Source organism: Semicossyphus pulcher, unplaced genomic scaffold (assembly GCF_022749685.1).
Source record: "Semicossyphus pulcher isolate SPU_LCO1_2020_fin unplaced genomic scaffold, fSemPul1.0.p SCAF_19, whole genome shotgun sequence".
Lineage (NCBI taxonomy): Eukaryota > Metazoa > Chordata > Actinopteri > Labriformes > Labridae > Semicossyphus > Semicossyphus pulcher.
Window position 1 is genome coordinate 11,595,259 of NW_027211692.1, and position 72,089 is coordinate 11,667,347.

The following is a 72,089-nucleotide window of genomic DNA, read 5'->3' on the forward strand; positions in this document are numbered from 1 at the left end:
TCTCACTGTGTCATTTTCCCTGTCGTCCTGATGTGTTGTCCTACTGCGTCATTATACCTGTCGTCTTGATTGTTATCTTACTGCGTCATTATACCTGTCATCTTGGTTGTCATCTAACTGTGTCATTATACCTGTCGTCCTGATGTGTTGTCTTACTGCGTCATTATACCTGTCTTCTTGATTGTCATCTTACTGCGTCATTATACCTGTCGTCTTGATTGTCATCTTACTGTGTCATTATACCTGTCGTCGTGATTGTCATCATACTGTGTCATTATACCTGTCGTCCTGATCTGTTGTCTTACTGCGTCATTATACCTGTCGTCTTGATTGTCATCTTACTGCGTCATTATACCTGTCGTCTTGATTGTCATCTCAGTGTTTCATTATACCTGTCGTCTTGATTGTCATCTTCCTGTTTCATTATACCTGTTGTCCTGGTTGTGATCTCAGTGTTTCATTATACCTGTCGTCTTGATTGTCATCTTCCTGTTTCATTATACCTGTTGTCCTGGTTGTGATCTCACTGTGTCATTATACCTGTCTTCCTGATGTGTCGTCTTACTGTGTCATTATACCTGTCGTCCTGGTTGTCGTCTTACTGCGTCATTATACCTGTCGTCTTGGTTGTCATCTTACTGTGTCATTATACCTGTCGTCTTGGTTGTCATCATACTGTGTCATTATACGTGTCGTCTTGATTGTCATTTTTCTGTGATATTATACCTGTCGTCTTGATTGTCATCTTACTGTCTCATTATACCTGTCGTCCTGATGTGTTGTCTTACTGCGTGATTATACGTGTCGTCTTGATTGTCAACTTACTGCGTCATTATACCTGTCGTTTTGATTGTCATCTTACTGTGTCATTATACCTGTCGTCCTGATGTGTTGTCTTACTGCGTCATTATACCTGTCGCCTTAATTGTCATCTTACTGCGTCATTATACCTGTCGTCTTGATTGTCATCTTACTGTGTCATTATACGTGTCGTCTTGATTGTCATCTTACTGTGTCATTATACCTCTCGTCCTGATGTATTGTCTTACTGCGTCATTATACCTGTCGTCTTGATTGTCATCTTACTGCGTGATTATACGTGTCGTCTTGATTGTCAACTTACTGCGTCATTATACCTGTCGTTTTGATTGTCATCTTACTGTGTCATTATACCTGTCGTCCTGATGTGTCGTCTTACTGTGTCATTATACCTGTCGTCCTGGTTGTTGTCTTACTGTGTCATTATACCTGTCGTCCTGATTTGTGTTGTCTTACTGCGTCATTATACCTGTCGTCATGATTGTCATCTTAAAGTGTCATTATACCTGTCGTCTTAAATGTCACCTTACTGTGTCATTATACCTGTCGTCTTGGTTGTCATCTTACTGTGTCATTATACCTGTCGTCCTGTCGTGTCATCTCACTGCGTCATTATACCTGTCGTCTTGTCGGGTCATCTCACTGCGTCATTATATCTGTCGTCTTGATTGTCATCATACTGTGTCATTATACCTGTCGTCCTGAAGTGTCGTCTTACTGTGTCATTATACCTGTCGTCCTGGTTGTTGTCTTACTGTGTCATTATACCTGTCGTCCTGATTTGTGTTGTCTTACTGTGTCATTATACCTGTCGTTCTGGTTGTCATCTTACTGTGTCAATATACCTGTCGTCCTGGTTGTCATCTTACTGCGTCTTTATACCTGTCGTCTTGATTGTCATCTTAATGTGTCATTATACCTGTCGTCTTAATTGTCATCTTACTGTGTCATTATACGTGTCGTCTTGGTTGTCATCTTACTGCGTCATTACACCTGTCGTCCTGTCGTGTCATCTCACTGCGTCATTATACCTGTCGTCTTGATTGTCATCTTACTGTGTCATTATACCTGTCGTCTTGAATGTCATCTTACTGTGTCATTATACCTGTCGTCTTGATTGTCATCTTACTGCGTCATTATACCTGTCGTCTTGATTGTCATCTTACTGTGTCAACATACCTGTCGTCTTGATTGTCATCTTACTGTGTCAACATACCTGTCGTCTTGGTTGTCATCTTACTGTGTCATTATACCTGTCGTCTTGGTTGTCATCTTACTGTGTAATTATACCTGTCGTCTTGATTGTGATCTTACTGTGTCATTATACCTGTCGTCCTGATGTGTTGTCTTACTGCGTCATTATACCTGTCTTCTTGATTGTCATCTTACTGTGTCAATATACTTGTCGTCTTGGTTGTCATCTTACTGTGTCATTATACCTGTCGTCCTGATGTGTTGTCTTACTGCGTCATTATACCTGTCTTCCTGGTTGTAATTTTACTGCGTTATTATACCTGTCGTCCTGATGTGTTGTCTTACTGCGTCATTATACCTGTCGTCCTGATGTGTTGTCTTACTGTCTCATTATACCTGTTGTCTTGGTTGTCATCTTACTGCGTTACTATACGTGTCGTCTTGATTGTCATCTTACTGTGTCTTTATATCTGTCGTCCTGATGTGTTGTCTTACTGCGTCATTATACCTGTCTTCCTGGTTGTCATTTTACTGCGTCATTATACCTGTCGTCTTGATTGTCATCTTACTGTGTCATTATACCTGTCGTCTTGATTGTCATCTTACTGTCATTATACCTGTCGTCCTGATGTGTTGTCTTACTGCGTCATTATACCTGTTGTGTTGGTTGTCGTCTTACTGTTTCATTATACCTGTCGTCTTGATTGTCATCTTACTGTGTCATTATACGTGTCGTCCTGATGTGTTGTATTACTGCGTCATTATACCTGTCGTCTTGGTTGTCATCTTAATGTGTCATTTTACCTGTCATCTTGGTTGTCATCTTACTGTGTCATTATACCTGTCGTCTTGATTGTCATCTTACTGTCAATATACCTGTCGTCCTGATGTGTTGTACTACTGCGTCATTATACCTGTCGTCTTGGTTGTCATCTTACTGTGTCATTATACCTGTCATCTTGATTGTCATCTTACTGTGTCATTATACCTGTCGTCTTGATTGTCATCTTACTGTGTCTTTATACCTGTCGTCTTGATTTTCATTTAGTGTTTCATTATCCCTGTCGTCCTGGTTGTCATCTTACTGTCATACCTGTCGTCTTGATTGTCATCTTACTGTTTCATTATACCTGTCGTCTTGATTGTCATCTTACTGCCTCATTATACCTGTCGTCTTGATTGTCATCTTACTGCGTCATTATACCTGTCGTCTTGATTGTCATCTTAGTGTTTCATTATACCTGTCGTCCTGGTTGTCATCTTACTGTGTCATTATACCTGTCGTCCTGGTTGTCATCTTACTGCGTCATTATACCTGTCGTCTTGATTGTCATCTTAGTGTTTCATTATACCTGTCGTCCTGGTTGTCATCTTACTGTGTCATTATACCTGTTGTCCTGGTTGTCATCTTACTGTGTCATTATACCTGTCGTCTTGATTGTCATCTTACTGTCATTATACCTGTCGTCCTGATGTGTTGTCTTACTGCGTCATTATACCTGTTGTGTTGGTTGTCATCTTACTGTGTCATTATACCTGTCGTCTTGATTGTCATCTTACTGTGTCATACCTGTCGTCTTGATTGTCATCTTACTGCGTCATTATACCTGTCGTCTTGATTGTCATCTCAGTGTTTCATTATACCTGTCGTCTTGATTGTCATCTTCCTGTTTCATTATACCTGTTGTCCTGGTTGTGATCTCAGTGTTTCATTATACCTGTCGTCTTGATTGTCATCTTCCTGTTTCATTATACCTGTTGTCCTGGTTGTGATCTCACTGTGTCATTATACCTGTCTTCCTGATGTGTCGTCTTACTGTGTCATTATACCTGTCGTCCTGGTTGTCGTCTTACTGCGTCATTATACCTGTCGTCTTGGTTGTCATCTTACTGTGTCATTATACCTGTCGTCTTGGTTGTCATCATACTGTGTCATTATACGTGTCGTCTTGATTGTCATTTTTCTGTGATATTATACCTGTCGTCTTGATTGTCATCTTACTGTGTCATTATACCTGTCGTCTTGATTGTCATCTTACTGTGTCTTTATATCTGTCGTCCTGGTGTGTTGTCTTTCTACGTCATTATACCTGTCGTCTTGATTGTCATCTTACTGTCTCATTATACCTGTCGTCCTGATGTGTTGTCTTACTGCGTCATTATACCTGTCGTCTTGATTGTCATCTTACTGTGTCATTATACCTGTCGTCCTGATGTCTTGTCTTACTGCGTCATTATACCTGGCCTCCTGGTTGTCATCTTATTGTGTCATCTTACTGTGTCATTATAGATGTCGTCCTGATGTATTGTCTTACTGCGTCATTATACCTGTCGTCTTGATTGTCATCTTACTGTGTCATTATACCTGCCGTCCTGATCTGTTGTCTTACTGCGTCATTATACCTGTCGTCTTGATTGTCATCTTACTGTGTCATTATACCTGTCGTCCTGATGTGTTGTCTTACTGCGTCATTATACGTGTCGTCCTGGTTGTCATCTTACTGTGTCATCTTACTGTGTCATTATAGATGTCGTCCTGATGTGTTGTCTTACTGCGTCATTATACCTGTCTTCCTGGTTGTCATCTTACTGTGTAATTATACCTGTCGTCTTGATTGTCATCTTACTGTGTCATTATATCTGTCGTCCTGAAGTGTTGTCTTACTGCGTCCTTATACCTGTCGTCTTGATTGTCATCTTACTGCGTCATTATACCTGTTGTCTTGATTGTCATCTTACTGTGTCATTATACCTGTCGTCTTGATTGTCATCTTACTGTGTCATTATACCTGCCGTCCTGATGTGTTGTCTTACTGCGTCATTATAGCTGTCGTCTTGATGGTCATCTAACTGCGTCATTATACCTGTCGTCTTGATTGTCATTTTAGTGTTTCATTATACCTGTCGTCTTGATTGTCATCTTACTGTTTCATTATACCTGTTGTCCTGGTTGTCATCTTACTGCCTCATTATACCTGTCGTCTTGACTGTCATCTTACTGTGTCATTATACCTGTCTTCCTGATGTGTCGTCTTACTGTGTCATTATACCTGTCGTCTTGACTGTCATCTTACTGTGTCATTACACCTGTCGTCTTGGTTGTCATCTTTCTGTGTCATTATACGTGTCGTCTTGATTGTCATCTTACTGTGTCATTATACGTGTCGTCTTGATTGTCATCTTACTGTGTCATTATACCTGTCGTCCTGATGTGTTGTCTTACTGCGTCATTATACCTGTCGTTTTGGTTGTCATCTTACTGTGTCATTATACCTGTCGTCTTGATTGTCATCTTACTGTGTCATTATACCTGTCGTCCTGGTTGTCATCTTACTGTGTCATCTTACTGTGTCATTATAGATGTCGTCCTGATGTGTTGTCTTACTGCGTCATTATACCTGTCTTCCTGGTTGTCATCTTACTGTGTCATTATACCTGTCGTCTTGATTGTCATCTTACTGTGTCATTATACCTGTCGTCCTGATGTGTTGTATTACTGCGTCATTATACCTGTCGTCTTGGTTGTCATCTTACTGCGTCATTATACCTGTCGTCTTGATTGTCATCTTACTGTGTCATTATACCTGTCGTCCTGATGTGTTGTCTTACTGCGTCATTATACCTGTCGTCTTGATTGTCATCTTACTGTGTCATTATACCTGTCGTCCTGATGTGTTGTCTTACTGCGTCATTATACCTGTCGTCCTGGTTGTCATCTTACTGTGTCATCTTACTGTGTCATTATAGATGTCGTCCTGATGTGTTGTCTTACTGCGTCATTATACCTGTCTTCCTGGTTGTCATCTTACTGTGTCATTATACCTGTCGTCTTGATTGTCATCTTACTGTGTCATTATATCTGTCGTCCTGAAGTGTTGTCTTACTGCGTCCTTATACCTGTCGTCTTGATTGTCATCTTACTGCGTCATTATACCTGTTGTCTTGATTGTCATCTTACTGTGTCATTATACCTGTCGTCTTGATTGTCATCTTACTGTGTCATTATACCTGCCGTCCTGATGTGTTGTCTTCCTGCGTCATTATAGCTGTCGTCTTGATGGTCATCTAACTGCATCATTATACCTGTCGTCTTGATTGTCATTTTAGTGTTTCATTATACCTGTCGTCTTGATTGTCATCTTACTGTTTCATTATACCTGTTGTCCAGGTTGTCATCTTACTGCCTCATTATACCTGTCGTCTTGACTGTCATCTTACTGTGTCATTATACCTGTCTTCCTGATGTGTCGTCTTACTGTGTCATTATACCTGTCGTCTTGACTGTCATCTTACTGTGTCATTACACCTGTCGTCTTGGTTGTCATCTTTCTGTGTCATTATACGTGTCGTCTTGATTGTCATCTTACTGTGTCATTATACGTGTCGTCTTGATTGTCATCTTACTGTGTCATTATACCTGTCGTCTTGATGTGTTGTCTTACTGTGTCATCTTACTGTGTCATTATACCTGTCGTCCTGATGTGTTGTCTTACTGTGTCATCTTACTGTGTCATTATACCTGTCGTCCTGATGTGTTGTCTTACTGTGTCATTATACCTGTCGTCATGGTTGTCATCTTACTGTGTCATTATACCTGTCGTCTTGATTGTCATCTCACTGTCATTATACCTGTCGTCCTGATGTGTTGTCTTACTGCGTCCTTATACCTGTCGTCTTGATTGTCATCTTACTGCGTCATTATACTTGTCTTCTTGATTGTCATCTTATTGTTTCATTATACCTGTTGTCCTGGTTGTCATCTTACTGTGTCATTATACCTGTCTTCCTGATATGTCGTCTTACTGTGTCATTATACCTGTCGTCCTGGTTGTCGTCTTACTGCGTCATTATACCTATCGTCTTGGTTGTCATCTTACTGTGTCATTATACCTGTCGTCTTGGTTGTCATCTTACTGTGTCATTATACCTGTCGTCCTGAGGTGTTGTCTTACTGTGTCATCTTACTGTGTCATTATACCTGTCGTCCTGATGTGTTGTCTTACTGTGTCATTATACCTGTCGTCTTGGTTGTCTTCTTACTGTGTCATTATACCTGTCGTCCTGATGTGTTGTCTTACTGCGTCATTATACCTGTCGTCTTGATTGTCATCTTACTGTGTCATCTTACTGTGTCATTATACCTGTCGTCCTGATGTGTTGTCTTACTGCGTCAATATATCTTTCGTCTTGATTGTCATCTTACTGTGTCAATATACCTGTCGTCTTGGTTGTCATCTTACTGTGTCATTATACCTGTCGTCCTGATGTGTTGTCTTACTGCGTCATTATACCTGTCGTCTTGGTTGTCATCTTACTGTGTCATTATACCTATCCTCTTGATTGTAATCTTACTGTGTCATTATACCTGTCGTCCTGATGTGTTGTCTTACTGCGTCATTATACCTGTCGTCCTGATGTGTTGTCTTACTGCGTCATTATACCTGTCGTCTTGGATGTCATCTTACTGTGTCATTATACCTCTCATCTTGATTGTCATCTTACTGTGTCATTATACCTGTCGTCCTGATGTGTTGTCTTACTGCGTCATTATACCTGTCTTCCTGGTTTTCATCTTACTGTGTCATTATACCTGTCGTCTTGATTGTCATTTTACTGTGTCATTATACCTGTCGTCCTGATGTGTTGTCTTACTGCGTCATTATACCTGTCTTCCTGGTTGTCATCTTACTGTGTCATTATACCTGTCGTCTTGATTGTCATCTTACTGCGTCATTATACCTGTCGTCTTGGTTGTCATCTTACTGTGTCTATATACCTGTCGTCCTGATGTGTTGTCTTACTGCGTCATTAAACCTGTCGTCTTGATTGTCATCTTACTGTGTCATTATACCTGTAGTCCTGATGTGTTGTCTTACTGCGTCATTATACCTGTCGTCTTAATTGTCATCTTACGGCGTCATTTTACCTTTCGTCTTGATTGTCATCTTACTGTGCCATTATACCTGTCGTCTTGATTGTCATCTTACTGTGTCATTATATCTGTCGTCCTGATGTGTTGTCTTACTGCGTCATTATACCTGTCGTCTTGATTGTCATCTTACTGCGTCATTATACCTGTCGTCTTGATTGTCATCTTACTGTGCCATTATACCTGTCGTCTTGAATGTCATCTTACTGTGTCATTATACCTGTCGTCCTGATGTGTTGTCTTACTGCGTCAATATACCTGTCGTCTTGATTGTCATCTTACTGTGTCATTATACCTGTCGTCCTGATGTGTTGTCTTACTGCGTCATTATACCTGTCTTCCTGGTGTGTTGTCTTACTGCGTCATTATACCTGTCTTCCTGGTTGTCATCTTACTGTGTCATTATACCTGTCGTCTTGATTGTCATCTTACTGTGTCATTATACCTTTCGTCTTGATTGTCATCTTACTGTGTCAATATACCTGTCGTCTTGGTTGTCATCTTACTGTGTCATAATACCTTTCGTCCTGATGTGTTGTCTTACTGCGTCATTATACCTGTCTTCCTGGTTGTCATCTTACTGTGTCATTATACCTGTCCTCTTGATTGTCATCTTACTGTGTCATTATACCTGTCGTCTTGATTGTCATCTTACTGTGTCATTATACCTGTCGTCTTGATTGTCATCTTACTGCGTCATTATACCTGTCGTCTTGATTGTCATCTTACTGTGTCTATATACCTGTCGTCCTGATGTGTTGTCTTACTGCGTCATTAAACCTGTCGTCTTGATTGTCATCTTACTGTGTCATTATACCTGTAGTCCTGATGTGTTGTCTTACTGCGTCATTATACCTGTCGTCTTAATTGTCATCTTACTGTGTCATTATACCTTTCGTCTTGATTGTCATCTTACTGTGCCATTATACCTGTCGTCGTGATTGTCATCTTACTGTGTCATTATATCTGTCGTCCTGATGTGTTGTCTTACTGCGTCATTATACCTGTCGTCTTGATTGTCATCTTACTGCGTCATTATACCTGTCGTCTTGATTGTCATCTATCTGTGCCATTATACCTGTCGTCTTGAATGTCATCTTACTGCGTCATTATACCTGTCGTCCTGATGTGTTGTCTTACTGCGTCAATATACCTGTCGTCTTGATTGTCATCTTACTGTGTCATTATACCTGTCGTCCTGATGTGTTGTCTTACTGCGTCATTATACCTGTCTTTCTGGTGTGTTGTCTTACTGCGTCATTATACCTGTCTTCCTGGTTGTCATCTTACTGTGTCATTATACCTGTCGTCTTGATTGTCATCTTACTGTGTCATTATACCTTTCGTCTTGATTGTCATCTTACTGTGTCAATATACCTGTCGTCTTGGTTGTCATCTTACTGTGTCATTATACCTGTCGTCCTGATGTGTTGTCTTACTGCGTCATTATACCTGTCTTCCTGGTTGTCATCTTACTGTGTCATTATACCTGTCCTCTTGATTGTCATCTTACTGTGTCATTATACCTGTCGTCCTGATGTGTTGTCTTACTGCGTCATTATACCTGTCGTCTTGGATGTCATCTTACTGTGTCATTATACCTGTCGTCTTGATTGTCATCTTGCTGCGTCATTATACCTGTCGTCTTGATTGTCATCTCACTGTGCCATTATACCTGTCGTCTTGATTGTCATCTTACTGTGTCATTATATCTGTCGTCCTGATGTGTTGTCTTACTGCGTCATTATACCTGTCGTCTTGATTGTCATCTTACTGCGTCATTATACCTGTCGTCTTGATTGTCATCTTTCTGTGCCATTATACCTGTCGTCTTGAATGTCATCTTACTGTGTCATTATACCTGTCGTCTGCGTCATTATACCTGTCGTCCTGATGTGTTGTCTTACTGCGTCATTATACCTGTCGTCTTGGATGTCATCTTACTGTGTCATTATACCTCTCGTCTTGATTGTCATCTTACTGTGTCATTATACCTGTCGTCCTGATGTGTTGTCTTACTGCGTCATTATACCTGTCTTCCTGGTTTTCATCTTACTGTGTCATTATACCTGTCGTCTTGATTGTCATTTTACTGTGTCATTATACCTGTCGTCCTGATGTGTTGTCTTACTGCGTCATTATACCTGTCTTCCTGGTTGTCATCTTACTGTGTCATTATACCTGTCGTCTTGATTGTCATCTTACTGCGTCATTATACCTGTCGTCTTGGTTGTCATCTTACTGTGTCTATATACCTGTCGTCCTGATGTGTTGTCTTACTGCGTCATTAAACCTGTCGTCTTGATTGTCATCTAACTCTGTCATTATACCTGTAGTCCTGATGTGTTGTCTTACTGCATCATTATACCTGTCGTCTTAATTGTCATCTTACGGCGTCATTATACCTTTCGTCTTGATTGTCATCTTACTGTGCCATTATACCTGTCGTCTTGATTGTCATCTTACTGTGTCATTATATCTGTCGTCCTGATGTGTTGTCTTACTGCGTCATTATACCTGTCGTCTTGATTGTCATCTTACTGCGTCATTATACCTGTCGTCTTGATTGTCATCTTACTGTGCCATTATACCTGTCGTCTTGAATGTCATCTTACTGTGTCATTATACCTGTCGTCCTGATGTGTTGTCTTACTGCGTCAATATACCTGTCGTCTTGATTGTCATCTTACTGTGTCATTATACCTGTCGTCCTGATGTGTTGTCTTACTGCGTCATTATACCTGTCTTCCTGGTGTGTTGTCTTACTGCGTCATTATACCTGTCTTCCTGGTTGTCATCTTACTGTGTCATTATACCTGTCCTCTTGGTTGTCATCTTACTGTGTCATTATACCTGTCGTCCTGATGTGTTGTCTTACTGCGTCATTAAACCTGTCGTCCTGATGTGTTGTCTTACTGCGTCATTATACCTGTCGTCTTGGTTGTCATCTTACTGTGTCATTATACCTGTCGTCCTGATGTGTTGTCTTACTGCGTCATTAAACCTGTCGTCCTGATGTGTTGTCTTACTGCGTCATTATACCTGTCGTCTTGGATGTCATCTTACTGTGTCATTATACCTGTCGTCTTGATTGTCATCTTACTATTTCATTATACCTGTCGTCCTGGTTGTCATCTTACTGTGTCATTATAGCTTTCGTCTTGATTGTCATCTTACTGTGTCAATATACCTGTCGTCTTGGTTGTCATCTTACTGTGTCATTATACCTGTCTTCCTGATGTGTTGTCTTACTGCGTCATTATACCTGTTGTCCTGGTTGTCATCTTACTGTGTCATTATAACTGTCGTCTTGATTGTCATCTTACTGTGTCATTATACCTGTCGTCCTGATGTGTCATCTTACTGCGTCATTATACCTGTCGTCTTAGTTGTCATCTTGCTGTGTCATCTTACTGCGTCATTATACCTGTCGTCTTGATTGTCATCTTACTGCGTCATTATACCTGTCGTCTTGATTGTCATCTTATTGCGTCATTATACCTGTCGTCCTGGTTGTCATCTTACTGTGTCATCTTACTGTGTCATTATAGATGTCGTCTTGATTGTCATCTTACTGTGTCATCTTACTGCGTCATTATACCTGTCGTCTTGATTGTCATCTTACTGTGTCATTAAACCTGTCGTCTTGATTGTCATCTAACTGTTTCATTATACCTGTCGTCCTGGTTGTCATCTTACTGTGTCATTATACCTGTCGTCTTGATTGTCATCTTACTGTTTCATTATACCTGATGTCCTGGTTGTGTCGTCTTACTGCGTCATTTTACCTGTCGTCTTGATTGCCATCTTACTGTGTCATTATACCTGTCGTCCTGATGTGTTGTCTTACTGCGTCATTAAACCTGTCGTCCTGATGTGTTGTCTTACTGCGTCATTATACCTGTCGTCTTGGTTGTCATCTTACTGTGTCATTATACCTGTCGTCCTGATGTGTTGTCTTACTGCGTCATTAAACCTGTCGTCCTGATGTGTTGTCATACTGCGTCATTATACCTGTCGTCTTGGATGTCATCTTACTGTGTCATTATACCTGTCGTCTTGATTGTCATCTCACTATTTCATTATACCTGTCGTCCTGGTTGTCATCTTACTGTGTCATTATACCTTTCGTCTTGATTGTCATCTTACTGTGTCAATATACCTGTCGTCTTGGTTGTCATCTTACTGTGTCATTATACCTGTCTTCCTGATGTTTTGTCTTACTGCGTCATTATACCTGCTGTCCTGGTTGTCATCTTACTGTGTCATTATACCTGTCGTCCTGATGTGTCATCTTACTGCGTCATTATACCTGTCGTCTTAGTTGTCATCTTGCTGTGTCATCTTACTGCGTCATTATACCTGTCGTCTTGATTGTCATCTTACTGCGTCATTATACCTGTCGTCTTGATTGTCATCTTATTGCGTCATTATACCTGTCGTCCTGGTTGTCATCTTACTGTGTCATCTTACTGTGTCATTATAGATGTCGTCTTGATTGTCATCTTACTGTGTCATCTTACTGCGTCATTATACCTGTCGTCTTGATTGTCATCTTACTGTGTCATTAAACCTGTCGTCTTGATTGTCATCTTACTGTTTCATTATACCTGTCGTCCTGGTTGTCATCTTACTGTGTCATTATACCTGTTGTCTTGATTGTCATCTTACTGTTTCATTATACCTGTTGTCCTGGTTGTGTCGTCTTACTGCGTCATTATACCTGTCGTCTTGATTGCCATCTTACTGTGTCATTATACCTGTCGTCTTCATTGTCATCTTACTGTGTCATTTTCCCTTTCGTCTTGATTGTCATCTTACTGTGTCAATATACCTGTCGTCTTGGTTGTCATCTTACTGCGTCATCATACCTGTCGTCTTGGTTGTCATCTTACTGCGTCATTATACCTGTCGTCTTGGTTGTCATCTTACTGTGTCATTATACCTCTCGCCTTGATTGTCATCTTACTGTGTCATTATACCTGTCGTCTTGATTGTCATCTTATTGTTTCATTATACCTGTCGTCTTGATTGTCATCTTACTGTGTCATTATACCTGCCGTCCTGGTTGTCATCTTACTGTGTCAATATACCTGTCGTCTTGGTTGTCATCTTACTGTTTCATTATACCTGTTGTCCTGGTTGTGTCGTCTGACTGCGTCATTATACCTGTCGTCCTGGTTGTCATCTTACTGTGTCATCTTACTGTGTCATTATACATGTCGTCTTGATTGCCATCTTACTGTGTCATTATACCTGTCGTCTTCATTGTCATCTTACTGTGTCATTTTCCCTTTCGTCTTGATTGTCATCTTACTGTGTCAATATACCTGTCGTCTTGGTTGTCATCTTACTGCGTCCTTATACCTGTCTTCCTGGTTGTCACCTTACTGTGTCATTATACCTGTCCTCTTGATTGTCATCTTACTGCGTCATTATACCTGTCGTCCTGATGTGTTGTCTTACTGTGTCATTATACCTATCGTCTTGGTTGTCATCTTACTGTTTCATTATACCTGTTGTCCTGGTTGTGTCGTCTTACTGCGTCATTATACCTGTTTTCCTGGTTGTGTCGTCTTACCGCGTCATTATACCTGTCGTCTTGATTGTCGTCTTACTGTCATTATACCTGTCGTCTTGATTGTCGTCTTACTGTCATTATACCTGTTGTCCAGATGTGTTGTCTTACTGTGTCATTATACCTGTCGTCTTGATTGTCATCTTACTGCGTCATTATACCTGTCGTCCTGATGTGTTGTCTTACTGCGTCATTATACCTGTCGTCTTGGTTGTCATCTTACTGTGTCATTATACCTGTCGTCTTGATTGTCATCTTACTGTGTCATTATACCTGTCGTCCTGATGTGTTGTCTTACTGCGTCATTACACCTGTCGTCTTGGTTGTCATCTTACTGTGTCATTATACCTGTCGTCCTGATGTGTTGTCTTACTGCGTCATTATAAATGTCGTCTTGATTGTCGTCTTACTGTGTCATCTTACTGCGTCATTATACCTGTCCTCTTCATTGTTATCTTACTGCGTCATTATACCTGTCGTCTTGATTGTCATCTTACTGCGTCATTATACCTGTCGTCTTCATTGTCATCTTACTGTGTCATTATACCTGTCGTCCTGATGTGTTGTCTTACTGCGTCATTATACCTGTCGTCTTGGTTGTTATCTTACTGTGTCATCTTACTGTGTCATTATACATGTCGTCTTGATTGTCATCTTACTGTGTCATCTTACTGCATCATTATACCTGTTGTCTTGATTGTCATCTTACTGTGTCATTATCCCTGTCGTCCTGGTTGTCATCTTACTTTGTCATGATACCTGTCGTCCTGATGTGTTGTCTTACTGCGTCATTATAAATGTCGTCTTGATTGTCGTCTTACTGTGTCATCTTACTGCGTCATTATACCTGTCCTCTTCATTGTTATCTTACTGCGTCTTTATACCTGTCGTCTTGATTGTCATCTTACTGCGTCATTATACCTGTCGTCTTCATTGTCATCTTACTGTGTCATTATACCTGTCGTCCTGATGTGTTGTCTTACTGCGTCATTATACCTGTCGTCTTGGTTGTCATCTTACTGTGTCATTATACCTGTCGTCCTGATGTGTTGTCTTACTGCGTCATTATACCTGTCGTCCTGGTTGTCATCTCACTGTGTCATCTTACTGTGTCATTATACATGTCGTCTTGATTGTCATCTTACTGTGTCATCTTACTGCGTCATTATACCTGTCGTCTTGATTGTCATCTTACTGTGTCATTATACCTGTCGTCTTGATTGTCATCTTACTGTTTCATTATACCTGCCGTCCTGGTTGTCATCTTACTGTGTCATTATACCTGTCGTCTTGGTTGTCATCTTACTGTTTCATTATACCTGTTGTCCTGGTTGTGTCGTCTTACTGCGTCATTATACCTGTCGTCTTGATTGTCGTCTTACTGTCATTATACCTGTTGTCCAGATGTGTTGTCTTACTGCGTCATTATACCTTTCGTCTTGGTTGTCATCTTACTGTGTCATCTTACTGTGTCATTATACATGTCGTCTTGATTGTCATCTTACTGTGTCATCTTACTGCGTCATTATACCTGTCGTCTTGATTGTCATCTAACTGTGTCATTAAACCTGTCGTCTTGATTGTCATCTTACTGTTTCATTATACCTGTCCTCTTGGTTGTCATCTTACTGTTTCATTATACCTGTCATCTTGGTTGTCATCTTACTGTGTCATTATACCTGTCGTCTTGATTGTCATCTTACTGTGTCATTATACCTGTCGTCCTGATGTGTTGTCTTACTGCGTCATTATACCTGTCGTCCTGGTTGTCATCTTACTGTGTCATCTTACTGTGTCATTATACATGTCGTCTTGATTGTCATCTTACTGTGTCATCTTACTGCGTCATTATACCTGTCGTCTTGGTTGTCATCTTACTGTGTCATTATACCTGTCGTCTTGATTGTCATCTCACTGTGTCATTATACCTGTCGTCTTGATTGTCATCTTACTGTGTCATTATACCGGTCGTCTTGATTGTCATCTTACTGTGTCATTATACCTTTCGTCTTGATTGTCATCTTACTGTGTCATTATACCTGTCGTCTTGATTGTCATCTTACTGTGTCAATATACCTGTCGTCCTGATGTGTTGTCTAACTGCGTAATTATACCTGTCGTCTTGGATGTCATCTTACTGCGTCATTATACCTGTCGTCTTGGTTGTCATCTTACTGCGTCATTATACCTGTCGTCTTGGTTGTCATCTTACTGTGTCATTGTACCTATCGTCTTGATTGTCATCTTACTGTGTCATTATACCTGTCGTCCTGATGTGTTGTCTTACTGCGTCATTATACTTGTCGTCTTGATTGTCATCTTACTGTGTCATTATACCTGTCGTCTTGATTGTCATCTTACTGCCATTATACCTGTCGTCTTGGTTGTCATCTTACTGTGTCATTATACCTGTCGTCTTGATTGTCATCTCACTGTGTCATTATACAGGTCGTCTTGATTGTCATCTCGCTGTGTCATTATATCGGTCGTCTTGATTGTCATCTTACTGTGTCATTATACCTGTCGTCTTGATTGTCATCTTACTGTGTCATTATACCTGTCGTCCTGATGTGTTGTCTTACCGCGTCATTATACCTGTCGTCTTGATTGTCATCTTACTGTGTCATTATACCTGTCGTCCTGATGTGTTGTCTTACTGCGTCATTATACCTGTCGTCCTTGTTGTCATCTTACTGTGTCATCTTACTGTGTCATTGTACCTGTCGTCCTGATGTGTTGTCTTACTGCGTCATTATACCTGTCTTCCTGGTTGTCATTTTACTGTGTCATCATACCTGTCCTCTTGATTGTCATCTTACTGTGTCATTCTACCTGTCGTCCTGATAAGTTGTCTTACTGCATCATTATACCTGTCGTCTTGGTTGTCATCTTACTGTGTCATTGTACCTGTCGTCTTGATTGTCATCTTACTGTGTCATTATACCTGTCGTCCTGATGTGTTGTTTTACTGCGTCATTATACCTGTCGTCTTGATTGTCATCTTACTGCGTCATTATACCTGTCATCCTGATGTGTTGTCTTACTGCGTCATTATACCTGTCGTCCTGGTTGTCATCTTACTGTGTCATCTTACTGTGTCATTATGGATGTCGTCTTGATTGTCATCTTACTGTGTCATCTTACTGCGTCATTATACCTGTCGTCTTGATTGTCATCTTACTGTGTCATGATACCTGTCGTCCTGATGTGTTGTCTTACTGCGTCCTTATACCTGTCTTCCTGGTTGTCATCTTACTGCGTCATTATACCTGTCGTCTTGATTGTCATCTTACTGTGTCATTATACCTGTCGTCTTGATTGTCATCTTACTGTTTCTTTATACCTGTCGTCCTGGTTGTCATCTTACTGTCTCATTATACCTGTCGTCTTGATTGTCATCTTACTGCGTCATTATACCTGTCTTCCTGATGTGGTGTCTTACTGCGTCATTATACTTGTCGTCTTGATTATCATCTTACTGTTTCATTATACCTGTCAACCTGGTTGTCATCTTACTGTGTCATTATACCTGTCGTCTTGATTGTCATCTTATTGTTTCATTATACCTGTTGTCCTGGTTGTCATCTTACTGTGTCATTATACCTGTCGTCTTGATTGTCATCTTACAGTCATCATACCTGTCGTCCTGATGTGTTGTCTTACTGCGTCATTATACCTGTCGTCTTGATTGTCATCTTACTGCGTCATTACACCTGTCGTCCTGATGTGTTGTCTTACTGTGTCATTATACCTGTCGTCTTGGTTGTCATCTTACTGTGTCATTATACCTGTCATCTTGATTGTCATCTTACTGTGTCATTATACCTGTCGTCCTGATGTGTTGTCTTACTGCGTCATTATACCTGTCGTCTTGGTTGTCATCTTACTGTGTCATTATACCTGTCGTCATGATGTGTTGTCTTACTCTGTCATTATACCTGTCGTCTTGGTTGTCATCTTACTGTGTCATTATACCTGTCGTCTTGATTGTCATCTTACTGTGTCATTATACCTGTCGTCCTGATGTGTTGTCTTACTGCGTCATTATACCTGTCGTCTTGATTGTCATCTTACTGCGTCATTATACCTGTCGTCTTGATTGTCATCTCACTGTGTCATTATACCTGTTGTCCTGGTTGTCATCTTACTGTGTCATTATACCTGTCGTCTTGATTGTCATCTTACAGTCATTATACCTGTCGTCCTGATGTGTTGCCTTACTGCGTCATTATACCTGTCGTCGTGGATGTCATCTTACTGTGTCATTATACCTGTCGTCCTGATGTGTTGTCTTACTGCGTCATTATACCCGTCGTCTTGATTGTCATCTTACTGTGTCATTATACCTGTCATCTTGATTGCTATCTTACTGTGTCATTATACCTGTCGTCTTGATTGTCATCTTACTGTGTCATTATACCTGTCGTCTTGATTGTCATATTACTGCGTCATTATACCTGTCGTCCTGATGTGTTGTCTTACTGCGTCATGATACCTGTCGTCTTGGTTGTCATCTTACTGTTTCATTATACCTGTCGTCTTGACTGTCATCTTACTGTGTCATTATACCTGTCGTCCTGACGTGTTGTCTTACTGCGTCATTATACCTGTATTCCTGGTTGTCATCTTACTGTGTCATTATACCTGTCGTCTTGATTGTCATCTTACTGTGTCATTATACCTGTCGTCCTGATGTGTTGTCTTACTGCATCATTATACCTGTCGTCTTGATTGTCATCTTACTGCGTCATTATACCTGTCGTCTTAATTGTCATCTTACTGCGTCATTATACCTCTCGTCTTGGTTGTCATCTTACTGTGTCATTATACCTGTCGTCTTGATTGTCATCTTACTGAGTCATTATACCTGTCGTCCTGATGTGTTGTCTTACTGCGTCATTATACCTGTCGTCTTGATTGTCATCTTACTGCGTCATTATACCTGTCGTCCTGATGTGTTGTCTTACTGCGTCATTATACCTGTCGTCTTGATTGTCATCTTACTGCGTCATTATACCTGTCGTCCTGATGTGTTGTCTTACTGTGTCATTATACCTGTCGTCTTGATTGTCATCTTACTGTGTCATTATACCTGTCGTCCTGATGTGTTGTCTTACTGCGTCATTATACCTGTCATTTTGATTGTCATCTTACTGTGTCATTATACCTGTCGTCCTGATGTGTTGTCTTACTGTGTCATCTTACTGTGTCATTATAGATGTCGTCTTGATTGTCATCTTACTGTGTCATCTTACTGCGTCATTATACCTGTCGTCTTGATTGTCATCTTACTGTGTCATGATACCTGTCGTCCTGATGTGTTGTCTTACTGCGTCCTTATACCTGTCTTCCTGGTTGTCATCTTACTGCGTCATTATACCTGTCGTCTTGATTGTCATCTTACTGTGTCATTATACCTGTCGTCTTGATTGTCATCTTACTGTTTCTTTATACCTGTCGTCCTGGTTGTCATCTTACTGTGTCATTATACCTGTCGTCTTGATTGTCATCTTACTGTGTCATCTTACTGTGTCATTATACATGTCGTCTTGATTGTCATCTTACTGTGTCATTATACCTGTCGTCCTGATGTGTTGTCTTACTGCGTCATTATACCTGTCGTCTTGATTGTCATCTTACTGCGTCATTATACCTGTCTTCCTGATGTGGTGTCTTACTGCGTCATTATACTTGTCGTCTTGATTATCATCTTACTGTTTCATCATACCTGTCGTCCTGGTTGTCATCTTACTGTGTCATTATACCTGTTGTCTTGATTGTCATCTTACTGTTTCATTATACCTGTTGTCCTGGTTGTGTCGTCTTACTGCGTCATTATACCTGTCGTCTTGATTGCCATCTTACTGTGTCATTATACCTGTCGTCTTCATTGTCATCTTACTGTGTCATTTTCCCTTTCGTCTTGATTGTCATCTTACTGTGTCAATATACCTGTCGTCTTGGTTGTCATCTTACTGCGTCATCATACCTGTCGTCTTGGTTGTCATCTTACTGCGTCATTATACCTGTCGTCTTGGTTGTCATCTTACTGTGTCATTATACCTCTCGCCTTGATTGTCATCTTACTGTGTCATTATACCTGTCGTCTTGATTGTAATCTTATTGTTTCATTATACCTGTTGTCCTGGTTGTCATCTTACTGTGTCATTATACCTGTCGTCTTGATTGTCATCTTACAGTCATTATACCTGTCGTCCTGGTTGTCATCTTACTGTGTCATTATACTTGTTGTCTTGATTGTCATCTTACTGTTTCATTATACCTGTTGTCCTGGTTGTGTCGTCTTACTGCGTCATTATACCTGTCGTCTTGATTGCCATCTTACTGTCATTATACCTGTTGTCCTGATGTGTTGTCTTACTGCGTCATTATACCTGTCGTCTTCGTTGTCATCTTACTGTGTCATTATACCTGTCGTCTTCATTGTCATCTTACTGTGTCATTATACCTGTCGTCTTGGTTGTCATCTTACTGTGTCATTATACCGGTCGTCCTGATGTGTTGTCTTACTACGTCCTTATACCTGTCTTCCTGGTTGTCATCTTACTGTGTCATTATAGCTGTCATCTTGAATGTCATCTTACTGTGTCATCATACCTGTCGTCTTGATTGTTATCTTACTGCGTCATTATACCTGTCGTCTTGATTGTCATCTTACTGTGTCATTATACCTTTCGTCTTGATTGTCATCTTACTGTGTCAATATACCTGTCGTCTTGGTTGTCATCTTACTGTGTCATTATACCTGTCGTCTTGGTTGTCATCTTACTGTGTCATTATACCGGTCGTCCTGATGTGTTGTCTTACTACGTCCTTATACCTGTCTTCCTGGTTGTCATCTTACTGTGTCATTATAGCTGTCATCTTGAATGTCATCTTACTGTGTCATCATACCTGTCGTCTTGATTGTTATCTTACTGCGTCATTATACCTGTCGTCTTGATTGTCATCTTACTGTGTCATTATACCTTTCGTCTTGATTGTCATCTTACTGTGTCAATATACCTGTCGTCTTGGTTGTCATCTTACTGTGTCATTATACCTGTCGTCCTGATGTGTTGTCTTACTGCGTCATTATACCTGTCTTCCTGGTTGTCACCTTACTGTGTCATTATACCTGTCCTCTTGATTGTCATCTTACTGTGTCATTATACCTGTCGTCCTGATGTGTTGTCTTACTGCGTCATCATACCTGTCGTCTTGGCTGTCATCTTACTGCGTCATTATACCTGTCGTCTTGGTTGTCATCATACTATGTCATTATACCTGTCGTCTTCATTGTCATCTTACTGTGTCATTATACCTGTCCTCCTGATGTGTTGTCTTACTGCGTCATCATACCTGTCGTCTTGGTTGTCATCTTACTGCGTCATTATACCTGTCGTCTTGGTTGTCATCTTACTGTGTCATTATACCTGTCGTCCTGATGTGTTGTCTTACTGCGTCATTATACCTGTCGTCTTGATTGTCATCTTACTGCGTCATTATACCTGTCGTCTTGATTGTCATCTCACTGTGTCATTATACCTGTTGTCCTGGTTGTCATCTTACTGTGTCATTATACCTGTCGTCTTGATTGTCATCTTACAGTCATTATACCTGTCGTCCTGATGTGTTGCCTTACTGCGTCATTATACCTGTCGTCGTGGATGTCATCTTACTGTGTCATTATACCTGTCGTCTTGATTGTCATCTTGCTGTGTCATTATACCTGTCGTCCTGATGTGTTGTCTTACTGCGTCATTATACCTGTCTTCTTGATTGTCATCTTACTGTGTCAATATACTTGTCGTCTTGGTTGTCATCTTACTGTGTCATTATACCTGTCGTCCTGATGTGTTGTCTTACTGCGTCATTATACCTGTCTTCCTGGTTGTCATCTTACTGTGTCATTATACCTGTCGTCCTGATGTGTCATCTTACTGCGTCATTATACCTGTCGTCTTAGTTGTCATCTTGCTGTGTCATCTTACTGCGTCATGATACCTGTCGTCTTGATTGTCATCTTACTGCGTCATTATACCTGTCGTCTTGATTGTCATCTTATTGCGTCATTATACCTGTCGTCCTGGTTGTCATCTTACTGTGTCATCTTACTGTGTCATTATAGATGTCGTCTTGATTGTCATCTTACTGTGTCATCTTACTGCGTCATTATACCTGTCGTCTTGATTGTCATCTTACTGTGTCATTAAACCTGTCGTCTTGATTGTCATCTTACTGTTTCATTATACCTGTCGTCCTGGTTGTCATCTTACTGTGTCATTATACCTGTTGTCTTGATTGTCATCTTACTGTTTCATTATACCTGTTGTCCTGGTTGTGTCGTCTTACTGCGTCATTATACCTGTCGTCTTGATTGCCATCTTACTGTGTCATTATACCTGTCGTCTTCATTGTCATCTTACTGTGTCATTTTCCCTTTCGTCTTGATTGTCATCTTACTGTGTCAATATACCTGTCGTCTTGGTTGTCATCTTACTGCGTCATCATACCTGTCGTCTTGGTTGTCATCTTACTGCGTCATTATACCTGTCGTCTTGGTTGTCATCTTACTGTGTCATTATACCTCTCGCCTTGATTGTCATCTTACTGTGTCATTATACCTGTCGTCTTGATTGTAATCTTATTGTTTCATTATACCTGTTGTCCTGGTTGTCATCTTACTGTGTCATTATACCTGTCGTCTTGATTGTCATCTTACAGTCATTATACCTGTCGTCCTGGTTGTCATCTTACTGTGTCATTATACTTGTTGTCTTGATTGTCATCTTACTGTTTCATTATACCTGTTGTCCTGGTTGTGTCGTCTTACTGCGTCATTAAACCTGTCGTCTTGATTGCCATCTTACTGTCATTATACCTGTTGTCCTGATGTGTTGTCTTACTGCGTCATTATACCTGTCGTCTTCGTTGTCATCTTACTGTGTCATTATACCTGTCGTCTTCATTGTCATCTTACTGTGTCATTTCCCCTTTCGTCTTGTTTGTCATCTTACTGTGTCAATATACCTGTCGTCTTGGTTGTCATCTTACTGTGTCATTATACCGGTCGTCCTGATGTGTTGTCTTACTACGTCCTTATACCTGTCTTCCTGGTTGTCATCTTACTGTGTCATTATAGCTGTCATCTTGAATGTCATCTTACTGTGTCATCATACCTGTCGTCTTGATTGTTATCTTACTGCGTCATTATACCTGTCGTCTTGATTGTCATCTTACTGTGTCATTATACCTTTCGTCTTGATTGTCATCTTACTGTGTCAATATACCTGTCGTCTTGGTTGTCATCTTACTGTGTCATTATACCTGTCGTCCTGATGTGTTGTCTTACTGCGTCATTATACCTGTCTTCCTGGTTGTCACCTTACTGTGTCATTATACCTGTCCTCTTGATTGTCATCTTACTGTGTCATTATACCTGTCGTCCTGATGTGTTGTCTTACTGCGTCATCATACCTGTCGTCTTGGCTGTCATCTTACTGCGTCATTATACCTGTCGTCTTGGTTTTCATCATACTATGTCATTATACCTGTCGTCTTCATTGTCATCTTACTGTGTCATTATACCTGTCCTCCTGATGTGTTGTCTTACTGCGTCATCATACCTGTCGTCTTGGTTGTCATCTTACTGCGTCATTATACCTGTCGTCTTGGTTGTCATCTTACTGTGTCATTATACCTCTCGCCTTGATTGTCATCTTACTGTGTCATTATACCTGTCGTCTTGATTGTCATCTTATTGTTTCATTATACCTGTTGTCCTGGTTGTCATCTTACTGTGTCATTATACCTGTCGTCTTGATTGTCATCTTACAGTCATTATACCTGTCGTCCTGATTTGTTGTGTTACTGCGTCATTATACCTGTCGTCTTGGATGTCATCTTACTGTGTCATTATACCTGTCGTCTTGATTGTCATCTTACTGCGTTATTATACCTGTCGTCCTGATGTGTTGTCTTACTGTGTCATTATACCTATCGTCTTGGTTGTCATCTTACTGTTTCATTATACCTGTTGTCCTGGTTGTGTCGTCTTACTGCGTCATTATACCCATCGTCTTGATTGCCATCTTACTGTCATTATACCTGTTGTCCTGATGTGTTGTCTTACTGCGTCATTATACCTGTCGTCTTCGTTGTCATCTTACAGTGTCATTATACCTGTCGTCTTCATTGTCATCTTACTGTGTCATTTTCCCTTTCGTCTTGATTGTCATCTTACTGTGTCAATATACCTGTCGTCTTGGTTGTCATCGTACTGTGTCAATATACCTGTCGTCCTGATGTGTTGTCTTACTGCGTCCTTATACCTGTCTTCCTGGTTGTCATCTTACTGTGTCATTATAGCTGTCATCTTGATTGTCATCTTACTGTGTCATTATACCTGTCGTCTTGATTGTCATCTTACAGTCATTATACCTGTCGTCCTGATTTGTTGTCTTACTGCGTCATTATACCTGTCGTCTTGGATGTCATCTTACTGTGTCATTATACCTATCATCTTGATTGTCATCTTACTGTGTCATTATACCTATCGTCTTGGTTGTCATCTTACTGCGTCATTATACCTGTTGTCCTGGTTGTGTCGTATTACTACGTCATTATACCTGTCGTCTTGATTGCCATCTTACTGTCATTATACCTGTTGTCCTGATGTGTTGTCTTACTGCGTCATTATACCTGTCGTCTTCGTTGTCATCTTACTGTGTCATTATACCTGTCGTCCTGATGTGTTGTCTTACTGCGTCATTATACCTGTCGTCTTCGTTGTCATCTTACTGTGTCATTATACCTGTCGTCTTCATTGTCATCTTACTGTGTCATTTTCCCTTTCGTCTTGATTGTCATCTTACTGTGTCAATATACCTGTCGTCTTGGTTGTCATCTTACTGTGTCATTATACCGGTCGTCCTGATGTGTTGTCTTACTACGTCCTTATACCTGTCTTCCTGGTTGTCATCTTACTGTGTCATTATAGCTGTCATCTTGAATGTCATCTTACTGTGTCATTATACCTGTCGTCCTGATGTGTTGTCTTACTGCGTCATTATACCTGTCGTCTTGATTGTTATCTTACTGCGTCATTATACCTGTCGTCTTGATTGTCATCTTACTGTGTCATTATACCTGTCGTCCTGATGTGTTGTCCTACTGCATCATTATACCTGTCGTCTTGATTGTTATCTTACTGCGTCATTATACCTTTCGTCTTGATTGTCATCTTACTGTGTCAATATACCTGTCGTCTTGGTTGTCATCTTACTGTGTCATTATACCTGTCGTCCTGATGTGTTGTCTTACTGCGTCCTTATACCTGTCTTCCTGGTTGTCACCTTACTGTGTCTTTATACCTGTCCTCTTGATTGTCATCTTACTGCGTCATTATACCTGTCGTCCTGATGTGTTGTCTTACTGTGTCATTATACCTATCGTCTTGGTTGTCATCTTACTGTTTCATTATACCTGTTGTCCTTGTTTTGTCGTCTTACTGCGTCATTATACCTGTTTTCCTGGTTGTGTCGTCTTACTGCGTCATTATACCTGTCGTCTTGATTGTCGTCTTACTGTCATTATACCTGTCGTCTTGATTGTCGTCTTACTGTCATTATACCTGTTGTCCAGATGTGTTGTCTTACTGTGTCATTATACCTGTCGTCTTGATTGTCATCTTACTGCGTCATTATACCTGTCGTCCTGATGTGTTGTCTTACTGCGTCATTATACCTGTCGTCTTGGTTGTCATCTTACTGTGTCATTATACCTGTCGTCTTGATTGTCATCTTACTGTCTCATTATACCTGTCGTCCTGATGTGTTGTCTTACTGCGTCATTACACCTGTCGTCTTGGTTGTCATCTTACTGTGTCATTATACATGTCGTCTTGATTGTCATCTTACTTTGTCATTATACCTGTCGTCCTGATGTGTTGTCTTACTGCGTCATTATACCTGTCGTCCTGGTTGTCATCTTACTGTGTCATCTTACTGTGTCATTATACATGTCGTCTTGATTGTCATCTTACTGTGTCTTTATACCTGTCGTCTTGATTGTCATCTTACTGTGTCATTATACCTGTCGTCCTGATGTGTTGTCTTACTGCGTAATTATACCTGTCGTCTTGATTGTCATCTTACTGCGTCATTATACCTGTCGTCCTGATGTGTTGTCTTACTGCGTCATTATACCTGTCGTCTTGGTTGTCATCTTACTGTGTCATTATACCTGTCGTCTTGATTGTCATCTTACTGTGTCATTATACCTGTCGACTTGATTGTCATCTTCCTGCGTCATTATACCTGTCGTCCTGATGTGTTGTCTTACAGTGTCATTATACCTGTCGTCTTGGTTGTCATCTTCCTGTGTCATAATACCTGTCGTCTTGATTGTCATCTTACTGTGTCATTATACCTGTCGTCCTGATGTGTTGTCTTACTGCGTCATTATACCTGTCGTCTTGGTTGTCATCTTACTGTGTCATTATACCTGTCGTCTTGATTGTCATCTCACTGTGTCATTATACCTGTCGTCCTGATGTGTTGTCTTACTGCGTCATTATACCTGTCATCCTGGTTGTCATCTTACTGTGTCATCTTACTGTGTCATTATACATGTCGTCTTGATTGTCATCTTACTGTGTCATCTTCCTGCGTCATTATACCTGTCGTCTTGATTGTCATCTTACTGTGTCATGATACCTGTCGTCTTGATTGTCATCTTACCGTTTCATAATACCTGTCAGCCTGGTTGTCATCTTACTGTGTCATTATACCTGTCGTCTTGATTGTCATCTTATTGTTTCATTATACCTGTTGTCATGGTTGTCATCTTACTATGTCATTATACCTGTCGTCTTGATTGTCATCTTACTGCGTCATTATACCTGTCGTCCTGATGTGTTGTCTTACTGCGTCATTATACCTGTCGTCTTGGTTGTCATCTTACTGTGTCATTATACCTGTCGTCATGATGTGTTGTCTTACTCTGTCATTATACCTGTCGTCTTGGTTGTCATCTTACTGTGTCATTATACCTGTCGTCTTGATTGTCATCTTACTGTGTCATTATACCTGTCGTCCTGATGTGTTGTCTTACTGCGTCATTATACCTCTCGTCTTGATTGTCATCTTACTGCGTCATTATACCTGTCGTCTTGATTGTCATCTCACTGTGTCATTATACCTGTTGTCCTGGTTGTCATCTTACTGTGTCATTATACCTGTCGTCTTGATTGTCATCTTACAGTCATTATACCTGTCGTCTTGATGTGTTGTCTTACTGCGTCATTATACCTGTCGTCTTGGATGTCATCTTACTGTGTCATTATACCTGTCGTCCTGATGTGTTGTCTTACTGCGTCATTATACCTGTCGTCTTGATTGTCATCTTACTGTGTCATTATACCTGTCGTCCTGACGTGTTGTCTTACTGCGTCATTGTACCTGTCGTCTTGATTGTCATCTTACTGCGTCATTATACCTGTCGTCTTGATTGTCATCTCACTGCGTCATTATACCTGTCTTGGTTGTCATCTTACTGTGTCATTATACCCGTCGTCTTGATTGTCATCTTACTGTGTCATTATACCTGTCGTCCTGATGTGTTGTCTTACTGCGTCATTATAGCTGTCATCTTGATTGTCATCTTACTCCGTCATTATACCTGTAGTCCTGATGTGGTGTCTTACTGCGTCATTATACTTGTCGTCTTGGTTGTCATCTTACTGTGTCATTATACCTGTCGTCTTGATTGTCATCTTACAGTCATTATACCTCTCGTCCTGATGTGTTGTCTTACTGCGTCATTATACCTGTCGTCTTGATTGTCATCTTACTGCGTCATTATACCTGTCGTCCTGATGTGTTGTCTAACTGTGTCATTATACCTGTCGTCTTGGTTGTCATCTTACTGTGTCATTATACCTGTCGTCTTGGTTGTCATCTTACTGTGTCATTATACCTGTCGTCTTGATTGTCATCTTACTGCGTCATTATACCTGTCGTCCTGATGTGTTGTCTAACTGTGTCATTATACCTGTCGTCTTGGTTGTCATCTTACTGTGTCATTATACCTGTTGTCCTGGTTGTCATCTTACTGTGTCATTATACCTGTCGTCTTGATTGTCATCTTACTGCGTCATTATACCTGTCGTCTTGGTTGTCATCTTACTGTGTCATTATACCTGTCGTCTTGATTGTCATCTTACTGTGTCATTATACCTGTCGTCCTGGTTGTCATCTTACTGTGTCATCTTACTGTGTCATTATACATGTCGTCTTGATTGTCATCTTACTGTGTCATCTTACTGCGTCATTATACCTGTCGTCTTGATTGTCATCTTACTGTGTCATTAAACCTGTCGTCTTGATTGTCATCTTACTGTTTCATTATACCTGTCATCTTGGTTGTCATCTTACTGTGTCATTATACCTGTCGTCTTGATTGTCATCTTACTGTGTCATTATACCTGTCGTCCTGATGTGTTGTCTTACTGCGTCATTATACCTGTCGTCCTGGTTGTCATCTTACTGTGTCATCTTACTGTGTCATTATACATGTCGTCTTGATTGTCATCTTACTGTGTCATCTTACTGCGTCATTATACCTGTCGTCTTGGTTGTCATCTTACTGTGTCATTATACCTGTCGTCTTGATTGTCATCTCACTGTGTCATTATACCTGTCGTCTTGATTGTCATCTCACTGTGTCATTATACCTGTCGTCTTGATTGTCATCTCACTGTGTCATTATACCTGTCGTCTTGATTGTCATCTCACTGTGTCATTATACCTGTCGTCTTGATTGTCATCTTACTGCGTCATTATACCTGTCGTCTTGATTGTCATCTCACTGTGTCATTATACCTGTCGTCTTGATTGTCATCTCACTGTGTCATTATACCTGTCGTCTTGATTGTCATCTTACTGCGTCATTATACCTGTCGTCTTGATTGTCATCTCACTGTGTCATTATACCTGTCGTCTTGATTGTCATCTTACTGTGTCATTATACCGGTCGTCTTGATTGTCATCTTACTGTGTCATTATACCTTTCGTCTTGATTGTCATCTTACTGTGTCAATATACCTGTCGTCTTGATTGTCATCTCACTGTGTCATTATACCTGTCGTCTTGATTGTCATCTTACTGTGTCAATATACCTGTCGTCTTGGTTGTCATCTTACTGTGTCATTATACCTGTCGTCTTGATTGTCATCTTAATGTGTCATTATACCTGTCGTCTTGATTGTCATCTTACTGTCATTATACCTGTCGTCTTGGTTGTCATCTTACTGTGTCATTATACCTGTCGTCTTGATTGTCAGCTCACTGTGTCATTATACCTGTCGTCTAGATTGTCATCTTACTGAGTCATCTTACTGCGTCATTATACCTGTCGTCTTGATTGTCATCTTACTGCGTCATTTACCTGTCGTCTTGATTGTCATCTTACTGCGTCATTATACCTGTCTTGGTTGTCATCTTACTGTGTCATTATACCTGTCGTCTTGATTGTCATCTTACTGTGTCATTATACCTGTCGTCCTGATGTGTTGTCTAACTGCGTCATTATAGCTGTCGTCTTGATTGTCATCTTACTCCGTCATTACACCTGTCGTCCTGACGTGTTGTCGTACTGCGTCATTATACTTGTTGTCTTGGTTGTCATCTTACTGTGTCATTATACCTGTCGTCTTGATTGTCATCTTACTGTTTCATTATACCTGTCAGCCTGGTTGTCATCTTACTGTGTCATTATACCCGTCGTCTTGATTGTCATCTTACTGTGTCATCTTACTGCGTCATTATACCTGTCGTCTTGATTGTCATCTTACTGTGTCATTATACCTGTCGTCTTGATTGTCATCTTACTGTTTCATTATACCTGTCGTCCTGGTTGTCATATTACTGTGTCATTATACCTGTCGTCCTGATGTGTTGTCTTACTGCGTCATTATACCTGTCGTCTTGGTTGTCATCTTACTGTGTCATTATACCTGTCGTCCTGATGTGTTGTCTTACTGCGTCATTATACCTGTCGTCTTGGTTGTCATCTTACTGTGTCATTATACCTGTCGTCTTGATTGTCATCTTACTGTGTCATTATACCTGTCGTCCTGATGTGTTGTCTTACTGCGTCATTATACCTGTCGTTTTGGTTGTCATCTTACTGTGTCATTATACCTGTCGTCTTGATTGTCATCTTACTGTGTCATTATACCTGTCTTCTTGATTGTCATCTTACTGTCATTATACCTGTTGTCTTGGTTGTCATCTTACTGTGTCATTATACCTGTCGTCTTGATTGTCATCTCACTGTGTCATTATACCTGTCGTCTTGATTGTCATCTTACTGTGTCATTATACCTGTCGTCTAAATTGACATCTTACTGTTTCATTATACCTGTCGTCCTGGTTGTCATCTTACTGTGTCATTATACCTGTCGTCTTGATTGTCATCTTACTGTTTTATTATACCTGTTGTCCTGGTTGTGTCGTCTTACTGCGTCATTATACCTGTCGTCTTGATTGTCATCTTACTGTCATTATACCTGTTGTCCAGATGTGTTGTCTTACTGCGTCATTATACCTGTCGTCTTGGTTGTCATCTTACTGTGTCATTATACCTGTCGTCTTGATTGTCATCTTACTGCGTCATTATACCTGTCGTCCTGATGTGTTGTCTTACTGCGTCATTATACCTGTCGTCTTGGTTGTCATCTTACTGTGTCATTATACCTGTCGTCTTGATTGTCATCTTACTGTGTCATTATACCTGTCGTCCTGATGTGTTGTCTTACTGCGTCATTATACCTGTCGTCTTGATTGTCATCTTACTGTCATTATACCTGTCGTCTTGGTTGTCATCTTACTGTGTCATTATACCTGTCGTCTTGATTGTCAGCTCACTGTGTCATTATACCTGTCGTCTAGATTGTCATCTTACTGAGTCATCTTACTGCGTCATTATACCTGTCGTCTTGATTGTCATCTTACTGCGTCATTTACCTGTCGTCTTGATTGTCATCTTACTGCGTCATTATACCTGTCTTGGTTGTCATCTTACTGTGTCATTATACCTGTCGTCTTGATTGTCATCTTACTGTGTCATTATACCTGTCGTCCTGATGTGTTGTCTAACTGCGTCATTATAGCTGTCGTCTTGATTGTCATCTTACTCCGTCATTACACCTGTCGTCCTGACGTGTTGTCTTACTGCGTCATTATACTTGTTGTCTTGGTTGTCATCTTACTGTGTCATTATACCTGTCGTCTTGATTGTCATCTTACTGTTTCATTATACCTGTCAGCCTGGTTGTCATCTTACTGTGTCATTATACCCGTCGTCTTGATTGTCATCTTACTGTGTCATCTTACTGCGTCATTATACCTGTCGTCTTGATTGTCATCTTACTGTGTCATTATACCTGTCGTCTTGATTGTCATCTTACTGTTTCATTATACCTGTCGTCCTGGTTGTCATATTACTGTGTCATTATACCTGTCGTCCTGATGTGTTGTCTTACTGCGTCATTATACCTGTCGTCTTGGTTGTCATCTTACTGTGTCATTATACCTGTCGTCCTGATGTGTTGTCTTACTGCGTCATTATACCTGTCGTCTTGGTTGTCATCTTACTGTGTCATTATACCTGTCGTCTTGATTGTCATCTTACTGTGTCATTATACCTGTCGTCCTGATGTGTTGTCTTACTGCGTCATTATACCTGTCGTTTTGGTTGTCATCTTACTGTGTCATTATACCTGTCGTCTTGATTGTCATCTTACTGTGTCATTATACCTGTCGTCTTGATTGTCATCTTACTGTCATTATACCTGTTGTCTTGGTTGTCATCTTACTGTGTCATTATACCTGTCGTCTTGATTGTCATCTCACTGTGTCATTATACCTGTCGTCTTGATTGTCATCTTACTGTGTCATTATACCTGTCGTCTAAATTGACATCTTACTGTTTCATTATACCTGTCGTCCTGGTTGTCATCTTACTGTGTCATTATACCTGTCGTCTTGATTGTCATCTTACTGTTTTATTATACCTGTTGTCCTGGTTGTGTCGTCTTACTGCGTCATTATACCTGTCGTCTTGATTGTCATCTTACTGTCATTATACCTGTTGTCCAGATGTGTTGTCTTACTGCGTCATTATACCTGTCGTCTTGGTTGTCATCTTACTGTGTCATTATACCTGTCGTCTTGATTGTCATCTTACTGCGTCATTATACCTGTCGTCCTGATGTGTTGTCTTACTGCGTCATTATACCTGTCGTCTTGGTTGTCATCTTACTGTGTCATTATACCTGTCGTCTTGATTGTCATCTTACTGTGTCATTATACCTGTCGTCCTGATGTGTTGTCTTACTGCGTCATTATACCTGTCGTCTTGGTTGTCATCTTACTGTGTCATTATACATGTCGTCTTGATTGTCATCTTACTTTGTCATTATACCTGTCGTCCTGATGTGCGGTCTTACTGCGTAATTATACCTGTCGTCCTGGTTGTCATCTTACTGTGTCATCTTACTGTGTCATTATACATGTCGTCTTGATTGTCATCTTACTGTGTCATCTTACTGCGTCTTTATACCTGTCGTCTTGATTGTCATCTTACTGTGTCATTATACCTGTCGTCCTGATGTGTTGTCTTACTGCGTCATTATACCTGTCATCTTGATTGTCATCTTACTGCGTCATTATACCTGTCGTCCTGATGTGTTGTCTTACTGCGTCATTATACCTTTCGTCTTGGTTGTCATCTTACTGTGTCATTATACCTGTCGTCTTGATTGTCATCTTACTGTGTCATTATACCTGTCGTCTTGGTTGTCATCTTACTGTGTCATTATACCTGTCGTCTTGATTGTCATCTTACTGTGTCATTATACCTGTCGTCCTAATGTGTTGTCTTACTGCGTCATCACACCTGTCGTCCTGGTTGTCATCTTACTGTGTCATCTTACTGTGTCATTATACCTGTCATCTTGATTGTTATCTTACTGTGTCATTATACCTGTCCTCTTGATTGTCATCTTACTGTGTCATTATACCTGTCGTCCTGATGTGTTGTCTTACTGCGTCATTATACCTGTCGTCTTGATTGTCATCTTACTGCGTCATTATACCTGTCTTGGTTGTCATCTTACTGTGTCATTATACCTGTCGTCTTGATTGTCATCTTACTGTGTCATTATACCTGTCGTCCTGATGTGTTGTCTAACTGCGTCATTATAGCTGTCGTCTTGATTGTCATCTTACTCCGTCATTACACCTGTCGTCCTGACGTGTTGTCTTACTGCGTCATTATACTTGTTGTCTTGGTTGTCATCTTACTGTGTCATTATACCTGTCGTCCTGATGTGTTGTCTTACTGCGTCATTATACCTGTCGTCCTGATGTGTTGTCTTACTGTGTCATTATACCCGTCGTCTTGATTGTCATCTTACTGCGTCATTATACTTGTTGTCTTGGTTGTCATCTTACTGTGTCATTATACCTGTCGTCTTGATTGTCATCTTACTGTTTCATTATACCTGTCAGCCTGGTTGTCATCTTACTGTGTCATTATACCCGTCGTCTTGATTGTCATCTTACTGTGTCATTATACCTGTCGTCCTGATGTGTTGTCCTACTGCGTCATTATACCTGTCGTCTTGGTTGTCATCTTACTGTGTCATTATACCTGTCGTCTTGATTGTCATCTTACTGCGTCATTATACCTGTCGTCCTGATGTGTTGTCTTACTGTGTCATTATACCTGTCATCTTGGTTATCATCTTACTGTGTCATTATACCTGTCGTCCTGACGTGTTGTCTTACTGCGTCATTATACCTGTCATCTTGATTGTCATCTTACTGTGTCATTATACCTGTTGTCCTGACGTGTTGTCTTACTGCGTCATTATACCTGTCGTCTTGATTGTCATCTTACTGTGTCATTATACCTTTTGTCTTGATTGTCATCTTACTGTCTCAATATACCTGTCGTCTTGGTTGTCATCTTACTGTGTCATTATACCTGTCGTCCTGATTTGTTGTCTTACTGCGTCATTATACCTGTATTCCTGGTTGTCATCTTACTGTGTCATTATACCTGTCCTCTTGATTGTCATCTTACTGCGTCATCATACCTGTCGTCCTGATGTGTTGTCTTACTGCGTCATTATACCTGTCGTCTTGATTGTCATCTTACTGTGTCATTATAGATGTCGTCTTGATTGTCATCTTACTCCGTCATTATACCTGTCGTCGTGATGTGGTGTCTTACTGCGTCATTATACTTGTCGTCTTGGTTGTCATCTTACTGTGTCATTATACCTGTCGTCTTGATTGTCATCTCACCGTTTCATAATACCTGTCAGCCTGGTTGTCATCTTACTGCGTCATTATACCTGTCGTCCTGATGTGTTGTCTTACTGCGTCATTACACCTGTCGTCTTGGTTGTCATCTTACTGCGTCATTATACCTGTCGTCCTGGTTGTCATCTTACTGTGTCATCTTACTGTGTCATTATACATGTCGTCTTGATTGTCATCTTACTGTGTCATCTTACTGCATCATTATACCTGTTGTCTTGATTGTCATCTTACTGTGTCATTATACCTGTCGTCTTGATTGTCATCTTACTGTTTCATTATACCTGTCGTCCTGGTTGTCATCTTACTGTGTCATTATACCTGTCGTCCTGATGTGTTGTCTTACTGCGTCATTATAAATGTCGTCTTGATTGTCACCTTACTGTGTCATCTTACTGTGTCATTATACCTGTCGTCTTGATTGTCATCTTACTGCGTCATTATACCTGTCGTCTTCATTGTCATCTTACTGTGTCATTATACCTGTCGTCCTGATGTGTTGTCTTACTGCGTCATTATACCTGTCGTCTTGGTTGTCATCTTACTGTGTCATTATACCTGTCGTCCTGATGTGTTGTCTTACTGCGTCATTATATCTGTCGTCCTGGTTGTCATCTTACTGTGTCATCTTACTGTGTCATTATACATGTCGTCTTGATTGTCATCTTACTGTGTCATCTTACTGCGTCATTATACCTGTCGTCTTGATTGTCATCTTACTGTTTCATTATACCTGTCGTCCTGGTTGTCATCTTACTGTGTCATTATACCTGTCGTCCTGATGTGTTGTCTTACTGCGTCATTATACCTGTCGTCCTGGTTGTCATCTTACTGTGTCATCTTACTGTGTCATTATACATGTCGTCTTGATTGTCATCTTACTGTGTCATCTTACTGCGTCATTATACCTGTCGTCTTGATTGTCATCGTAATGTGTCATTATACCTGTCGTCTTGATTGTCATCTTACTGTTTCATTATACGTGTCGTCCTGGTTGTCATATTACTGTGTCATTATACCTGTCGTCTTGATTGTCATCTTACTGTTTCATTATACCTGTTTTCCTGGTTGTGTCGTCTTACTGCGTCATTATACCTGTCGTCTTGATTGTCGTCTTACTGTCATTATATCTGTTGTCCAGATGTGTTGTCTTACTGCGTCATTATACCTGTCGTCTTGGTTGTCATCTTACTTTGTCATTATACCTGTCGTCCTGATGTGTTGTCTTACTGCGTCATTATACCTGTCGTCCTGGTTGTCATCTTACTGTGTCATCTTACTGTGTCATTATACATGTCGTCTTGATTGTCATCCTACTGTGTCATCTTACTGCGTCTTTATACCTGTCGTCTTGATTGTCATCTTACTGTGTCATTATACCTGTCCTCTTGATTGTCATCTTACTGTGTCATTATACCTGTCGTCCTGATGTGTTGTCTTACTGCGTCATTATACCTGTCGTCTTGATTGTCATCTTACTGCGTCATTATACCTGTCGTCCTGATGTGTTGTCTTACTGCGTCATTATACCTGTCGTCTTGGTTGTCATCTTACTGTGTCATTATACCTGTCGTCTTGATTGTCATCTTACTGTGTCATTATACCTGTCGTCTTGATTGTCATCTTACTGTGTCATTATACCTGTCGTCCTGATGTGTTGTCTTACTGCGTCATTATACCTGTCGTTTTGGTTGTCATCTTACTGTGTCATTATACCTGTCGTCTTGATTGTCATCTTACTGTCATTATACCTGTTTTCTTGGTTGTCATCTTACTGTGTCATTATACCTGTCGTCCTGACGCGTTGTCTTACTGCGTCATTATACCTGTCATCTTGATTGTTATCTTACTGCGTCATTATACCTGTCATCTTGATTGTTATCTTACTGTGTCATTATACCTGTCGTCTTGATTGTCATCTTACTGTGTCATTATACCTTTCCTCTTGGTTGTCATCTTACTGTGTCATTATACCTGTCGTCTTGATTGTCATCTTACTGTGTCATTATACCTGTCGTCCTGATGTGTTGTCTTACTGCGTCATCACACCTGTCGTCCTGGTTGTCATCTTACTGTGTCATCTTACTGTGTCATTATACCTGTCATCTTGATTGTCATCTTACTGTGTCATTATACCTGTCCTCTTGATTGTCATCTTACTGCGTCATTATACCTGTCGTCTTGATTGTCATCTCACTGCGTCATTATACCTGTCTTGGTTGTCATCTTACTGTGTCATTATACCCGTCGTCTTGATTGTCATCTTACTGTGTCATTATACCTGTCGTCCTGATGTGTTGTCTTACTGCGTCATTATAGCTGTCATCTTGATTGTCATCTTACTCCGTCATTATACCTGTAGTCCTGATGTGGTGTCTTACTGCGTCATTATACTTGTCGTCTTGGTTGTCATCTTACTGTGTCATTATACCTGTCGTCTTGATTGTCATCTTACAGTCATTATACCTCTCGTCCTGATGTGTTGTCTTACTGCGTCATTATACCTGTCGTCTTGATTGTCATCTTACTGCGTCATTATACCTGTCGTCCTGATGTGTTGTCTAACTGTGTCATTATACCTGTCGTCTTGGTTGTCATCTTACTGTGTCATTATACCTGTCGTCTTGGTTGTCATCTTACTGTGTCATTATACCTGTCGTCTTGATTGTCATCTTACTGCGTCATTATACCTGTCGTCCTGATGTGTTGTCTAACTGTGTCATTATACCTGTCGTCTTGGTTGTCATCTTACTGTGTCATTATACCTGTTGTCCTGGTTGTCATCTTACTGTGTCATTATACCTGTCGTCTTGATTGTCATCTTACTGCGTCATTATACCTGTCGTCTTGGTTGTCATCTTACTGTGTCATTATACCTGTCGTCTTGATTGTCATCTTACTGTGTCATTATACCTGTCGTCCTGGTTGTCATCTTACTGTGTCATCTTACTGTGTCATTATACATGTCGTCTTGATTGTCATCTTACTGTGTCATCTTACTGCGTCATTATACCTGTCGTCTTGATTGTCATCTTACTGTGTCATTAAACCTGTCGTCTTGATTGTCATCTTACTGTTTCATTATACCTGTAATCTTGGTTGTCATCTTACTGTGTCATTATACCTGTCGTCTTGATTGTCATCTTACTGTGTCATTATACCTGTCGTCCTGATGTGTTGTCTTACTGCGTCATTATACCTGTCGTCCTGGTTGTCATCTTACTGTGTCATCTTACTGTGTCATTATACATGTCGTCTTGATTGTCATCTTACTGTGTCATCTTACTGCGTCATTATACCTGTCGTCTTGGTTGTCATCTTACTGTGTCATTATACCTGTCGTCTTGATTGTCATCTCACTGTGTCATTATACCTGTCGTCTTGATTGTCATCTCACTGTGTCATTATACCTGTCGTCTTGATTGTCATCTCACTGTGTCATTATACCTGTCGTCTTGATTGTCATCTCACTGTGTCATTATACCTGTCGTCTTGATTGTCATCTTACTGCGTCATTATACCTGTCGTCTTGATTGTCATCTCACTGTGTCATTATACCTGTCGTCTTGATTGTCATCTCACTGTGTCATTATACCTGTCGTCTTGATTGTCATCTTACTGCGTCATTATACCTGTCGTCTTGATTGTCATCTCACTGTGTCATTATACCTGTCGTCTTGATTGTCATCTTACTGTGTCATTATACCGGTCGTCTTGATTGTCATCTTACTGTGTCATTATACCTTTCGTCTTGATTGTCATCTTACTGTGTCAATATACCTGTCGTCTTGATTGTCATCTCACTGTGTCATTATACCTGTCGTCTTGATTGTCATCTTACTGTGTCAATATACCTGTCGTCTTGGTTGTCATCTTACTGTGTCATTATACCTGTCGTCTTGATTGTCATCTTAATGTGTCATTATACCTGTCGTCTTGATTGTCATCTTACTGTCATTATACCTGTCGTCTTGGTTGTCATCTTACTGTGTCATTATACCTGTCGTCTTGATTGTCAGCTCACTGTGTCATTATACCTGTCGTCTAGATTGTCATCTTACTGAGTCATCTTACTGCGTCATTATACCTGTCGTCTTGATTGTCATCTTACTGCGTCATTTACCTGTCGTCTTGATTGTCATCTTACTGCGTCATTATACCTGTCTTGGTTGTCATCTTACTGTGTCATTATACCTGTCGTCTTGATTGTCATCTTACTGTGTCATTATACCTGTCGTCCTGATGTGTTGTCTAACTGCGTCATTATAGCTGTCGTCTTGATTGTCATCTTACTCCGTCATTACACCTGTCGTCCTGACGTGTTGTCGTACTGCGTCATTATACTTGTTGTCTTGGTTGTCATCTTACTGTGTCATTATACCTGTCGTCTTGATTGTCATCTTACTGTTTCATTATACCTGTCAGCCTGGTTGTCATCTTACTGTGTCATTATACCCGTCGTCTTGATTGTCATCTTACTGTGTCATCTTACTGCGTCATTATACCTGTCGTCTTGATTGTCATCTTACTGTGTCATTATACCTGTCGTCTTGATTGTCATCTTACTGTTTCATTATACCTGTCGTCCTGGTTGTCATATTACTGTGTCATTATACCTGTCGTCCTGATGTGTTGTCTTACTGCGTCATTATACCTGTCGTCTTGGTTGTCATCTTACTGTGTCATTATACCTGTCGTCCTGATGTGTTGTCTTACTGCGTCATTATACCTGTCGTCTTGGTTGTCATCTTACTGTGTCATTATACCTGTCGTCTTGATTGTCATCTTACTGTGTCATTATACCTGTCGTCCTGATGTGTTGTCTTACTGCGTCATTATACCTGTCGTTTTGGTTGTCATCTTACTGTGTCATTATACCTGTCGTCTTGATTGTCATCTTACTGTGTCATTATACCTGTCTTCTTGATTGTCATCTTACTGTCATTATACCTGTTGTCTTGGTTGTCATCTTACTGTGTCATTATACCTGTCGTCTTGATTGTCATCTCACTGTGTCATTATACCTGTCGTCTTGATTGTCATCTTACTGTGTCATTATACCTGTCGTCTAAATTAACATCTTACTGTTTCATTATACCTGTCGTCCTGGTTGTCATCTTACTGTGTCATTATACCTGTCGTCTTGATTGTCATCTTACTGTTTTATTATACCTGTTGTCCTGGTTGTGTCGTCTTACTGCGTCATTATACCTGTCGTCTTGATTGTCATCTTACTGTCATTATACCTGTTGTCCAGATGTGTTGTCTTACTGCGTCATTATACCTGTCGTCTTGGTTGTCATCTTACTGTGTCATTATACCTGTCGTCTTGATTGTCATCTTACTGCGTCATTATACCTGTCGTCCTGATGTGTTGTCTTACTGCGTCATTATACCTGTCGTCTTGGTTGTCATCTTACTGTGTCATTATACCTGTCGTCTTGATTGTCATCTTACTGTGTCATTATACCTGTCGTCCTGATGTGTTGTCTTACTGCGTCATTATACCTGTCGTCTTGATTGTCATCTTACTGTCATTATACCTGTCGTCTTGGTTGTCATCTTACTGTGTCATTATACCTGTCGTCTTGATTGTCAGCTCACTGTGTCATTATACCTGTCGTCTAGATTGTCATCTTACTGAGTCATCTTACTGCGTCATTATACCTGTCGTCTTGATTGTCATCTTACTGCGTCATTTACCTGTCGTCTTGATTGTCATCTTACTGCGTCATTATACCTGTCTTGGTTGTCATCTTACTGTGTCATTATACCTGTCGTCTTGATTGTCATCTTACTGTGTCATTATACCTGTCGTCCTGATGTGTTGTCTAACTGCGTCATTATAGCTGTCGTCTTGATTGTCATCTTACTCCGTCATTACACCTGTCGTCCTGACGTGTTGTCTTACTGCGTCATTATACTTGTTGTCTTGGTTGTCATCTTACTGTGTCATTATACCTGTCGTCTTGATTGTCATCTTACTGTTTCATTATACCTGTCAGCCTGGTTGTCATCTTACTGTGTCATTATACCCGTCGTCTTGATTGTCATCTTACTGTGTCATCTTACTGCGTCATTATACCTGTCGTCTTGATTGTCATCTTACTGTGTCATTATACCTGTCGTCTTGATTGTCATCTTACTGTTTCATTATACCTGTCGTCCTGGTTGTCATATTACTGTGTCATTATACCTGTCGTCCTGATGTGTTGTCTTACTGCGTCATTATACCTGTCGTCTTGGTTGTCATCTTACTGTGTCATTATACCTGTCGTCCTGATGTGTTGTCTTACTGCGTCATTATACCTGTCGTCTTGGTTGTCATCTTACTGTGTCATTATACCTGTCGTCTTGATTGTCATCTTACTGTGTCATTATACCTGTCGTCCTGATGTGTTGTCTTACTGCGTCATTATACCTGTCGTTTTGGTTGTCATCTTACTGTGTCATTATACCTGTCGTCTTGATTGTCATCTTACTGTGTCATTATACCTGTCGTCTTGATTGTCATCTTACTGTCATTATACCTGTTGTCTTGGTTGTCATCTTACTGTGTCATTATACCTGTCGTCTTGATTGTCATCTCACTGTGTCATTATACCTGTCGTCTTGATTGTCATCTTACTGTGTCATTATACCTGTCGTCTAAATTGACATCTTACTGTTTCATTATACCTGTCGTCCTGGTTGTCATCTTACTGTGTCATTATACCTGTCGTCTTGATTGTCATCTTACTGTTTTATTATACCTGTTGTCCTGGTTGTGTCGTCTTACTGCGTCATTATACCTGTCGTCTTGATTGTCATCTTACTGTCATTATACCTGTTGTCCAGATGTGTTGTCTTACTGCGTCATTATACCTGTCGTCTTGGTTGTCATCTTACTGTGTCATTATACCTGTCGTCTTGATTGTCATCTTACTGCGTCATTATACCTGTCGTCCTGATGTGTTGTCTTACTGCGTCATTATACCTGTCGTCTTGGTTGTCATCTTACTGTGTCATTATACCTGTCGTCTTGATTGTCATCTTACTGTGTCATTATACCTGTCGTCCTGATGTGTTGTCTTACTGCGTCATTATACCTGTCGTCTTGGTTGTCATCTTACTGTGTCATTATACATGTCGTCTTGATTGTCATCTTACTTTGTCATTATACCTGTCGTCCTGATGTGCGGTCTTACTGCGTAATTATACCTGTCGTCCTGGTTGTCATCTTACTGTGTCATCTTACTGTGTCATTATACATGTCGTCTTGATTGTCATCTTACTGTGTCATCTTACTGCGTCTTTATACCTGTCGTCTTGATTGTCATCTTACTGTGTCATTATACCTGTCGTCCTGATGTGTTGTCTTACTGCGTCATTATACCTGTCATCTTGATTGTCATCTTACTGCGTCATTATACCTGTCGTCCTGATGTGTTGTCTTACTGCGTCATTATACCTTTCGTCTTGGTTGTCATCTTACTGTGTCATTATACCTGTCGTCTTGATTGTCATCTTACTGTGTCATTATACCTGTCGTCTTGGTTGTCATCTTACTGTGTCATTATACCTGTCGTCTTGATTGTCATCTTACTGTGTCATTATACCTGTCGTCCTAATGTGTTGTCTTACTGCGTCATCACACCTGTCGTCCTGGTTGTCATCTTACTGTGTCATCTTACTGTGTCATTATACCTGTCATCTTGATTGTTATCTTACTGTGTCATTATACCTGTCCTCTTGATTGTCATCTTACTGTGTCATTATACCTGTCGTCCTGATGTGTTGTCTTACTGCGTCATTATACCTGTCGTCTTGATTGTCATCTTACTGCGTCATTATACCTGTCTTGGTTGTCATCTTACTGTGTCATTATACCTGTCGTCTTGATTGTCATCTTACTGTGTCATTATACCTGTCGTCCTGATGTGTTGTCTAACTGCGTCATTATAGCTGTCGTCTTGATTGTCATCTTACTCCGTCATTACACCTGTCGTCCTGACGTGTTGTCTTACTGCGTCATTATACTTGTTGTCTTGGTTGTCATCTTACTGTGTCATTATACCTGTCGTCCTGATGTGTTGTCTTACTGCGTCATTATACCTGTCGTCCTGATGTGTTGTCTTACTGTGTCATTATACCCGTCGTCTTGATTGTCATCTTACTGCGTCATTATACTTGTTGTCTTGGTTGTCATCTTACTGTGTCATTATACCTGTCGTCTTGATTGTCATCTTACTGTTTCATTATACCTGTCAGCCTGGTTGTCATCTTACTGTGTCATTATACCCGTCGTCTTGATTGTCATCTTACTGTGTCATTATACCTGTCGTCCTGATGTGTTGTCCTACTGCGTCATTATACCTGTCGTCTTGGTTGTCATCTTACTGTGTCATTATACCTGTCGTCTTGATTGTCATCTTACTGCGTCATTATACCTGTCGTCCTGATGTGTTGTCTTACTGTGTCATTATACCTGTCATCTTGGTTATCATCTTACTGTGTCATTATACCTGTCGTCCTGACGTGTTGTCTTACTGCGTCATTATACCTGTCATCTTGATTGTCATCTTACTGTGTCATTATACCTGTTGTCCTGACGTGTTGTCTTACTGCGTCATTATACCTGTCGTCTTGATTGTCATCTTACTGTGTCATTATACCTTTTGTCTTGATTGTCATCTTACTGTCTCAATATACCTGTCGTCTTGGTTGTCATCTTACTGTGTCATTATACCTGTCGTCCTGATTTGTTGTCTTACTGCGTCATTATACCTGTATTCCTGGTTGTCATCTTACTGTGTCATTATACCTGTCCTCTTGATTGTCATCTTACTGCGTCATCATACCTGTCGTCCTGATGTGTTGTCTTACTGCGTCATTATACCTGTCGTCTTGATTGTCATCTTACTGTGTCATTATAGATGTCGTCTTGATTGTCATCTTACTCCGTCATTATACCTGTCGTCGTGATGTGGTGTCTTACTGCGTCATTATACTTGTCGTCTTGGTTGTCATCTTACTGTGTCATTATACCTGTCGTCTTGATTGTCATCTCACCGTTTCATAATACCTGTCAGCCTGGTTGTCATCTTACTGCGTCATTATACCTGTCGTCCTGATGTGTTGTCTTACTGCGTCATTACACCTGTCGTCTTGGTTGTCATCTTACTGCGTCATTATACCTGTCGTCCTGGTTGTCATCTTACTGTGTCATCTTACTGTGTCATTATACATGTCGTCTTGATTGTCATCTTACTGTGTCATCTTACTGCATCATTATACCTGTTGTCTTGATTGTCATCTTACTGTGTCATTATACCTGTCGTCTTGATTGTCATCTTACTGTTTCATTATACCTGTCGTCCTGGTTGTCATCTTACTGTGTCATTATACCTGTCGTCCTGATGTGTTGTCTTACTGCGTCATTATAAATGTCGTCTTGATTGTCACCTTACTGTGTCATCTTACTGTGTCATTATACCTGTCGTCTTGATTGTCATCTTACTGCGTCATTATACCTGTCGTCTTCATTGTCATCTTACTGTGTCATTATACCTGTCGTCCTGATGTGTTGTCTTACTGCGTCATTATACCTGTCGTCTTGGTTGTCATCTTACTGTGTCATTATACCTGTCGTCCTGATGTGTTGTCTTACTGCGTCATTATACCTGTCGTCCTGGTTGTCATCTTACTGTGTCATCTTACTGTGTCATTATACATGTCGTCTTGATTGTCATCTTACTGTGTCATCTTACTGCGTCATTATACCTGTCGTCTTGATTGTCATCTTACTGTTTCATTATACCTGTCGTCCTGGTTGTCATCTTACTGTGTCATTATACCTGTCGTCCTGATGTGTTGTCTTACTGCGTCATTATACCTGTCGTCCTGGTTGTCATCTTACTGTGTCATCTTACTGTGTCATTATACATGTCGTCTTGATTGTCATCTTACTGTGTCATCTTACTGCGTCATTATACCTGTCGTCTTGATTGTCATCGTAATGTGTCATTATACCTGTCGTCTTGATTGTCATCTTACTGTTTCATTATACGTGTCGTCCTGGTTGTCATATTACTGTGTCATTATACCTGTCGTCTTGATTGTCATCTTACTGTTTCATTATACCTGTTTTCCTGGTTGTGTCGTCTTACTGCGTCATTATACCTGTCGTCTTGATTGTCGTCTTACTGTCATTATATCTGTTGTCCAGATGTGTTGTCTTACTGCGTCATTATACCTGTCGTCTTGGTTGTCATCTTACTTTGTCATTATACCTGTCGTCCTGATGTGTTGTCTTACTGCGTCATTATACCTGTCGTCCTGGTTGTCATCTTACTGTGTCATCTTACTGTGTCATTATACATGTCGTCTTGATTGTCATCCTACTGTGTCATCTTACTGCGTCTTTATACCTGTCGTCTTGATTGTCATCTTACTGTGTCATTATACCTGTCCTCTTGATTGTCATCTTACTGTGTCATTATACCTGTCGTCCTGATGTGTTGTCTTACTGCGTCATTATACCTGTCGTCTTGATTGTCATCTTACTGCGTCATTATACCTGTCGTCCTGATGTGTTGTCTTACTGCGTCATTATACCTGTCGTCTTGGTTGTCATCTTACTGTGTCATTATACCTGTCGTCTTGATTGTCATCTTACTGTGTCATTATACCTGTCGTCTTGATTGTCATCTTACTGTGTCATTATACCTGTCGTCCTGATGTGTTGTCTTACTGCGTCATTATACCTGTCGTTTTGGTTGTCATCTTACTGTGTCATTATACCTGTCGTCTTGATTGTCATCTTACTGTCATTATACCTGTTTTCTTGGTTGTCATCTTACTGTGTCATTATACCTGTCGTCCTGACGCGTTGTCTTACTGCGTCATTATACCTGTCATCTTGATTGTTATCTTACTGCGTCATTATACCTGTCATCTTGATTGTTATCTTACTGTGTCATTATACCTGTCGTCTTGATTGTCATCTTACTGTGTCATTATACCTTTCCTCTTGGTTGTCATCTTACTGTGTCATTATACCTGTCGTCTTGATTGTCATCTTACTGTGTCATTATACCTGTCGTCCTGATGTGTTGTCTTACTGCGTCATCACACCTGTCGTCCTGGTTGTCATCTTACTGTGTCATCTTACTGTGTCATTATACCTGTCATCTTGATTGTCATCTTACTGTGTCATTATACCTGTCCTCTTGATTGTCATCTTACTGTGTCATTATACCTGTCGTCCTGATGTGTTGTCTTACTGCGTCATTATACCTGTCGTCTTGATTGTCATCTTACTGCGTCATTATACCTGTCGTCCTGATGTGTTGTCTTACTGCGTCATTATACCTGTCGTCTTGGTTGTCATCTTACTGTGTCATTATACCTGTCGTCTTGATTGTCATCTTACTGTGTCATTATACCTGTCGTCCTGATGTGTTGTCTTACTGCGTCATTATACCTGTCGTTTTGGTTGTCATCTTACTGTGTCATTATACCTGTCGTCTTGATTGTCATCTTACTGTGTCATTATACCTGTCGTCTTGATTGTCATCTTACTGTCATTATACCTGTTGTCTTGGTTGTCATCTTACTGTGTCATTATACCTGTCGTCTTGATTGTCATCTCACTGTGTCATTATACCTGTCGTCTTGATTGTCATCTTACTGTGTCATTATACCTGTCGTCTAAATTGACATCTTACTGTTTCATTATACCTGTCGTCCTGGTTGTCATCTTACTGTGTCATTATACCTGTCGTCTTGATTGTCATCTTACTGTTTTATTATACCTGTTGTCCTGGTTGTGTCGTCTTACTGCGTCATTATACCTGTCGTCTTGATTGTCATCTTACTGTCATTATACCTGTTGTCCAGATGTGTTGTCTTACTGCGTCATTATACCTGTCGTCTTGGTTGTCATCTTACTGTGTCATTATACCTGTCGTCTTGATTGTCATCTTACTGCGTCATTATACCTGTCGTCCTGATGTGTTGTCTTACTGCGTCATTATACCTGTCGTCTTGGTTGTCATCTTACTGTGTCATTATACCTGTCGTCTTGATTGTCATCTTACTGTGTCATTATACCTGTCGTCCTGATGTGTTGTCTTACTGCGTCATTATACCTGTCGTCTTGGTTGTCATCTTACTGTGTCATTATACATGTCGTCTTGATTGTCATCTTACTTTGTCATTATACCTGTCGTCCTGATGTGCGGTCTTACTGCGTAATTATACCTGTCGTCCTGGTTGTCATCTTACTGTGTCATCTTACTGTGTCATTATACATGTCGTCTTGATTGTCATCTTACTGTGTCATCTTACTGCGTCTTTATACCTGTCGTCTTGATTGTCATCTTACTGTGTCATTATACCTGTCGTCCTGATGTGTTGTCTTACTGCGTCATTATACCTGTCTTCTTGATTGTCATCTTACTGCTTCATTATACCTGTCGTCCTGATGTGTTGTCTTACTGCGTCATTATACCTTTCGTCTTGGTTGTCATCTTACTGTGTCATTATACCTGTCGTCTTGATTGTCATCTTACTGTGTCATTATACCTGTCGTCTTGATTGTCATCTTACTGTGTCATTATACCTGTCGTCCTGGTTGTCATCTTACTGTGTCATTACACCTGTCGTCCTGATGTGTTGTCTTACTGCGTCATTATACCTGTCATCTTGATTGTTATCTTACTGCGTCATTATACCTGTCATCTTGATTGTTATCTTACTGTGTCATTATACCTGTCGTCCTGACGTGTTGTCTTACTGCGTCATTATACCTGTCATCTTGATTGTTATCTTACTGCGTCATTATACCTGTCATCTTGATTGTTATCTTACTGTGTCATTATACCTGTCGTCTTGATTGTCATCTTACTGTGTCATTATACCTTTCCTCTTGGTTGTCATCTTACTGTGTCATTATACCTGTCGTCTTGATTGTCATCTTACTGTGTCATTATACCTGTCGTCCTGATGTGTTGTCTTACTGCGTCATCACACCTGTCGTCCTGGTTGTCATCTTACTGTGTCATCTTACTGTGTCATTATACCTGTCATCTTGATTGTCATCTTACTGTGTCATTATACCTGTCGTCCTGATGTGTTGTCTTACTGCGTCATTATACCTGTATTCCTGATTGTCATCTTACTGTGTCATTATACATGTCGTCCTGATGTGTTGTCTTACTGCGTCATTATACCTGTCGTCTTGATTGTCATCTTACTGCGTCATTATACCTGTCGTCTTGATTGTCATCTTACTGCGTCATTATACCTGTCGTCTTGATTGTCATCTAACTGTCATTATACCTGTTGTCCTGGTTGTCATCTTACTGTGTCATTATACCGGTCGTCTTGATTGTCATCTTACAGTCATTATACCTGTCGTCCTGATGTGTTGTCTTACTGCGTCATTATACCCGTCGTCTTGGATGTCATCTTACTGTGTCATTATACCTGTCGTCCTGATGTGTTGTCTTACTGCGTCATTATAGCTGTCGTCTTGATTGTCATCTTACTGTGTCATTATACCTGTCGTCTTGATTGTCATCTTACTGTGTCATTATATCTGTCGTCCAGATGTGTTGTCTTACTGCGTCATTATACCTGTCGTCTTGATTGTCATCTTACTGTGTCATTATACCTGTCGTCTTGATTGTCATCTTACTGTCATTATACCTGTTGTCTTGGTTGTCATCTTACTGTGTCATTATACCTGTCGTCTTGATTGTCATCTCACTGTGTCATTATACCTGTCGTCTTGATTGTCATCTTACTGTGTCATTATACCTGTCGTCTAAATTGACATCTTACTGTTTCATTATACCTGTCGTCCTGGTTGTCATCTTACTGTGTCATTATACCTGTCGTCTTGATTGTCATCTTACTGTTTTATTATACCTGTTGTCCTGGTTGTGTCGTCTTACTGCGTCATTATACCTGTCGTCTTGATTGTCATCTTACTGTCATTATACCTGTTGTCCAGATGTGTTGTCTTACTGCGTCATTATACCTGTCGTCTTGGTTGTCATCTTACTGTGTCATTATACCTGTCGTCTTGATTGTCATCTTACTGCGTCATTATACCTGTCGTCCTGATGTGTTGTCTTACTGCGTCATTATACCTGTCGTCTTGGTTGTCATCTTACTGTGTCATTATACCTGTCGTCTTGATTGTCATCTTACTGTGTCATTATACCTGTCGTCCTGATGTGTTGTCTTACTGCGTCATTATACCTGTCGTCTTGGTTGTCATCTTACTGTGTCATTATACATGTCGTCTTGATTGTCATCTTACTTTGTCATTATACCTGTCGTCCTGATGTGCGGTCTTACTGCGTAATTATACCTGTCGTCCTGGTTGTCATCTTACTGTGTCATCTTACTGTGTCATTATACATGTCGTCTTGATTGTCATCTTACTGTGTCATCTTACTGCGTCTTTATACCTGTCGTCTTGATTGTCATCTTACTGTGTCATTATACCTGTCGTCCTGATGTGTTGTCTTACTGCGTCATTATACCTGTCTTCTTGATTGTCATCTTACTGCTTCATTATACCTGTCGTCCTGATGTGTTGTCTTACTGCGTCATTATACCTTTCGTCTTGGTTGTCATCTTACTGTGTCATTATACCTGTCGTCTTGATTGTCATCTTACTGTGTCATTATACCTGTCGTCTTGATTGTCATCTTACTGTGTCATTATACCTGTCGTCCTGGTTGTCATCTTACTGTGTCATTACACCTGTCGTCCTGATGTGTTGTCTTACTGCGTCATTATACCTGTCATCTTGATTGTTATCTTACTGCGTCATTATACCTGTCATCTTGATTGTTATCTTACTGTGTCATTATACCTGTCGTCCTGACGTGTTGTCTTACTGCGTCATTATACCTGTCATCTTGATTGTTATCTTACTGCGTCATTATACCTGTCATCTTGATTGTTATCTTACTGTGTCATTATACCTGTCGTCTTGATTGTCATCTTACTGTGTCATTATACCTTTCCTCTTGGTTGTCATCTTACTGTGTCATTATACCTGTCGTCTTGATTGTCATCTTACTGTGTCATTATACCTGTCGTCCTGATGTGTTGTCTTACTGCGTCATCACACCTGTCGTCCTGGTTGTCATCTTACTGTGTCATCTTACTGTGTCATTATACCTGTCATCTTGATTGTCATCTTACTGTGTCATTATACCTGTCGTCCTGATGTGTTGTCTTACTGCGTCATTATACCTGTATTCCTGATTGTCATCTTACTGTGTCATTACACCTGTCGTCCTGATGTGTTGTCTTACTGCGTCATTATACCTGTCGTCTTGATTGTCATCTTACTGTGTCATTATACCTGTCGTCTTGATTGTCATCTTACTGTTTCTTTACACCTGTCGTCCTGGTTGTCATCTTACTGTGTCATCGTACTTTGGCATTATACCTGTCGTCTTGATTGTCATCTTACTGTGTCATTATACATGTCGTCTTGATTGTCATCTTACTGTGTCATTATACCTTTCCTCTTGGTTGTCATCTTACTGTGTCATTATACCTGTCGTCTTGGTTGTCATCTTACTGCGTCATTATACGAGTCGTCTTGGTTGTCATCTTACTGTGTCATTATACCCGTCGTCCTGTTGTGTCGTCTCACTGTGTCATTATGCCTGTCCTCCTAGTTGTCATCTTACTGCGTCATTATACCTGTCGTCTTGATTGTCATCTTACTGTGTCATTATACGTGTCGTCCTGATGTGTTGTCTTACTGCGTCATTATGCCTGTCCTCCTGGTTGTCATCTTACTGTGTCATTATACCTGTCGTCTTGATTGTTATCTTACTGTGTCATTATACGTGTCGTCCTGTTGTGTCGTCTCACTGTGTCATTATGCCTGTCCTCCTGGTTGTCATCTTACTGTGTCATTATACCTGTCGTCTTGATTGTCATCTTACTGCGTCATTATACCTGTCGTCTTGGTTGTCATCTTACTGCGTCATAATACCTGTTGTCCTGGTTGTCATCTTACTGTGTCATTATACCTGTCGTCTTGATTGTCATCTTACTGTCAATATACCTGTCGTCCTGATGTGTTGTCTTACTGCGTCATTATACCTGTCGTCTTGGTTGTCATCTTACTGTGTCATTATACCTGTCGTCTTGATTGTCATCTTACTGTGTCATTATACCTGTCGTCCTGATGTGTTGTCTTACTGCGTCATTATACCTGTCGTCCTGATTGTCATCTTACTGCGTCATTATACCTGTCATCCTGATGTGTCGTTTTACTGTGTCATTATACCTGTCGTCTTGGTTGTCATCTTACTGTGTCATTATACCTGTCGTCTTGATTGTCATCTTACTGTGTCATTATACCTGTCGTCTTGATTGTCATCTTACTGTGTCATTATACCTGTCGCCTTGGATGTCATCTTACTGTGTCATTATACCTGTCGTCTTGATTGTCATCTTACTGCGTCATGATACCTGTCGTCCTGATGTGTTGTCTTACTGTGTCATTATACCTGTCGTCTTGGTTGTCATCTTACTGTGTCATTATACCTGTCGTCTTGATTGTCATCTTACTGTGTCATTATACCTGTTGTCCTGGTTGTCATCTTACTGTGTCATTATACCTGTCGTCTTGATTGTCATCTTACAGTCATTATACCTGTCGTCCTGATGTGTTGTCTTACTGCGTCATTATACCTGTCGTCTTGATTGTCATCTTACTGTGTCATTATACCTGTCGTCCTGATGTGTTGTCTTACTGCGTCATCACACCTGTCGTCCTGGTTGTCATCTTACTGTGTCATCTTACTGTGTCATTATACCTGTCATCTTGACTGTCATCTTACTGTGTCATTATACCTGTCGTCCTGATGTGTTGTCTTACTGCGTCATTATACCTGTATTCCTGATTGTCATCTTACTGTGTCATTACACCTGTCGTCCTGATGTGTTGTCTTACTGCGTCATTATACCTGTCGTCTTGATTGTCATCTTACTGTGTCATTATACCTGTCGTCTTGATTGTCATCTTACTGTTTCTTTACACCTGTCGTCCTGGTTGTCATCTTACTGTGTCATCGTACTTTGGCATTATACCTGTCGTCTTGATTGTCATCTTACTGTGTCATTATACATGTCGTCTTGATTGTCATCTTACTGTGTCATTATACCTTTCCTCTTGGTTGTCATCTTACTGTGTCATTATACCTGTCGTCTTGGTTGTCATCTTACTGCGTCATTATACGAGTCGTCTTGGTTGTCATCTTACTGTGTCATTATACCCGTCGTCCTGTTGTGTCGTCTCACTGTGTCATTATGCCTGTCCTCCTAGTTGTCATCTTACTGCGTCATTATACCTGTCGTCTTGATTGTCATCTTACTGTGTCATTATACGTGTCGTCCTGATGTGTTGTCTTACTGCGTCATTATGCCTGTCCTCCTGGTTGTCATCTTACTGTGTCATTATACCTGTCGTCTTGATTGTTATCTTACTGTGTCATTATACGTGTCGTCCTGTTGTGTCGTCTCACTGTGTCATTATGCCTGTCCTCCTGGTTGTCATCTTACTGTGTCATTATACCTGTCGTCTTGATTGTCATCTTACTGCGTCATTATACCTGTCGTCTTGGTTGTCATCTTACTGCGTCATAATACCTGTTGTCCTGGTTGTCATCTTACTGTGTCATTATACCTGTCGTCTTGATTGTCATCTTACTGTCATTATACCTGTCGTCCTGATGTGTTGTCTTACTGCGTCATTATACCTGTCGTCTTGGTTGTCATCTTACTGTGTCATTATACCTGTCGTCTTGATTGTCATCTTACTGTGTCATTATACCTGTCGTCCTGATGTGTTGTCTTACTGCGTCATTATACCTGTCGTCCTGATTGTCATCTTACTGCGTCATTATACCTGTCATCCTGATGTGTCGTTTTACTGTGTCATTATACCTGTCGTCTTGGTTGTCATCTTACTGTGTCATTATACCTGTCGTCTTGATTGTCATCTTACTGTGTCATTATACCTGTCGTCTTGATTGTCATCTTACTGTGTCATTATACCTGTCGCCTTGGATGTCATCTTACTGTGTCATTATACCTGTCGTCTTGATTGTCATCTTACTGCGTCATGATACCTGTCGTCCTGATGTGTTGTCTTACTGTGTCATTATACCTGTCGTCTTGGTTGTCATCTTACTGTGTCATTATACCTGTTGTCCTGGTTGTCATCTTACTGTGTCATTATACCTGTCGTCTTGATTGTCATCTTACAGTCATTATACCTGTCGTCCTGATGTGTTGTCTTACTGCGTCATTATACCTGTCGTCTTGATTGTCATCTTACTGTGTCATTATACCTGTAGTCTTGGTTGACATCTTACTGTGTCATTATACCTGTCGTCCTGATGTGTTGTCTTACTGCGTCATTATACCTGTCTTCCTGATGTGTCGTCTTACTGCGTCATTATACCTGTCGTCTTGGTTGTCATCTTACTGTGTCATTATACGTGTCGTCTTGGTTGTCATCTTACTGTGTCATTATACCTGTCGTCTTGGTTGTCATCTTACTGTGTCAATATACCTGTCGTCCTGTTGTGTCGTCTCACTGTGTCATTATACCTGTCCTCCTGGTTGTCATCTTACTGCGTCATTATACCTGTTGTCCTGTTGTGTCGTCTCACTGTGTCATTATACCTGTCATCTTGATTGTCATCTTACTGTGTCATTATAACTGTCGTCTTGATTGTCATCTTACTGTGTCATTATACGTGTCGTCCTGATGTGTTGTCTTACTGCGTCATTATACCTGTCGTCTTGATTGTCATCTTACTGCGTCATTATACCTGTCGTCTTGGTTGTCATCTTACTGCGTCATTATACCTGTTGTCCTGGTTGTCATCTTACTGTGTCATTATACCTGTCGTCTAGATTGTCATCTTACTGTCATTATACCTGTCGTCCTGACGCGTTGTCTTACTGCGTCATTATACCTGTCATCTTGATTGTTATCTTACTGCGTCATTATACCTGTCATCTTGATTGTTATCTTACTGTGTCATTATACCTGTCGTCTTGATTGTCATCTTACTGTGTCATTATACCTTTCCTCTTGGTTGTCATCTTACTGTGTCATTATACCTGTCGTCTTGATTGTCATCTTACTGTGTCATTATACCTGTCGTCCTGATGTGTTGTCTTACTGCGTCATTATACCTGTCGTCTTGATTGTCATCTTACTGCGTCATTATACCTGTCGTCCTGATGTGTTGTCTTACTGCGTCATTATACCTGTCGTCTTGGTTGTCATCTTACTGTGTCATTATACCTGTCGTCTTGATTGTCATCTTACTGTTTCATTACACCTGTCGTCCTGGTTGTCATCTTACTGTGTCATCTCACTCTGTCATTATACCTGTCGTCTTGATTGTCATCTTACTGCGTCATTATACCTGTCGTCTTGATTGTCATCTTACTGTGTCATTATATCTGTCGTCCAGGTGTGTTGTCTTACTGCGTCATTATACCTGTCGTCTTGATTGTCATCTTACTGTGTCATTATACCTGTCGTCCTGATGTGTTGTCTTACTGCGTCATTATACCTGTCATCTTGATTGTCATCTTACTGTGTCATTATACCTGTCGTCCTGACGTATTGTCTTACTGCGTCATTGTACCTGTCGTCTTGATTGTTATCTTACTGCGTCATCATACCTGTCATCTTGATGTGTTGTCTTACTGCGTCATTATACCTGTTGTCCTGGTTGTCATCTTACTGTGTCATTATACCTGTCGTCTTGATTGTCATCTTACAGTCATCATACCTGTCGTCCTGATGTGTTGTCTTACTGCGTCATTATACCTGTCGTCTTGGATGTCATCTTACTGTGTCATTATACCTGTCGTCTTGATTGTCATCTTACTGCGTCATTACACCTGTCGTCCTGATGTGTTGTCTTACTGTGTCATTATACCTGTCGTCTTGGTTGTCATCTTACTGTGTCATTATACCTGTCATCTTGATTGTCATCTTACTGTGTCATTATACCTGTCGTCCTGATGTGTTGTTTTACTGCGTCATTATACCTGTCGTCTTGGTTGTCATCTTACTGCGTCATTATACCTGTCGTCTTGGTTGTCATCTTACTGTGTCATTGTACCTGTCTTATTGATTGTCATCTTACTGTGTCATTATACCTGTCGTCCTGATGTGTTGTCTTACTGCGTCATTATACCTGTCGTCTTGGTTGTCATCTTACTGTGTCATTATACATGTCGTCCTGATGTGTTGTCTTACTGCGTCATTATACCTGTCGTCTTGATTGTCATCTTACTGCGTCATTATACCTGTCGTCTTGATTGTCATCTTACTGCGTCATTATACCTGTCGTCTTGATTGTCATCTAACTGTCATTATACCTGTTGTCCTGGTTGTCATCTTACTGTGTCATTATACCGGTCGTCTTGATTGTCATCTTACAGTCATTATACCTGTCGTCCTGATGTGGTGTCTTACTGCGTCATTATACCCGTCGTCTTGGATGTCATCTTACTGTGTCATTATACCTGTCGTCCTGATGTGTTGTCTTACTGCGTCATTATACCTGTCGTCCTGATGTGTTGTCTTACTGCGTCATTATACCTGTCGTCCTGATGTGTCATCTTACTGTGTCATACCTGTCGTCCTGGTTGTCATCTTACTGTGTCATTATGCCTGTCGTCCTGGTTGTCATCTTACTGTGTCATTATGCCTGTCGTCTTGGTTGTCATCTTACTGCGTCATTATACGAGTCGTCTTGGTTGTCATCTTACTGTGTCATTATACCCGTCGTCCTGTTGTGTCGTCTCACTGTGTCATTATGCCTGTCCTCCTAGTTGTCATCTTACTGCGTCATTATACCTGTCGTCTTGATTGTCATCTTACTGTGTCATTATACGTGTCGTCCTGATGTGTTGTCTTACTGCGTCATTATGCCTGTCCTCCTGGTTGTCATCTTACTGTGTCATTATACCTCTCGTCTTGATTGTCATCTTACTGTGTCATTATACCTGTCGTCTTGGTTGTCATCTTACTGCGTCATTATACCTGTTGTCCTGGTTGTCATCTTACTGTGTCATTATACCTGTCGTCTTGATTGTCATCTTACTGTGTCATTATACCTGTCGTCCTGATGTGTTGTCTTACTGCGTCATTATACCTGTCGTCTTGGTTGTCATCTTACTGTGTCATTATACCTGTCGTCTTGATTGTCATCTTACTGTGTCATTATACCTGTCGTCCTGATGTGTTGTCTTACTGCGTCATTATACCTGTCGTCTTGATTGTCATCTTACAGTCATTATACCTGTCGTCCTGATGTGTTGTCTTACTGCGTCATTATACCTGTCGTCTTGATTGTCATCTTACTGTGTCATTATACCTGTAGTCTTGGTTGACATCTTACTGTGTCATTATACCTGTCGTCCTGATGTGTTGTCTTACTGCGTCATTATACCTGTCTTCCTGATGTGTCGTCTTACTGCGTCATTATACGTGTCGTCTTGGTTGTCATCTTACTGTGTCATTATACCTGTCGTCTTGGTTGTCATCTTACTGTGTCAATATACCTGTCGTCCTGTTGTGTCGTCTCACTGTGTCATTATACCTGTCCTCCTGGTTGTCATCTTACTGCGTCATTATACCTGTTGTCCTGTTGTGTCGTCTCACTGTGTCATTATACCTGTCATCTTGATTGTCATCTTACTGTGTCATTATAACTGTCGTCTTGATTGTCATCTTACTGTGTCATTATACGTGTCGTCCTGATGTGTTGTCTTACTGCGTCATTATACCTGTCGTCTTGATTGTCATCTTACTGCGTCATTATACCTGTCGTCTTGGTTGTCATCTTACTGCGTCATTATACCTGTTGTCCTGGTTGTCATCTTACTGTGTCATTATACCTGTCGTCTTGATTGTCATCTTACTGTCATTATACCCGTCGTCCTGATGTGTTGTCTTACTGCGTCATTATACCTGTCGTCTTGGTTGTCATCTTACTGTGTCATTATACCTGTCGTCTTGATTGTCATCTTACTGTTTCATTACACCTGTCGTCCTGGTTGTCATCTTACTGTGTCATCTCACTCTGTCATTATACCTGTCGTCTTGATTGTCATCTTACTGCGTCATTATACCTGTCGTCTTGATTGTCATCTTACTGTGTCATTATATCTGTCGTCCAGGTGTGTTGTCTTACTGCGTCATTATACCTGTCGTCTTGATTGTCATCTTACTGTGTCATTATACCTGTCGTCCTGATGTGTTGTCTTACTGCGTCATTATACCTGTCATCTTGATTGTCATCTTACTGTGTCATTATACCTGTCGTCCTGACGTATTGTCTTACTGCGTCATTGTACCTGTCGTCTTGATTGTTATCTTACTGCGTCATCATACCTGTCATCTTGATGTGTTGTCTTACTGCGTCATTATACCTGTTGTCCTGGTTGTCATCTTACTGTGTCATTATACCTGTCGTCTTGATTGTCATCTTACAGTCATCATACCTGTCGTCCTGATGTGTTGTCTTACTGCGTCATTATACCTGTCGTCTTGGATGTCATCTTACTGTGTCATTATACCTGTCGTCTTGATTGTCATCTTACTGTGTCATTATACCTGTCGTCCTGATGTGTTGTCTTACTGCGTCATTATACCTGTCGTCTTGGTTGTCATCTTACTGTGTCATTATACATGTCGTCCTGATGTGTTGTCTTACTGCGTCATTATACCTGTCGTCTTGATTGTCATCTTACTGCGTCATTATACCTGTCGTCTTGATTGTCATCTTACTGCGTCATTATACCTGTCGTCTTGATTGTCATCTAACTGTCATTATACCTGTTGTCCTGGTTGTCATCTTACTGTGTCATTATACCGGTCGTCTTTATTGTCATCTTACAGTCATTATACCTGTCGTCCTGATGTGTTGTCTTACTGCGTCATTATACCCGTCGTCTTGGATGTCATCTTCCTGTGTCATTATACCTGTCGTCCTGATGTGTTGTCTTACTGCGTCATTATAGCTGTCGTCTTGATTGTCATCTTACTGTGTCATTATACCTGTCGTCTTGATTGTCATCTTACTGTGTCATTATATCTGTCGTCCAGATGTGTTGTCTTACTGCGTCATTATACCTGTCGTCCTGATGTGTCATCTTACTGTGTCATACCTGTCGTCCTGGTTGTCATCTTACTGTGTCATTATGCCTGTCGTCCTGGTTGTCATCTTACTGTGTCATTATACCCGTCGTCCTGTTGTGTCGTCTCACTGTGTCATTATGCCTGTCCTCCTAGTTGTCATCTTACTGCGTCATTATACCTGTCGTCTTGATTGTCATCTTACTGTGTCATTATACGTGTCGTCCTGATGTGTTGTCTTACTGCGTCATTATGCCTGTCCTCCTGGTTGTCATCTTACTGTGTCATTATACCTGTCGTCTTGATTGTCATCTTACTGTGTCATTATACCTGTCGTCTTGGTTGTCATCTTACTGCGTCATTATACCTGTTGTCCTGGTTGTCATCTTACTGTGTCATTATACCTGTCGTCTTGATTGTCATCTTACTGTGTCATTATACCTGTCGTCCTGATGTGTTGTCTTACTGCGTCATTATACCTGTCGTCTTGGTTGTCATCTTACTGTGTCATTATACCTGTCGTCTTGATTGTCATCTTACTGTGTCATTATACCTGTCGTCCTGATGTGTTGTCTTACTGCGTCATTATACCTGTCGTCTTGATTGTCATCTTACTGCGTCATTATACCTGTCACCCTGATGTGTTGTCTTACTGCGTCATTATACCTGTCGTCTTGGTTGTCATCTTACTGTGTCATTATACCTGTCGTCTTGATTGTCATCTTACTGTCATTATACCTGTTGTCCAGATGTGTTGTCTTACTGCGTCATTATACCTGTCGTCTTGGTTGTCATCTTACTGTGTCATTATACCTGTCGTCTTGATTGTCATCTTACTGCGTCATTATACCTGTCGTCCTGATGTGTTGTCTTACTGCGTCATTATACCTGTCGTCTTGGTTGTCATCTTACTGTGTCATTATACCTGTCGTCTTGATTGTCATCTTACTGTGTCATTATACCTGTCGTCCTGATGTGTTGTCTTACTGCGTCATTATACCTGTCGTCTTGGTTGTCATCTTACTGTGTCATTATACATGTCGTCTTGATTGTCATCTTACTTTGTCATTATACCTGTCGTCCTGATGTGCGGTCTTACTGCGTAATTATACCTGTCGTCCTGGTTGTCATCTTACTGTGTCATCTTACTGTGTCATTATACATGTCGTCTTGATTGTCATCTTACTGTGTCATCTTACTGCGTCTTTATACCTGTCGTCTTGATTGTCATCTTACTGTGTCATTATACCTGTCGTCCTGATGTGTTGTCTTACTGCGTCATTATACCTGTCTTCTTGATTGTCATCTTACTGCGTCATTATACCTGTCGTCCTGATGTGTTGTCTTACTGCGTCATTATACCTTTCGTCTTGGTTGTCATCTTACTATGTCATTATACCTGTCGTCTTGATTGTCATCTTACTGTGTCATTATACCTGTCGTCTTGATTGTCATCTTACTGTGTCATTATACCTGTCGTCCTGGTTGTCATCTTACTGTGTCATTACACCTGTCGTCCTGATGTGTTGTCTTACTGCGTCATTATACCTGTCATCTTGATTTTTATCTTACTGTGTCATTATACCTGTCGTCTTGATTGTCATCTTACTGTCATTATACCTGTTTTCTTGGTTGTCATCTTACTGTGTCATTATACCTGTCGTCCTGACGCGTTGTCTTACTGCGTCATTATACCTGTCATCTTGATTGTTATCTTACTGCGTCATTATACCTGTCATCTTGATTGTTATCTTACTGTGTCATTATACCTGTCGTCTTGATTGTCATCTTACTGTGTCATTATACCTTTCCTCTTGGTTGTCATCTTACTGTGTCATTATACCTGTCGTCTTGATTGTCATCTTACTGTGTCATTATACCTGTCGTCCTAATGTGTTGTCTTACTGCGTCATCACACCTGTCGTCCTGGTTGTCATCTTACTGTGTCATCTTACTGTGTCATTATACCTGTCATCTTGATTGTCATCTTACTGTGTCATTATACCTGTCCTCTTGATTGTCATCTTACTGTGTCATTATACCTGTCGTCCTGATGTGTTGTCTTACTGCGTCATTATACCTGTCGTCTTGATTGTCATCTTACTGCGTCATTATACCTGTCGTCCTGATGTGTTGTCTTACTGCGTCATTATACCTGTCGTCTTGGTTGTCATCTTACTGTGTCATTATACCTGTCGTCTTGATTGTCATCTTACTGTGTCATTATACCTGTCGTCCTGATGTGTTGTCTTACTGCGTCATTATACCTGTCGTCTTGGTTGTCATCTTACTGTGTCATTATACCTGTCGTCTTGATTGTCATCTTACTGTGTCATTATACCTGTCGTCTTGATTGTCATCTTACTGTCATTATACCTGTTGTCTTGGTTGTCATCTTACTGTGTCATTATACCTGTCGTCTTGATTGTCATCTCACTGTGTCATTATACCTGTCGTCTTGATTGTCATCTTACTGTGTCATTATACCTGTCGTCTAAATTGACATCTTACTGTTTCATTATACCTGTCGTCCTGGTTGTCATCTTACTGTGTCATTATACCTGTCGTCTTGATTGTCATCTTACTGTTTTATTATACCTGTTGTCCTGGTTGTGTCGTCTTACTGCGTCATTATACCTGTCGTCTTGATTGTCATCTTACTGTCATTATACCTGTTGTCCAGATGTGTTGTCTTACTGCGTCATTATACCTGTCGTCTTGGTTGTCATCTTACTGTGTCATTATACCTGTCGTCTTGATTGTCATCTTACTGCGTCATTATACCTGTCGTCCTGATGTGTTGTCTTACTGCGTCATTATACCTGTCGTCTTGGTTGTCATCTTACTGTGTCATTATACCTGTCGTCTTGATTGTCATCTTACTGTGTCATTATACCTGTCGTCCTGATGTGTTGTCTTACTGCGTCATTATACCTGTCGTCTTGGTTGTCATCTTACTGTGTCATTATACATGTCGTCTTGATTGTCATCTTACTTTGTCATTATACCTGTCGTCCTGATGTGCGGTCTTACTGCGTAATTATACCTGTCGTCCTGGTTGTCATCTTACTGTGTCATCTTACTGTGTCATTATACATGTCGTCTTGATTGTCATCTTACTGTGTCATCTTACTGCGTCTTTATACCTGTCGTCTTGATTGTCATCTTACTGTGTCATTATACCTGTCGTCCTGATGTGTTGTCTTACTGCGTCATTATACCTGTCGTCCTGATGTGTCGTCTTACTGTGTCATTATACCTGTCGTCCTGATGTGTCGTCTTACTGTGTCATTATACCTGTCGTCCTGTTTGTCATTTTACTGTGTCATTGTACGTGTCGTCTTGGTTGTCATCTTACTGTGTCATTATACCTGTCGTCTTGATTGTCATCTTACTGCGTCATTATACCTGTCGTCTTGATTGTCATCTTACTGCGTCATTATACCTGTCGTCCTGGTTGTCATCTTACTGCGTCATTATACCTGTCGTCTTGATTGTCATCTTTCTGCGTCATTATACCTGTCGTCTTGATTGTCATCTTACTGCGTCATTATACCTGTCGTCTTGATTGTCATCTTACTGCGTCATTATACCTGTCGTCTTGATTGTCATCTTACTGCGTCATTATACCTGTCGTCTTGATTGTCATCTTACTGTGTCAACATACCTGTCGTCTTGATTGTCATCTTGCTGTGTCATTGTACGTGTCGTCTTTGTTGTCATCTTACTGTGTCATTATCCGTGTCGTCTTGATTGTCATCTTACTGCGTCATTATACATGTCGTCTTCATTGTCATCTTACTGCGTCATTATACCTGTCGTCTTGGTTGTCATCTTACTGTGTCATTATACGTTTCGTCTTGATTGTCATCTTACTGTGTCATTAGACGTGTCGTCTTGATTGTCATCTTACTGTGTCATTATACGTATCGTCTTGGTTGTCATCTTACTGTGTCATTATACGTATCGTCTTGGTTGTCATCTTACTGTGTCATTATACGTGTCGTCTTGATTGTCATCTTACTGTGTCATTATACATGTCGTCTTGATTGTCATCTTACTGCGTCATTATACCTGTCGTCCTGATGTGTCGTCTTACTGTGTCATTATACGTGTCGTCTTGATTGTCATCTTACTGTGTTATTATACGTATCGTCTTGGTTGTCATCTTACTGTGTCATTATACGTGTCGTCTTGATTGTCATCTTACTGTGTCATTATACACGTCGTCTTGATTGTCATCTTACTGCGTCATTATACCTGTCGTCTTGATTGTCATCTTACTGTGTCATTATATATGTCGTCTTGATTGTCATCTTACATGTCGTCTTGATTGTCATCTTACTGTGTCATTATACACGTCGTCTTGATTATCATCTTACTGCGTCAATATACGTGTCGTCTTGATTGTCATCTTACTGCGTCATTATACCTGTCGTCTTGATTGTCATCTTATTGTGTCATTATACCTTTCGTCTTGATTGTCATCTTACTGTGTCAATATACCTGTCGTCTTGGTTGTCATCTTACTGTGTCATTATACCTGTCGTCCTGATGTGTTGTCTTACTGCGTCATTATACCTGTCTTCCTGGTGTGTTGTCTTACTGTGTCATTATACCTGTCGTCTTGATTGTCATCTTACTGTGTCATTATACCTGTCGTCTTGATTGTCATCTTACTGTGTCATTATACCGGTCGTCCTGATGTGTTGTCTTGGTGCGTCATTATACCTGTCGTCTTGATTGTCATCTTACTGTGTCATTATACCTGTCGTCCTGATGTGTTGCCTTACTGCGTCATTATACCTGTCGTCTTGATTGTCATCTTAATGTGTCATCATACCTGTCGTCTTGATTGTCATCTTCCTTTGTCATTATACCTGTCATCTTGATTGTCATCTTACTGCGTCATTATACCTGTCGTCTTGATTGTCATCTTACTGTGTCATTATACCTGTCGTCTTGATTGTCATCTTACTGTGTCAACATACCTGTCGTCTTGGTTGTCATCTTACTGTGTCATTATACGTGTCGTCTTGATTGTCATCTTACTGTGTCATTATACGTGTCGTCTTGGTTGTCATCTTACTGTGTCATTATACGTGTCGTCTTGATTGTCATCTTACTGCGTCATTATACATGTCGTCTTGATTGTCATCTTACTGCGTCATTATACCTGTCGTCCTGATGTGTTGTCTTACTGTGTCATTATACCTGTCGTCCTGTTGTGTCGTCTTACTGTGTCATTATACCTGTCGTCCTGTTGTGTCGTCTTACTGTGTCATTATACCTGTCGTCCTGGTTGTTGTCTTACTGTGTCATTATACCTGTCGTCCTGATGTGTCGTCTTACTGTGTCATTATACCTGTCGTCCTGATGTGTCGTCTTACTGTGTCATTATACCTGTCGTCCTGTTTGTCATTTTACTGTGTCATTGTACGTGTCGTCTTGGTTGTCATCTTACTGCGTCATTATACCTGTCGTCTTGATTGTCATCTTACTGCGTCATTACACCTGTCGTCTTGATTGTCATCTTACTGCGTCATTATACCTGTCGTCCTGGTTGTCATCTTACTGCGTCATTATACCTGTCGTCTTGATTGTCATCTTTCTGCGTCATTATACCTGTCGTCTTGATTGTCATCTTACTGCGTCATTATACCTGTCGTCTTGATTGTCATCTTACTGCGTCATTATACCTGTCGTCTTGATTGTCATCTTACTGTGTCATTATACCTGTCGTCTTGATTGTCATCTTACTGTGTCAACATACCTGTCGTCTTGGTTGTCATCTTACTGTGTCATTATACGTGTCGTCTTGATTGTCATCTTACTGTGTCATTATACGTGTCGTCTTGGTTGTCATCTTACTGTGTCATTATACGTGTCGTCTTGATTGTCATCTTACTGCGTCATTATACATGTCGTCTTGATTGTCATCTTACTGCGTCATTATACCTGTCGTCCTGATGTGTTGTCTTACTGTGTCATTATACCTGTCGTCCTGTTGTGTCGTCTTACTGTGTCATTATACCTGTCGTCCTGTTGTGTCGTCTTACTGTGTCATTATACCTGTCGTCCTGGTTGTTGTCTTACTGTGTCATTATACCTGTCGTCCTGATGTGTCGTCTTACTGTGTCATTATACCTGTCGTCCTGATGTGTCGTCTTACTGTGTCATTATACCTGTCGTCCTGTTTGTCATTTTACTGTGTCATTGTACGTGTCGTCTTGGTTGTCATCTTACTGCGTCATTATACCTGTCGTCTTGATTGTCATCTTACTGCGTCATTATACCTGTCGTCTTGATTGTCATCTTACTGCGTCATTATACCTGTCGTCCTGGTTGTCATCTTACTGCGTCATTATACCTGTCGTCTTGATTGTCATCTTTCTGCGTCATTATACCTGTCGTCTTGATTGTCATCTTACTGCGTCATTATACCTGTCGTCTTGATTGTCATCTTACTGCGTCATTATACCTGTCGTCTTGATTGTCATCTTACTGCGTCATTATACCTGTCGTCTTGATTGTCATCTTACTGTGTCAACATACCTGTCGTCTTGATTGTCATCTTCCTGTGTCATTATACGTGTCGTCTTTGTTGTCATCTTACTGTGTCATTATCCGTGTCGTCTTGATTGTCATCTTACTGCGTCATTATACATGTCGTCTTCATTGTCATCTTACTGCGTCATTATACCTGTCGTCTTGGTTGTCATCTTACTGTTCATTATACGTGTCGTCTTGATTGTCATCTTACTGTGTCATTAGACGTGTCGTCTTGATTGTCATCTTACTGTGTCATTATACGTATCATCTTGGTTGTCATCTTACTGTGTCATTATACGTATCGTCTTGGTTGTCATCTTACTGTGTCATTATACGTGTCGTCTTGATTGTCATCTTACTGTGTCATTATACGTATCGTCTTGGTTGTCATCTTACTGTGTCATTATACGTATCGTCTTGGTTGTCATCTTACTGTGTCATTATACATGTCGTCTTGATTGTCATCTTACTGTGTCATTATATATGTCGTCTTGATTGTCATCTTACATGTCGTCTTGATTGTCATCTTACTGTGTCATTATACACGTCGTCTTGATTATCATCTTACTGCGTCAATATACGTGTCGTCTTGATTGTCATCTTACTGCGTCATTATACCTGTCGTCTTGATTGTCATCTTATTGTGTCATTATACCTTTCGTCTTGATTGTCATCTTACTGCGTCATTATACCTGTCGTCTTGATTGTCATCTTACTGTGTCATTATATATGTCGTCTTGATTGTCATCTTACATGTCGTCTTGATTGTCATCTTACTGTGTCATTATACACGTCGTCTTGATTATCATCTTACTGCGTCAATATACGTGTCGTCTTGATTGTCATCTTACTGCGTCATTATACCTGTCGTCTTGATTGTCATCTTACTGTGTCATTATACGTATCGTCTTGGTTGTCATCTTACTGCGTCATTATACCTGTCGTCTTGATTGTCATCTTTCTGCGTCATTATACCTGTCGTCTTGATTGTCATCTTACTGCGTCATTATACCTGTCGTCTTGATTGTCATCTTACTGCGTCATTATACCTGTCGTCTTGATTGTCATCTTACTGTGTCAACATACCTGTCGTCTTGATTGTCATCTTGCTGTGTCATTATACGTGTCGTCTTTGTTGTCATCTTACTGTGTCATTATACCTTTCGTCTTGATTGTCATCTTACTGTGTCAATATACCTGTCGTCTTGGTTGTCATCTTACTGTGTCATTATACCTGTCGTCCTGATGTGTTGTCTTACTGCGTCATTATACCTGTCTTCCTGGTGTGTTGTCTTACTGTGTCATTATACCTGTCGTCTTGATTGTCATCTTACTGTGTCATTATACCTGTCGTCTTGATTGTCATCTTACTGTGTCATTATACCGGTCGTCCTGATGTGTTGTCTTGGTGCGTCATTATACCTGTCGTCTTGATTGTCATCTTACTGTGTCATTATACCTGTCGTCCTGATGTGTTGCCTTACTGCGTCATTATACCTGTCGTCTTGATTGTCATCTTAATGTGTCATCATACCTGTCGTCTTGATTGTCATCTTCCTTTGTCATTATACCTGTCATCTTGATTGTCATCTTACTGCGTCATTATACCTGTCGTCTTGATTGTCATCTTACTGTGTCATTATACCTGTCGTCTTGATTGTCATCTTACTGTGTCAACATACCTGTCGTCTTGGTTGTCATCTTACTGTGTCATTATACGTGTCGTCTTGATTGTCATCTTACTGTGTCATTATACGTGTCGTCTTGGTTGTCATCTTACTGTGTCATTATACGTGTCGTCTTGATTGTCATCTTACTGCGTCATTATACATGTCGTCTTGATTGTCATCTTACTGCGTCATTATACCTGTCGTCCTGATGTGTTGTCTTACTGTGTCATTATACCTGTCGTCCTGTTGTGTCGTCTTACTGTGTCATTATACCTGTCGTCCTGTTGTGTCGTCTTACTGTGTCATTATACCTGTCGTCCTGGTTGTTGTCTTACTGTGTCATTATACCTGTCGTCCTGATGTGTCGTCTTACTGTGTCATTATACCTGTCGTCCTGATGTGTCGTCTTGCTGTGTCATTATACCTGTCGTCCTGTTTGTCATTTTACTGTGTCATTGTACGTGTCGTCTTGGTTGTCATCTTACTGCGTCATTATACCTGTCGTCTTGATTGTCATCTTACTGCGTCATTATACCTGTCGTCTTGATTGTCATCTTACTGCGTCATTATACCTGTCGTCCTGGTTGTCATCTTACTGCGTCATTATACCTGTCGTCTTGATTGTCATCTTTCTGCGTCATTATACCTGTCGTCTTGATTGTCATCTTACTGCGTCATTATACCTGTCGTCTTGATTGTCATCTTACTGCGTCATTATACCTGTCGTCTTGATTGTCATCTTACTGCGTCATTATACCTGTCGTCTTGATTGTCATCTTACTGTGTCAACATACCTGTCGTCTTGATTGTCATCTTGCTGTGTCATTATACGTGTCGTCTTTGTTGTCATCTTACTGTGTCATTATCCGTGTCGTCTTGATTGTCATCTTACTGCGTCATTATACATGTCGTCTTCATTGTCATCTTACTGCGTCATTATACCTGTCGTCTTGGTTGTCATCTTACTGTTCATTATACGTGTCGTCTTGATTGTCATCTTACTGTGTCATTATACCTGTCGTCCTGATGTGTTGTCTTACTGCGTCATTATACCTGTCGTCCTGGTTGTCATCTCACTGTGTCATCTTACTGTGTCATTATACATGTCGTCTTGATTGTCATCTTACTGTGTCATCTTACTGCGTCATTATACCTGTCGTCTTGATTGTCATCTTACTGTGTCATTATACCTGTCGTCTTGATTGTCATCTTACTGTTTCATTATACCTGCCGTCCTGGTTGTCATCTTACTGTGTCATTATACCTGTCGTCTTGATTGTCATCTTTCTGTTTCATTATACCTGTTGTCCTGGTTGTGTCGTCTTACTGCGTCATTATACCTGTCGTCTTGATTGTCGTCTTACTGTCATTATACCTGTTGTCCAGATGTGTTGTCTTACTGCGTCATTATACCTTTCGTCTTGGTTGTCATCTTACTGTGTCATCTTACTGTGTCATCTTACTGTGTCATTATACATGTCGTCTTGATTGTCATCTTACTGTGTCATCTTACTGCGTCATTATACCTGTCGTCTTGATTGTCATCTAACTGTGTCATTAAACCTGTCGTCTTGATTGTCATCTTACTGTTTCATTATACCTGTCATCTTGGTTGTCATCTTACTGTTTCATTATACCTGTCATCTTGGTTGTCATCTTACTGTGTCATTATACCTGTCGTCTTGATTGTCATCTTACTGTGTCATTATACCTGTCGTCCTGATGTGTTGTCTTACTGCGTCATTATACCTGTCGTCCTGGTTGTCATCTTACTGTGTCATCTTACTGTGTCATTATACATGTCGTCTTGATTGTCATCTTACTGTGTCATCTTACTGCGTCATTATACCTGTCGTCTTGGTTGTCATCTTACTGTGTCATTATACCTGTCGTCTTGATTGTCATCTCACTGTGTCATTATACCTGTCGTCTTGATTGTCATCTTACTGTGTCATTATACCGGTCGTCTTGATTGTCATCTTACTGTGTCATTATACCTTTCGTCTTGATTGTCATCTTACTGTGTCATTATACTTGTCGTCTTGATTGTCATCTTACTGTGTCAATATACCTGTCGTCTTGGTTGTCATCTTACTGTGTCATTATACCTGTCGTCTTGATTGTCATCTTACTGTGTCATTATACCTGTCGTCTTGATTGTCATCTTACTGTCATTATACCTGTCGTCTTGGTTGTCATCTTACTGTGTCATTATACCTGTCGTCTTGATTGTCATCTCACTGTGTCATTATACCTGTCGTCTAGATTGTCATCTTACTGCGTCATTATACCTGTCGTCTTGATTGTCATCTTACTGCGTCATTATACCTGTCGTCTTGATTGACGCCTTACTGTCATTATACCTATTGTCCTGAGGTGTTGTCTTACTTTGTCATTATACCTGTCGTCTTGGTTGTCATCTTACTGTGTCATTATACATGTCGTCTTGATTGTGATCTTACTGCGTCAATATACCTGTCGTCTTGATTGTCATCTTACTGCGTCATTATACCTGTCGTCCTGGTTGTCATCTTTCTATGTCATTATACCTGTCGTCCTGATGTGTTGTCTTACTGTGTCATTATACCTGTCGTCTTGGTTGTCATCTTACTGTGTCATTATACCTGTCGTCTTGATTGTCATCTTACTGTGTCATTATACCTGTCGTCCTGATGTGTTGTCTTACTGCGTCATTATACCTGTCGTCCTGATGTGTTGTCTTACTGCGTCATTATACCTGTCGTCTTGGTTGTCATCTTACTGTGTCATTATACCTGTCGTCTTGATTGTCATCTGACTGTGTCATCTTACTGCGTCTGTATACCTGTTGTCTTGATTGTCATCTTACTGTGTCATTATACCTGTCGTCTTGATTGTCATCTTACTGTTTCATTATACCTGTTGTCCTGGTTGTGTCGTCTGACTGCGTCATTATACCTGTCGTCCTGGTTGTCATCTTACTGTGTCATCTTACTGTGTCATTATACATGTCGTCTTGATTGTCATCTTACTGTGTCATTATACCTGTCGTCTTGATTGTCATCTTACTGTTTCATTATACCTGTTGTCCTGGTTGTGTCGTCTGACTGCGTCATTATACCTGTCGTCCTGGTTGTCATCTTACTGTGTCAACTTACTGTGTCATTATACATGTCGTCTTGATTGTCATCTTACTGTGTCAACTTACTGCGTCTGTATACCTGTTGTCTTGATTGTCATCTTACTGTGTCATTATACCTGTCGTCTTGATTGTCATCTCACTGTGTCATTATACCTGTCGTCTAGATTGTCATCTTACTGCGTCATTATACCTGTCGTCTTGATTGTCGCCTTACTGTCATTATACCTATTGTCCTGAGGTGTTGTCTTACTGCGTCATTATACCTGTCGTCTTGGTTGTCATCTTACTGTGTCATTATACCTGTCGTCTTGATTGTCATCTTACTGTGTCATTATACCTGTCCTCTTGATTGTCATCTTACTGTGTCATTATACCTGTCGTCTTGATTGTCATCTTACTGTGTCATTATACCTGTCCTCTTGATTGTCATCTTACTGTGTCATTATACCTGTCCTCTTGATTGTCATCTTACTGTGTCATTATACCTGTCGTCCTGATGTGTTGTCTTACTGCGTCATTATACCTGTCGTCTTGATTGTCATCTTATTGCGTCATTATACCTGTCGTCTTGATTGTCATCTTACTATGTCATTATACCTGTCGTCCTGATGTGTTGTCTTACTGTGTCATTATACCTGTCGTCTTGGTTGTAATCTTACTGTGTCATTATACCTGTCGTCTTGATTGTCATCTTACTGTGTCATTATACCTGTCGTCCTGATGTGTTGTCTTACTGCGTCATTATACCTGTCGTCCTGATGTGTTGTCTTACTGCGTCATTATACCTGTCGTCTTGGTTGTCATCTTACTGTGTCATTATACCTGTCGTCTTGATTGTCATCTGACTGTGTCATTATACCTGTCGTCTTGATTGTCATCTTACTGTTTCATTATACCTGTTGTCCTGGTTGTGTCATCTGACTGCGTCATTATACCTGTCGTCCTGGTTGTCATCTTACTGTGTCAACTTACTGTGTCATTATACATGTCGTCTTGATTGTCATCTTACTGTGTCATCTTACTGCGTCTGTATACCTGTTGTCTTGATTGTCATCTTACTGTGTCATTATACCTGTCGTCTTGATTGTCATCTTACTGTGTCATTATATCTGTCGTCCTGATGTGTTGTCTTACTGCGTCATTATACCTGTCGTCTTGGATGTCATCTTACTGTGTCATTATACCTGTCGTCTTGATTGTCATCTTACTGTGTCATTATACCTGTCGTCTTGATTGTCATCTTACTGTGTCATTATACGTGTCGTCTTGATTGTCATCTTACTGTGTCATTATACCTGTCGTCCTGACGTGTTGTCTTACTGCGTCATTATACCTGTCATCTTGATTGTCATCTTACTGTTTCATTATTCCTGTCGTCCTGGTTGTCATCTTACTGCGTCATTATACCTGTCGTCTTGATTGTCATCTTACTGCGTCATTATACCTGTCGTCTTGATTGTCATCTTACTGTGTCAACATACCTGTCGTCTTGGTTGTCATCTTACTGTGTCATTATACGTGTCGTCTTGATTGTCATCTTACTGTGTCATTATACGTGTCGTCTTGGTTGTCATCTTACTGTGTCATTATACATGTCGTCTTGATTGTCATCTTACTGTGTCATTATACATGTCGTCTTGATTGTCATCTTACTGTGTCATGATACCTGTCGTCCTGATGTGTTGTCTTACTGCGTACTTATACCTGTCTTCCTGGTTGTCATCTTACTGTGTCATTATAGATGTCGTCTTGATTGTCATCTTACTGTGTCATTATACGTGTCGTCTTGGTTGTCATCTTACTGTGTCATTATACATGTCGTCTTGATTGTCATCTTACTGCGTCATTATACATGTCGTCTTGATTGTCATCTTACTGTGTCATGATACCTGTCGTCCTGATGTGTTGTCTTACTGCGTCATTATACCTGTCATCTTGATTGTCATCTTACTGTGTCATTATACCTGTCGTCCTGATGTGTTGTCTAACTGCGTAATTATACCTGTCGTCTTGATTGTCATCTTACTGCGTCATTATACCTGTCGTCTTGGTTGTCATCTTACTGCGTCATTATACCTGTCGTCTTGGTTGTCATCTTACTGTGTCATTGTACCTATCGTCTTGATTGTCATCTTACTGTGTCATTATACCTGTCGTCCTGATGTGTTGTCTTACTGCGTCATTATACTTGTCGTCTTGATTGTCATCTTACTGTGTCATTATACCTGTCGTCTTGATTGTCATCTTACTGCCATTATACCTGTCGTCTTGGTTGTCATCTTACTGTGTCATTATACCTGTCGTCTTGATTGTCATCTCATTGTGTCATTATACAGGTCGTCTTGATTGTCATCTCGCTGTGTCATTATATCGGTCGTCTTGATTGTCATCTTACTGTGTCATTATACCTGTCGTCTTGATTGTCATCTTACTGTGTCATTATACCTGTCGTCCTGATGTGTTGTCTTACTGCGTCATTATACCTGTCGTCTTGATTGTCATCTTACTGTGTCATTATACCTGTCGTCCTGATGTGTTGTCTTACTGCGTCATTATACCTGTCGTCCTTGTTGTCATCTTACTGTGTCATCTTACTGTGTCATTATACCTGTCGTCCTGATGTGTTGTCTTACTGCGTCATTATACCTGTCTTCCTGGTTGTCATCTTACTGTGTCATCATACCTGTCCTCTTGATTGTCATCTTACTGTGTCATTCTACCTGTCGTCCTGATAAGTTGTCTTACTGCATCATTATACCTGTCGTCTTGGTTGTCATCTTACTGCGTCATTATACCTGTCGTCCTGATGTGTTGTCTTACTGCGTCCTTATACCTGTCTTCCTGGTTGTCATCTTACTGCGTCATTATACCTGTCGTCTTGATTGTCATCTTACTGTGTCATTATACCTGTCGTCTTGATTGTCATCTTACTGTTTCTTTATACCTTTCGTCCTGGTTGTCATCTTACTGTGTCATTATACCTGTCGTCTTGATTGTCATCTTACTGTGTCATCTTACTGTGTCATTATACATGTCGTCTTGATTGTCATCTTACTGTGTCATTATACCTGTCGTCCTGATGTGTTGTCTTACTGCGTCATTATACCTGTCGTCTTGATTGTCATCTTACTGCGTCATTATACCTGTCTTCCTGATGTGGTGTCTTACTGCGTCATTATACTTGTCGTCTTGATTATCATCTTACTGTTTCATTATACCTGTCAACCTGGTTGTCATCTTACTGTGTCATTATACCTGTCGTCTTGATTGTCATCTTATTGTTTCATTATACCTGTTGTCCTGGTTGTCATCTTACTGTGTCATTATACCTGTCGTCTTGATTGTCATCTTACAGTCATCATACCTGTCGTCCTGATGTGTTGTCTTACTGCGTCATTATACCTGTCGTCTTGATTGTCATCTTACTGCGTCATTACACCTGTCGTCCTGATGTGTTGTCTTACTGTGTCATTATACCTGTCGTCTTGGTTGTCATCTTACTGTGTCATTATACCTGTCATCTTGATTGTCATCTTTCTGTGTCATTATACCTGTCGTCCTGATGTGTTGTCTTACTGCGTCATTATACCTGTCGTCTTGGTTGTCATCTTACTGTGTCATTATACCTGT